Source organism: Anabrus simplex, chromosome 5 (assembly GCF_040414725.1).
Source record: "Anabrus simplex isolate iqAnaSimp1 chromosome 5, ASM4041472v1, whole genome shotgun sequence".
Classification (NCBI taxonomy): domain Eukaryota; kingdom Metazoa; phylum Arthropoda; class Insecta; order Orthoptera; family Tettigoniidae; genus Anabrus; species Anabrus simplex.
This window is the reverse complement of record NC_090269.1, coordinates 313,106,052-313,166,999: the sequence shown is the minus strand read 5'-3', so window position 1 is coordinate 313,166,999 and position 60,948 is coordinate 313,106,052. Positions and strand designations below refer to the sequence as shown.

At 40.5% G+C, this 60,948-nt stretch overlaps 1 protein-coding gene across 1 annotated transcript; it reads right to left on the bottom strand.

Moving 5' to 3' along the window:
* Nucleotides 1-4,019: 4,019 nt before the first annotated feature.
* LOC136874033 (15-hydroxyprostaglandin dehydrogenase [NAD(+)]) lies at nt 4,020-45,701 on the bottom strand. Its single transcript, XM_067147525.2, has 7 exons — nt 45,607-45,701; nt 44,078-44,209; nt 39,983-40,106; nt 14,292-14,398; nt 13,998-14,171; nt 11,186-11,340; nt 4,020-4,265 (listed from the first exon to the last, which is right to left on the bottom strand). The coding sequence occupies exons 2-7, from the start codon at nt 44,168-44,170 to the stop codon at nt 4,133-4,135; spliced, it is 786 nt and encodes a 261-aa protein (XP_067003626.2). The 5' UTR covers nt 44,171-44,209; nt 45,607-45,701; the 3' UTR covers nt 4,020-4,132.
* Nucleotides 45,702-60,948: the final 15,247 nt, after the last annotated feature.

The window sequence follows — 60,948 nt, the reverse complement described above, 5'->3', positions numbered from 1 at the left end:
GTATTTTCCAAAACTGGATTTCACAAAAATAACTGCCAAAATTCTACTACTTTTTATTGTCACTCAGATACAGTTTAAATGGACATAGAATAACGTTTTACTCCGTGACAAAATTCACCACTCTATATTCTCAACCCGATAGCGCGCTTCCACTCGATTGAAAATGGGTAACCATGGATTTCTTACATTATTTACGTCAAAATTCAAACAGAAAAAATTACGTCAGATAAAATTATCTCAATTAACATCACAAAGTATAGGCAATAAATTCACGGAAATTGACGATCTACTCTGGACGTGATATCACTTCGAAGCCCTCACTAATAACTTTTACATGTCACACGGCACTCACAATATTTTAAATTTATCCAAGCAGAAAATAAAACAAATTACCTTTCGTCATATTTTGACATTCGCCAAAAAACATAGGGGTGACGAACTGCGTCATAAAAACCGATTTGAAATGCACATGAGTTTGACATCACAAAACAAGATATAGTAGGTGGTAAGATGGCAAGGCACCTACCTTAAATCGACGCCGGATTCCATCCTTCGGATCACCAGTGACCTCCCGTCGCTTTGTCTAGCCATTTTACATTTCTGGCTGTACATCATAATATTTGTTTACTTTACTGGAAATAAAATACATAAAAAAAGAAATACCCTTCACACGTGTCTCCGTTGATCGCACAGTTACTGCCCACACACGAATTACTTTTTACAACACAAAAATATTTTACAGATTTATACCTCTTCTGCGATTTATTGGCCTCCATTTTATAAGACTACCTTTGCTCAAACAAAATCCATTTGGTTTCAAGACCCCAGCCACATCGGCCAAAATCTGTCCGTCGGACTTAGTCTACTTTGTCGCTTGATTTACAGAACAGTCTAACTCTCTCGCGCAAGATTCAATAATACAATGCGGGGGTTTCGTCATGGCGTCCCTTCTATATTTATAGCCATTACCCCCTCTCTCCAGGCATTTTCCCTTTGCCGCCAAGAAAATCTTTCTGACTTAAATGAACCGTATTTAAAAGAGTTTTGGATGTAACCATGTATTTGTTAACTCACTAGCAGTAGTGATCCTGAACATTTAAAATTGATATTTGTTAATTTAACTGGTTAAATGACCTCATTTGATAGGCACTACTTTTCTGTCGACTTCGCGTGGGGACGCTATATACACGCGCTCTTCTGAAATAACCCACCAAAGTGGCTTAGCAGTCTCAAACTTGCTTCTGTATCCTTCAACGTACGACACGTGCGGATGACGTCACGTATCCCAGAGCGTGGGACGGAAAGTAGCTACCCCCTTGTCACGTATCATTCCCGTGATATAAAGAAATTTTCAGAAATGTAGTAACTTTTCATACTTAAAATTCTTAGGGCACAAAGGTCATGGGTTCAATGTATATATATATTAAACGAGGCGTTTTGCAAAGATAACAACTTCCTTATTCTGTGGTAAACTTCGCTTTGAGCGTTAGAAGTTGGCATACAATTTCCCTCATGTGTCTCCTTAGTTCCAAAGGATGTCATTTGAAAACATTCATTATACTTCCTAATGATTGTGAAAAAATGCTGGGACTAAGAATGATCATTTATAAGAAGGCTGTGTAGAGATTCAGGAGGCTATTCGAAAGTAGGGAGATGTACCTTCCGTTCTCTCAACACAGACCGGAACTTTCTCCTTTCTTTCTTCTTTGCGTGACGCCAATTCCAATTGACTTCCTGGCCAACGGCAACACATTTTCACTACAGTAATCTCTATTACAGTCATACTAGAATCTTGATAAATTTTGTTTTCTACGTTTATTTTAATTTCACTTCCTAACAGCTTCTTAACTGATGTCTTCATTGGCCTCGTTTATTCATTTTAATAGCCCTTTTACTCTATTCACATCAGGATTATTCTTTCTGTATTTTCTAACAGCATCCTTAGAAACAACAGGTATTTTCAATATATGTGTTACGAATTCCCTATGTTTTCTCTTTTTCTGCTTTCCTCTTTATTTCTCATTGGATAGTGGAACTTTGGAAGTGTTTTCTGAACCAGGGGGAGGATTTAGATCGTCATCAGGCACAACAGAAAGACACTGGATTTTAGGAAGAGGGTTGTAATCAGTGAAAGTAAATTAATTGTCGTTTTGTCTCTGGCAGAGCAATGGACAACACAAGTTTGCAGGGCTGATCTCAGTAAGTGATACAAGGATAGAACCAGTGGTATTAGGTGGTCGTTGATGAGGAGGGATATATTGAGGATTGGGTGGTTTAAAATGCGATGACATAATAGGACCAGAACACCTAAAACCTCTGTTGGTCAGTGGTAGAGTATCGGCTTCCGAGTCCCAAGATAGCTGGTTCAAACCTGGCAGAGATAGTCCGATTTTTGAAGGCCGGGAAAAGTCTATTCAATGCTCTATGTCGTACGATGTCGGCATGTAAAAGATTTCTGGTGACACACTTGGTGTTTACCCGAAAAAATTAATTAAAACTGAGCCATAGATGCTCAAGGAAGGTTCAGTTTACTCTGCCGTCTAGTAGTCCGCTTCATACGTAAAGTTATACCATAACGTGATGTTCTGAGGAATTCATCAAGGACAAATATCCCTGTCGAAATATGAAGAGTTTAATAGGATGGGTTAATACAAATCAGTCAGGTAAATCGTACATGCTAATTGGGTATCTGCGCATGCTTCCTACTGGGGACGCGTCACACAGTGGTCCAGAAATACAATCTTTATTGAAGGAAAATAATCTTTTGTAATAGCCTTTAATCATATGCCAATGTAAAGCAATAATGGCTGGCTTCCAAAAATGCGTGTATTTTTCCACCTCCTGTAGTGTAAGTGCTTATCAGTCAACTGAGTGTAGTGGAAGTGAGTGGTTGTCTTTGTTTAAGGATTAGGCACAAAGACCGCACTTTCTCCTGCTGCTCCTATTGAGAGCACACCAGGTTTTATGGTTTAGCTCAATGCCCTGCAGTCTGATAGAAATGCAGGGCATCTTATAGTGTTAGCAGTAGCGTTGGTCTGTCGTACTTTTCTCCATTGGTCAGTTGTATTGAACCCATTGCCGTTCTCAGAGGAGAGAGTCGCGGTTGTAGCCTGTTTTCCTCGATTACGAGAATGTCAGGGTGAACGGGAAGTGAGACAGCATTTTCTCGTCGCAAAGATCGCTGGACTACCTAGCTATGTGCTCTTCTAATTGTTCCTGTTGTAGTTTCCATAGTTTGATTGAAATGGTTGTTGACAAGTCTAGAATTTGCATTGTTCAACAAACTGAAGAGAACATTCAGTCACGGGATAAACCACTCCAGGAGCTGTGATCCTTAGGGTGTAATAAGAGGAAGCCTTTGTTGTACCGCCAAGTTTCCGCAGAAAGGTATCTGGTACTTATTTTAGTAGCAACACAACTGGCAGCCAGACAATCCTTGTGATCTCCTGGCACATATCGCTTAACAAATTAAGGATAGTTGTAATAATCAACATGATAATAATACTGGTGAGTGGCCTTCGAAGTGCAGGTCTATCAAGTAGACGTCGTATAGGCGACCTGCGCTTGTATGAGGATGGGGCCCTACCTAAAGTGAAGTCTTATGTTGAAGGCGACACAAGCCCCCAGTCGTCAAGCTAGAGGTATTAACTAATGAATGTTAAAATCCCCGACCTGGCTGGGAATCGAACCCAGGACCCTTTGGACCAAAGTCCAGCACGCTAACCATTTAGGCATGGAGTCAGACAATGAATATGTTGAGAAGGTGGGACAGTTGAGGGGACACTCTTGAGTGTTACATTAACCAAGACAGAATTACAGATTCTAAGTGAAATATAAAGTTAAGCACTGAGCCTTCAACAAATATATAACTGCGATGTCGATTTTCCAGAACTCTAAACTAGTTCGGACAACTTAGGGAAATGAGTAAAATGAGATGCTGCACAAGCTGAGACCTGCGTAGTGAAGTGACCGTTTTTCAGAAACAAAAGAAAACAATACATCAAATTTTACTGTCCATATCTAGCTAATAAAAAGATCCGTTTATTGATGCTTTATCAGTTTGTATATCATGAACATAAATTTAACTGTAATGGAATGATTACAATTGTTTTACAGTGATTTGGTTGTGACTTTAAACTTCTTCTCTCATGGCTTCACGCTTTGGTATCACAACAGAGTAAGTTTCGTCTCCTTCACTCACCCAGACATCACCATTCTTTGCTTCCCGGATCATTTTGAGAAAGCTCTTAGCAACACTCTCTGGCCTGAAAAAGAAGATATGAGTTAAGTAAGAAATATATATGTTGTACAGATCTGAAAGTAATACATATATTGTTATTCTAACACGCTTCAGTAGGTACGATCCTTTGAGTAGACTACGTCTTCATTAAAGAGATACTAACGCAGGAGAGCAGCTTTGTCTGTCACATTTTCTGAAATGACGTATACAGCCTGATACAACTGATAGAAGAGAAATATAGGTGTGGGTGGATAAGATTATCCTGGGTTTGGAACTTTCAACAGTGGTTTGAAATCCATAACACGGCAACTCTGATCCGGGAAACACAAAACAGGAAAAATCACCGCAGGATTGTCACTAACCTTCCGTGAGACGCGGTGCCAGAAGTGGAAGAAGGAGAACATGGAAAAGAAATAGAAAAATGAATTACAGGCTTAGGTCAAAGTAGAGGAACTGCAAAATTCTGAAAGGAGGACTTAAAATCAGGACAAGAAGAGTAGGGGCCAATGAGTGCATTTAAATTGCAGGTAAAACACGAAATCACAACACAGTAACAGAACCTCGTGTGGGAGGTGACACTTTATTTCTTAGTAAGAAGGCCACGTAGCCATAAGCCTTCCTTGATATTGGAAAGGTTGTACCACTAGATACTACTAATCAAGACGATTAAACATATTACAATAACTCAAATATTCATACTACTAGTACTTAAGAAAATACTCATTAAAATGAGTAATGTTTCGTGACTCCTCATACAATCTTTAGTCCTCTACCTCATTTATGGTTCTCATACTCGGCTTTTTATTTCCACTTTCAGATCCTGGCTATAGGCCTACTTGTGTTCTCTGTAAATGCAATGCAACAGATCTTTTGAAAACTTCACTCCGTTTTCCAGAAACATGACAGATTAGAACAACATCTAATTGTCTTCACTATTCTGTAAGTACAGGATCTTTTCTTCAGCTAGTTACGTAGCACCACTCAGAGCACGGCACGGCACGGCTGGCGCAATGGCACTCGGTGGCTAGCCGGTGTAATGAGTGCTTTTCCTCCCCACTACTCACGGCAACTCACACTTACAGAATCCGTTTCTAGTGAAACTATTAGTCTAAAACCTACCTGGCATTATATTTGATGTTCAAAATGTTGTCCCTCAGCTGTCAAACTCTCCTGACACTTCGTAAATAGGTTTGCAGACACTCGGCGAAATAACTTGTTCGAAATAACTTGTGTAATGTTCTCTTGTAGTTCTTCTCTTGCGTGAGGATTGTTCACATACACTATTCCCTTCAGCATCCCGCACAAGTATTTAAATCAGGAGATCTAGGAGGATAGTTAACCACACGGTCTTGGAAAAACTTCCCATATTAATTTCATAGAACGATTAGTAGTGTGTGCCGTCACATTATCTTGCATCAAGTAACAATTACTCCTTTCTTCTTCCGTCATCTCTTGAAAGAATGGTCTGAGAATGAGGTCTATATATCGATCAGCATTTATTGTTTCGCGGAAAAATATAGGCCCTATAATTCTGGACGAGAAGTGGGAAACTATGGAAAATCACTTCCAGGATGGCTGAGATGGGAATCGAACCCACCTCCACTCAGTTGACCTGCCGAGGCTGAGTGGACCCCATTCCAGCCTTCTTACCACTTTTCAAATTTCGTGGCAGAGCCGGGAATCTAACCCGGGATTCCGGGGGTGGCAGCTAATCACGTTAACCACTACACCATAGATTTTTATGTATCCTTGTTTTTATTTGTATCTCTTTCTTCTTTGTTATTTTGCTGATGATGACCTCTAAGCTAGATCGAAACATGTCCAAGGTATTTTAAACAACTATGCAACATTTAAACAGACCATTTAATAAAAGTCAGAAGTGTAATGAATTCTTTTAGACCGAGATCGATAGCTGCAGTGAAGCCAGTATCCAGTATTCGGGAGATAGTGGGTTCGAACCCCACTGTGGGCAGCCCTAAAGATGCTTTTCCGTGGTTTCCCATTTTCACACCAGGTAAGTGCCACGAACGCTTCTTTCCCCACTGCTAGCCCTTTCCTGTCGCATCGTCGCCATAAGACCTATCTGTGTCGGTGGGACGTAAAGCAACTTGTAAAAAAATTATTTTAGAATTTCATCATAGATATGTGTAGTCAATACGGAACCGGAATGAAGTTTATTACTTATAATACAGAGATAATATCCAGATAGAGAAGGTGACTAATACTGGCCTATGATTGTATTCACAGGAAATCTTTATTAAAAATTTTACGACACATGGGATTACATCCTAAATTAGTAAATATTATAAAATTAACTCTTATAGAGACCAAATCAAAAGTAAAGTTCAGAAGCGATTTATCAGACCCATTCGAAGTAACTACTGGGTTCGGCAGGGTGATGGCTTATCAAAATTACTATTTAATTGTGCTCTAAAAATGGTAATGCGAAAATGGTTTAGGAAATGCCTTCCAAATATTAAAACAGGTAAAAAAAATTCAAACAAATTGCCTTGGTTTTGCAGATGACATGGCATTACTAGCCGAATATTTAGATGATGCAAAAACTCAAATAACAGAGCTTCACACCACTGCAAATAAAATTAGCCTTAAAATATCATTTGAGAAAACAGAAATTATGCTCCCAAAACCAACACCATTAAAAAATGCATATTAACGGTACTAGAATTAAAAATGCTGCCTGGCCGAGGCAGTAAAGGCGCGCTTGGTTCGCCCGGAAGGACGTGGGTTCCAATCCCCGTCAGGAAGTCATAAAATTTAAGAAATAAGATTTCCACTTCCGGAGGTGCATATCGCTCTGAGGTTCACTCAGCCTACACCAAAAATGAGTACCAGGTTTATTCCTGGGGCAAAGGCGGCCGGGCGTAGAACTAACCACTCTACCCCATCACGTGCTGAGGTTAACAATTATCTATTTAGCGTGTGGCTAACACATCACATTACATATAAATACACTAGTAATACATAATATTTACAGTTTGAAGTATTTACAGGTTCAAATTATTTACATAGTCAACACACAGGGTTTCCCTGGTAGGCAGTGAGAGGACACTGCTCCACAATGTGCTGAAGTGTTTGCTTCCACGCTGCCGAATTAAGTACTCCCCACTTATGGAGGGAGTCGGCACATCTGCCATGGCCAGTCCGAATCCTGTTGATAGTTGTCCAGGTCTTTCGTGGAAGATCAAAACCCTCTGGTTTGTTTTCCAGCCATAGTAGATAGTGATATTCTGATGGAGCACTGGATATCCATACTTGCTTCCAGGCCTGAAGCAGATTAAAGTTAGCGTCTGCTAGGTTTCTGGCTGTTCTAACAGGTGGGTGTTTAGATTTTAGCCTGTTAATAAGAGCATCATTCATGTCACCATGGATTGGCAAGTGACTGTTGTTAGTTATTTTCTTATAATCTCGTAGGGGAGCATTTTCTCGACGGAGGTGAGGTGGTGGAATATGGAATAGAACAGGCAGCCAGAAAGTGGGGGTAGATCTAACTGTCCCTGATATCATACGCATAGTGTGATTCAGCTGAGTGTCAATTTGGTGTGACTGCTGCTCAGCCATATCGATGAGCAGTATTCTGCAGCAGAGTACACAAGACCAAGAGCTGAAGACCGTAGGGTAGATGCTGATGATCCCCAGGTAGTTCCACACAGTTTCTGTAAGATGTTGTTTCTTGATCGTAACTTAGCAGCCTTTACCTTCCACTCCTCCAAGAGCCTTCATGGCCTGTACGGAGGTGACTTTGCTTTGCTTTGCTTTGCTTTGCTAGAATTAAAAATGTAACACAATTCAAATGTCTAGGTGAGTTAATAACAAATAATTCAAACGAAAAACCTTCGATTCGGATAAGGGCAAGTAAGTTAACTAAGGCACAAAAATTAACATGGGAAACTTACAAACAAAAAAAAAAACAAAAAAAATGCTTATCCCTTAGTGAAAAAATCAAACATTACATACAGTTGTAAAGCCAGAAGCCTCATATGCTGCAGAAACTTTATTCCATGTAAACGAACAATCCAAAACTGACAGATTACAGATGATCGAAAGACGAATTGGAAGAACTTGTATCAATAAAAGCTTCCAAGGAAATGGGCAATGGTGAATAGTACCTAACAACGTTGTATATCAGAAAATTAGAACCCATTACTGATACTATGTGCAAGAAAAGTCGAGGATACTTTGACCATATCCTGAGAATGCCAGATTCGCGACATCTGAAACAGCTAGTGTAGTACAATCTTGCTTCGAAGAACACTACAACTTGATGCAGATTTAGGGAGTATTTGAAAGAAACTGGCCTTACACCGGATAAAACTATGAATAAGAAAAAGTAAACACAATACCTAAACATATTATACTCCACTTTACACTCACAAAGAATAACATCCCAACTAAAATACATGTTCTTTACACATGAAAGTGCAAGAATATCAACACGTATGAAGAAGAACTCGGAGGACCGCAAGGCTCGGACAGTTCCTACCAAGAAATCGACAAACCAAAGGGTTGATTAAAGTGATCCAATGTTGTCTCAAAAGAAGAAGAAAAAGAAGAAGATGATGATGAAGTTTGGAGTCAGCAATGCAGTTACGGACATTGCAGTTCTTCGCCAACCTGTGGAGCTAGGTTGCCCTCGATGCCTGCAGTGTTCGAACGTGTCCGACAATCATTGAGGCAGCGTGTTCAGGGTGCATTCAGGCGCATTTTGAGCACTTCTTATGTTAGACCAGTGGAGAAGAGGAAGCGCCGGTGTGACGTCACCACATTCCGCTGAATATGTTCCCAGTAAAGACGAGTGCAGCCGTGTGGCGTTACCGTGCTCTGCACTGCTTTCTCGTAGCCTCAGGGGAAGATGAAATGTGGGATGCAGCGATGTAGGATAAATGGAAAACAGATCTCGTGTCAGTAACACAACTGATGTCTAGGACATTGTAATGTTAATACACAATTAGTCACAGATTATTAACAAATAATTTCGAGTCTACGTTATGAGAAAAGATACAACCATTCTAGTTTATGCGAAGGACAACCATGTTATAACAGAAATAAAGAACAGATAATAATATAATTTTCTCTGCGATGTAGAAGAGAGCTATACATAACAATTCCATGTATATTTTCCTGCATTTTCGCTTCCATTTTTCTTTGACTACTTATCAGTGTTGGGAAGTAATGTCTGGGCGATTCGCATGTTAGGTTGTGATCTTGTAAGGTACTTCAGGATTTGGATTTAGCAAAGTTTTATAACGGGAAAGAATTGTTCGCACACATAAATGTCGAACCGAGCATACATAATATCCGCGCAGCAAGTGCATACAACCTCGGAAATATGGTTTGGGAGACATTGTTGTAAAAATCACTCAAGTCCTCCCTGTATTTATATTCGTCTTTCAACACATCGCCACATCGTAAATTTAACAGTTCCATTTGGTGCCCGCTAACATTGTTGACATTCACTGAATACGAGATTGCAAAGAGTTAAAACCTAGGTCAAATTGTTTCTACATCTTGAGACGTGGACACAAATTGGTGACGAACATTTTGTAGAATTTGCACATATTCTTCAAGGAGATTAATATCTGGAGCACGCACGTTATTCTCATCGAGAGCACTACAGTTAACTGACCCCTCCAGTTCCGCACTGACAGCGCCGTTCGTCTGGGCAACCTTTACTCAGCTCTCGCCTGATACCATACGAAGTGACAGACTTGCTCTTCATTCCGACATGCCATACCGCCCGAAACTGTCTTCCACTGTGTTAGAATGCAATGTCCCTGCTGGTACACCAACATGGCAACAGCTACTCAACATGGGACGAGCTAGGTAAGGCTGTTACCAATACTCCCCATACAAAGTTGTAGAGTCTGCCGTAGGGTGCTTGTTTATGGGAACTTCTTATGTTGTTTTGTAGTGTACTTCGGGAGGTGGATATATATAACTGATATAGATGGATATGTCAGTTATATATCCACCTGCTGATTACTTTCCACATGTTCAGATCATCCTATATTGTACTTGAGACAATCTAATAATCTGAAAGTCTATTTCAAATTTCAAGTACCATATTTCAAGAGTTTACCTTATTGAAAAAGCCATTCTGATTAATTAATGTATGTACTCTATACTCTCATTTCAGCATACTGATGTATTACTAGCTGGCCTCGCAATGTAGGGGTAAAGTGCCTGCCCCTTGCCCGGATGCCCCGGGTTCGGTTCCCGGCCAGGTCAGGGAATTTTACGTGGATCTGAAGACTGGTTTGAGGTCTACTCAGCCTATGTGATTACAATTGAGGAGCTATCTGACGGTGAGATGGCGGCCCCGGTTTAGAAAGCCAAGAATAACGGCCGAGAGGATTAGTAATGCCGACCACACGACACCTCGTAATATGTAGGCCTTGGGGCTGAGCAACAGCCGCTTGCTATGCCAAAGCCCTTCGGGATTGTTGCACTATGGGGTTTGTTTTGTTTGTTTTATTTTGATTTATTGCTATGATTTACAGGTACGTATGCTTTACTTTTTACATCATCAATTATTATCATTCTTTGTTTTATTCATTATGGTTTAAATTAGAAAATCTAGAAATAATAAGAAATGTTTTATTTATTTATGGAAAAATATTCTTTCATTCGTTATATCCTTCTAGGTCATCATTAGAACCTACTTAAATTATCTGACTTATCTAAAACACGCCAAATCTATGATAAGTTTCCTCTTAATGGATTCTGAAATCTTATAAAATGTTCCCAATATTTTTCTCTAAGTGTCTCCATAGTTTTATCCCAGAACCTTTTTGATATCTATTACAAATCATCAAGAAAAACTCCAGGTATAACAGTTTGATCTTATGAACTTCGGTATAAATTTGTTAAATTCTGTAAAACTAAATTCTTGTTATTATTATTCAAGATAGTTACATAAATACTTACGGTCTAATGGGAAGCTTTTCTATGCTGTCCTTTAATATTTGCTGCCAGTTAGGATCCATGACATTTTTATGGCAGGTTCTCATTAATGGTGTGTCGGTTGTTCCGGGACACAACGTGATTACTCTCACTCCATTACGATCATGATGAAATGATTGCTGAAACAAATGGGACCAATGAATTGTTAACACTCTTGATTAATTTTTTATCAGGAAACTGATTACCGATCTGTTTTATACATTTGTCGCTTAGTATGGTTTTTATACTAATCTCTGGACTGCTGTATGGTGCAGTACTCAGCTCCGTTATGCTCAAGGTTCTAAGACTGAGTCCAAGAGTGCTTAACTTATAAAAGATCTATGTCACTAAATTTACTGTCATGTTCAAGAACACCTTTTAGCGTATGACTACTGTATAACGTAGTGGCTTATCTTAAGACAATTAAAACAAAGTGATGCTGAACACATAGCACTAGTATTACTGTTGTCATTATCAACATCATGGTCATAATTGTTACTATCATACCTGATGGTCGTCGTTGTGAGGAGTACAGTAGTCATGGCCAGTATTGTTGAGCTGTTGCTATTTATTGGTCTGTGTTAAGTAGTTTACTGCGTGAATTATTGGACATTCTCTGGAGTGTTTTTGTTTTTGCATTTGCTTTACGTCGCAACGACACAGATAGGTCTTATGGCGACGATGGGATAGGAAAGGCCTAGAAGTGGGAATAAAGCGGCCGTGGCCTTAATTAAGGTACAGCCCTAGCGTTTGCCCGGTGTGAAAATGGGAAACCACGGAAAACAATATTCAGACCCGCCGGCAGTGGGGTTCGAACCCACTATCTCACGAATGTAAACTCACAGCTTTTCTGGAGTCAAACCAAGGAATAATCATCGTGTGTTGTGTGGGTCAGCAGCCCTGATTCGTATCTGCCCCCGTGACTGGACTTGCGAGCAAACTTGAAAGTAAAGCGAGCCTGTCAATAAGGATTATAACCGTCTCAAGTAATACCAAGGAACCGGACAACCTGCTGTGTGGAGAGGACAGAGACTTGTGTTTAGGCAACAGTTAGTGAGTGTGGTCATTCATGATCATTCATGAATGAATAAAAAAGTAAACGTCTCCTCGCCCCGAAGTGGTGCAGCTCTTTTCAGGCACACTCCCGGTGGAGGTGAGCTGCATGTACTATTTCAACCCCATACCAACCCTCTTGCCATTCCTAAATTTCTGGCAGTACCAGAATTGAACCCGAGCCTCCTGAGGATGACAGCTAAAAGTGCTCACCGTTACGTTACGGAGACGGACAGTATCGGGTGTGTGTATTTTCTGGATCATCCTGAAGTAAATTATAGCGATGAAACAGACTGTATTTTATTCTGAACAGTAGTAAATTAGAAACTGCATACTGTACAGTTGCACGGAAACTAGTCAATATCAGCTTTTGTAACCACTCCCGAAGTCCTGTAACCATTCTTCAAGGAACGAACTTATATATTGTCTTTTCATTTTCAATTGCACAAAAATGACTAACTGATACGACAAACTTGACCAGGGCTGCCAGCTCCAAGGCATCGAACTCCTCTCATCGATTTCTAAAATCCTGAAACTCGTGACAAGACACGTCTAGAATTTTCGAATAATCGAACTAGCTACAGGAAATTATAACTGTAGGCTTCATTATTATTATTATTATTATTATTATTATTATTATTATTATTATTATTATTATTATTATTATTATTATTATTATTATAGCTTACATATAAATAAAAATCTTCAAAGTCGAAGAAACATATTTTAGATAAGTATGCTACGGCATAATGTGAAATGTTATCCATCAAAATTATGCATTTAAGGCCACGGCCGCTTCCTTCCCTCTTCCTTCTCTATCCATTCCAATATTCCCATCCTCCACAAGCCCCAAGTCCAACATAGCGGGTGAGGCCACCTGGGCAAGGTACTGGTCCTCCTTCCCAGTTTTATCCACGACCAAATGTCTCGTGCTCCAGGACACTGCCCTTGAGGCGGTAGAGGTGGGATCCCTCGCTGAGTCCGAGGGAAAAACCAACCCTGGAGGGTAAACGGATTGAGAAAGAAAGAAAGAAAGAAAGAAAGAAAGAAAGAAAGAAAGAGAATGAATGAATGAATGAATGAATGAAAGAAAGAAAGAAGAAAGATTATGCAACTTGGAAGGGCTTTTCTTGTTAGCGTCTACGAAATAGTAACTTCTTGCAAAAATATTTCCTGTATCGTGCCTTTTTACTAAGCTTAGTGTTTCAACTGAAAGTCCATTTTTTGCGTGTGATCTCATCGTGTTTAAAGTTTGGAAGTTCGGCTAATGGAGCCATAAATGCTCACGCAGGGTCGCTCAGCCTTGAAGCTGGACAGTGAGATAATAACACAGATGTACCTATGAGAAAATACTTTTATTTATGCAGATAACTTTATAATTAATTAGCAGTAAATTCTCGATTTTTCGACTAACCTCTAGCAGGGTGTGGGAAAATTGTTCTAAAGCCTTTTATATGGACCAAGTTCTCTCTCATTTAAACACTGTTAGATGTCAACACAACTTTGAGCATAGGAAGCGAGCATCTTTCAACTGTACAACTATAACTTCCAGTTCACTTACGAACTCATTAATTAAGTTTTTAAATAATTTTTTAAAACTAAGGATTCTGTTTTGAAATGTTACCATTTCGACAAAAAATACACTTTCTTACTAACAAAACATTAGTTACATTTTATATTTTTGAATATCCCAAAAAAATTCTCAAGAACACGTGCAGTCTAGTCTGAGATGCTTGTAACTTACCCCAAGACCTCTTCCCAATGCAATTATGCCACTTTTGGAGGCACAGAATATAGGAGCAGTTGGAAAATAATCAAGCCCCCCGATGGATGCAACATTTAGGATGACGCCACCGTTTCCACCGTTGTCCTTACCCAAGTATTTGAAACCAAGCAGAGTTCCTCTGACAGTCCCTTTCTGAAAGTACAACGTATAATTATTTTCGTGTAACTTGATGAAATTTACATTGATCAGTTCTTGCTGGAATACTGTCAAAGATTACATGTGAACAGAAAACTAATAGTAAATTTTACTTACCAAGTTGAGGTCAATCTCACGTTCCCAATTTATGTCGTCAAGTGTTCCAGCATTGTTGACTAAAATGTCAAGGCGAGTGAAGTGAGATATCGTTTTCTTGAATGCTCCTACAAAGAAAATAATGCCATATTCTAGTATCAATTGAAGGATTGTTTCACAGTTTAAGTTTGGGATATAGTGGAATTTATATTTGTAGTGAATAGATTAAAATGAAAAGGGGGATCACTTCCAGTCAACTATGTGCTACCATTTTATTTCAAAGAATCTACATCCACATGATACAACAACATATCCCAACAATGCTCCTAGACGTTCAGAGAGCACAAGTCACAGTCAGAGAGAATGCAAAAATGGATCAGTTTCAAACTCCCACAATATTCTTGTTTTGAATAACTTTACAGTACGGTGATCAGTAAAAGAGTAATCCAGTTAATTACTCTCCGTAATGAATATACTGTGATAAACTCTTGCATAGCATATCCAGAAAAAAGTCTCTACAAACTATCCGTGTATATAATGTGGTCTGTGTGTCCTTTCTATGGATTAGAGTTAAGACGGGAAAGTTATTTATTTGTAATTCTCCTACAATTAACACTCAGTATAACTATAAATTTCAGTTTCACAAGTGAAAAGTTTAACTTACTTGATCTTCTTCAAAATATCCAAATTTCATACAGCGATTGGAAACTCTTGAAGAAATAAAAGCGACAGATTTAAATGTTATTTACTGTTGTATTTTGTTTAGGACGGTAAATCGCGAATATTGTATATTGTTTTAAATTAGTAGAACTAAACCTTTTTGGTGAATAAGGATTACGTTGGTAGGCCTATCTAAATCCTAGCATTCTAACAGATGTTCCGAGAAGAGTAATAAGGTAATGCCGTAGGATTAGCATTATTTGTCTGAAGTGTATTCTGAAAACTGTGGAGTAAACATACTCAGTTGAATACATACATACATACATACATACATACATACATACATACATACATACATACATACATACATACATACATACATGATGTACCGTACCACATCTGGGTCGTATCGTCATTTATTGAATACCTCATGTATATATTAAAACTAGCGTGGGGATGCGAACGAAGCAAAGCGCCAGACCTGGGCTACCCACGACGGGGACGTGTAGACCAGAGAAGGAAGAACGCGAGCGGGTTTCACAGATTACTTTTCAACTCTGCTAACCGAGGCACCTAAGTGCCAACTGCCAGTATAAAAAGCTGGAAGAAACAGTAGTGGAATGCTTGCGAGATTGACATTCTTTTGTATACTTCAACGGTAAAGAATAAAGGTTTAGTTGGTAATATACATGTGTGTGAGGTATTGTTTTGTGGAGCATGACATACGTTCAATAACATGTTCCACTAATTTTTTGGAACTGTGTATCTGGACGAAACTTTCCGTCCCTTCACTGGGGAAAATTTCACAATCTCGGCACTCAGAGTCTCTCAAATAACCCTTAAAATATCATCACAGTGATGTGGTGCAATTATCCCCTGACTCGTAAATCACATCGGATATGATACGATTTATAGCCTACTCTAACATCGGACTATCTGAGATATATTCAATATTTCTCTATTTTGCATTCATTATTACCCGGTTCGAATCTCACACACAGCTATAAATTAACCTGCCAGAATTTCCTTGAAAACCCTCATTAATCAACGATGGTGACACCTTGTCCACAGCCTTCTCTGGATCTCTGAAATCTCACGCATATCATGAATCTACCATGCACATCCTCCTTTTAGGTTGCTATCCCTCTCAATGATTTCCTTCCAGTTCAGTTACTATAAGACCCTTTCGTCCTTACCCTCTGGATGACCTTAGTACTCAAATCACCGTCTCCATACAAGACAGGCACTACATTATATAATATTGCAGTGACTCAAGCCGCTGTAACGCATATCCCTTGTAACCATCTGCAACCAAAGCAAAGCTATACGGTATGCACTAAAATTACACATGCAACGGTTCTGAACCTATCTAAACTAACACATGGTTTGCCCTAGGCAGATTAATGATTTACATTTGAAATTCATGAACCTCGCTATTCTGCCCCATGCTGATACCTGTTCAGACTTATCTTATTCAGGTGTTGTCGCTCGGCTCCATCTTAGGGATCACAGGTTGGTTTAATGCGCCGTCGCACCCTGCTGGTCCTGAGATGCATCCTATTGATTCGGCAGCTTACAACGGTCCATGGTAATCTCGTTCACCTGGTCCTTCTGGATTACAGTTAGAAGGTATCGTTTCTCGTTCACTGAATCCTTCTGGATTATAGTTGGAAGGCCTCGCTTTATCTACTGGATCGACGGTCCTTCGTTCATCTGGTTCACCTTCGCCTGCCGTCGCTGCAATCAGCCTGGATAGCGTGCTAGTTACGTATCTGTGAAATTGCGTTATGGCGTGGAGTTTAGCATTAAATAACAGATTAACACATGTTCATTACTTGTGAACTTCATTAGCTTACTGTCCCATGTTGCCGTTCCTCAGTCTAGTTACACACCGTATGCTAGCATTCGCCTTCGTAATTTCAATTTTGACTTCATTTAAATATTCTTCCCTCCTACTCAGTTCAGAGATTATACTGGATAATTGTCATTACTAGTACACTGCCGTGGTACGGCTCTACACCTCTATTGTTTTATTTACTCGCACTAAGACACACGCACAACCTTCTTTATCGAGCTCTGGATCAGAATAGAATATGTGTCCCGTCGTCCTTCATCCTTTTATCACTTACGTGGGGTGACGCCTCACTAGGGGAATCATTGACAGAACCACGCCAACTCTTTGTGTTGAATTGGGTTCCGTTCCCACAGTATGTTATGTAATGGCTGAATTTGAGTATTGGGCATAATAGATATAATCAACTCGAGACACTAGATAAATCCAATTAATATTCTCTGGCATTCCTGTTTTACATCATGTGGATTCTAGGCGTTCATTTTCAGAACGCAAACGGAAATATTCAAATAGGGACGGAAACAAAGTGATAACAGTCCTCCAGGGTGGATTTTTATCCCAGTTGGAGAGCTTCAATATGGTGTATGTCCTCAACGAGCAGTTAACATAGCTAGGTACCTGCGTGGCCTGCTCCGTATAAGTCGACGGAGGTCACGTTGCGGTATCAGGTCCCATTCTTCAAGATACTTCTTAGAGAGTTTGTGGTGGAATAGTACGCCCACGAACACTTCTGTCAAGCCTATCCCACACATGCTCGATGGGATTAAGTTCTGGACTCACTGCTGGCCATTCCATCTCTTGAATGTCCAGTTCTCGCAAGACAGCTCTGGTGACGCGCGCTGCATGAGCCCTGGCATTATTGTGCATAAGTACGAATTCAGGGCCAACACCGTATGCAGCAGCTAACACATGCTGTAGCAGTATCTGCTCGATGTACCCCGCAGCGGTAAGATTATCACGGACGACGACAAGATCCGTACGGCCTTTAATACTGATGCTACCCCACACCATCACAGAACCTTGTCCGAATCGGTCGCCTTCCTGGACAACATTTGGCATGTACTGTTCACCACGGCGTCTCCATACACGTTGACGTCCATCACTCTGTCTCAGGGGAAATCTGGACTCGTCTGTGAACAACTGAGGTCTCCATTGGCGAGGGTGCCAGTTGACGTGGGTACGGGCAAACAGAGAGCGAGCTGCGCGATGTTGCTGATTTAAACGAGGCACTCGAACAGGACGTCTGGGTCGTAAGGAAACTTCTCTTAACATGTTGTTTACTGTCTGGTCAGACACCGTGACTCCTTTGACCCTTCTGAGGTCTTGTTGAAGTTCTCTGGCAGTTGATGAACGACGCCGCAACGCACAAATGGTCATCGGTCATCCTGTGGGGTTGTCATGCGTCCACGACCTTGTCCAACCCTCCTTGTGAACTGGCCTGTCTGATTGTATCGACTCCACAGGCGGTGAATAATTGACGGAGAGACATTGAGAACCACAGCACCACGACGAAAAGTCCATCCTTCCTGGATCAAAGTGACGGCCTTGCGACTTGAACCTCGTTAAGATGTCTCATGGGATGTACTGGTTGACGTACAACGTGCTCAGATGACCGCATTCGTCTGTGTACCTCACAACGACAAACGGACGCACCGATTTTCACTTTGTTTTGAGGGGTCACCTGGCAGTTTAATGCATGGCTATGCCTACAGATGGAGTATTTATAACTTCGATTTGACATACCCTGAGTAGCTAAGGTCTCATGGTATGCTGTACGACCATTGAAACTCCATCTACCAAATTAACGTTCACATATCAGACGTTACAAAACATGTTCCCCTAATTTTTTGAACTGAGTATAATGAGCGTTCTTGTTTCACGAGCGCAGAAGGGGGCCATAGAATTGATGACATATGAGCACCAATTTTGCAGAACCCTCACCGTTCTAGAAGTCTGGAATTTGATTTTATTTACAGCCAGTTAAGGGCCCGACGGTCTTGCTACTCTGTTGGCTCACTGAGGTCGATGACCTTTCTCGGAGGGTTAACCAGGAGCTCCGGACATTACCAACCCGTCAAGACAAGTGCATTTTCATTTATATGTATTTACAGGTGCAGTGTTTAACGTATATATTTGACGTGTGTATAAAGAAGAAACAGGAGGTTAAATTCTTTTGAACAATGATGATATAGAAGAATGCTAAAGATTAGTTGGACAGAAAAAATAACGAAAGCTGAAGTGTTTAAGAAGGTGGAGGAAAATTATACCTTTTAGAAAAGTTTAAAGAGGAGGACTAGACTGATAGGACATATTTCGAGATGTGATAGCCTGTTGAAAATGGTATTGGAGGGAATGGTTGAAGGCAAAAGATGTCGAGGAAGACCACGCCTACAATATTCACAGCAAATCATGTCTAATGTAGGATGCAGAAGCTATGAATATACAGTAGCCGACTGGAGAACTGTCGCAGACCAATCCATGGATTGAATACTTAAAAAGAAGATTTCTTTGGTGTGTCATCCTTTGTTTTGATAAGTGCTGTCAAAATAGTGTCTTTATTATAAGGGAAATAAGCCCGTATGCTTACCGAACGGATGCGCGTTTCTGAACTCATTCATCTGCATTTTGAAAAACGAGCCAATAGTAGTCTGTTAGTATTTTGGGGGATAAATTTTACGGTCCTGGACGAGTGTTAATATAATTGTGTCCTTAATTCCGAGGAAAGTTTGTAGCGCGAACTGTGCTAACCTTTGCCCATGTTTAATAAACGTTTAGGAACGGAAGTTTTCATACCGGTTCAGAGTTCTTAGTTCACTATAGGTTCGTTTCAACACTAGTCCGTGACCGTCCGATGCATGCGCAGTTGAGAGAAAGCGTTCCAACACACACAAAACCAATCCTGGACTGATGTACGTACTCAAATTGGGCGTTCCAACATACCTCAAACTGCAGTTACAGACCGTCAGAACTCGTCCGCGGCCTGTGGCATGTACCGGTAGTACGGACATGCGCAATGGAATACATGCGCGAGAGAGGGAATTCACTGGACAGACCACGTGCATTTCCACTCCTGTTCTGTTCCCTGTGCCCCCCATAAGTCCGCGTCGTTGGGGACGGGCAACGGCATGAAGTAAGGGATAGCCTGCAAGGGCGAAATACAGTGGGGACCTTTTGTGCCCCAGAACTGCTACGGTAGCTGTGAAGGTCTTACAGGAATCCTGAAAGGTAACGGCTCCTGTTCTGTTCCCTGTGTCCTCCATAAGTCCGCGTCGTTGGGGACGGGCAACGGCATGAAGTAAGGGATAGCCTGTAAGGGTGAAATACAGCGAGGACCTTTTGTGCCCCAGAACTGCTACGGTAGCTGTGAAGGTCTTAGAGGAACCCTGAAAGGTAACGGCTCCTGTTATGTTGCTTGTGCCCCCCATAAGTCCACGTCGTTGAGGACGGGCAACGGTATGAAGTAAGGGATAGCCTGTAAGGGTGAAATACAGTGGGGACCTTGTGTGCCCCAGGACCGCTACGGTAGCTGTGAAAGTCTTACAGGAACCCTGAAAGGTAACGGCTCCTGTTCTGTTGCTTGTGTCCCCCATAAGTCCGCGTCGTTGAGGACGGGCAACGGTATGAAGTAAGGGATAGCCTGTAAGGGTGAAATACAGTGGGGACCTTGTGTGCCCCAGGACCGCTACGGTAGCTGTGAAGGTCTTACAGGAACCCTGAAAGGTAACGGCTCCTGTTCTGTTGCTTGTGTCCCCCATAAGTCCGCGTCGTTGAGGACGGGCAACGATATGAAGTAAGGGATAGCCTGTAAGGGTGAAATACAGTGGGGACCTTGTGTGCCCCAGGACCGCTACGGTAGCTGTGAAGGTCTTACAGGAACCCTGAAAGGTAACGGCTAACGGGGTTCCTTAACCGCAGCTGAAGCGGAGAAGGAGACCTTTGGTACAGCAAAGTTGGCGGAGGAGGTAACTCTCGTTCTCGGGGTTAAATGAAGAAGGAAACCACTGCCTTGTGGTGAAGGGGTATCTTCAAAGGCTACGGGAGACAACCCCAACAGAAAACAGCATGCCAGGAGGCTTCAGGTGGCAGCCCCACCACCAGGCTCGGGTGCTGTGGGCCAATAACTCGCACAACCTTAAATTAAACCATTACAGAAACATCAACAAAGAGTAACCGGACTGATCCAAAGATGACGAGTTTCGGCTTAAAAAAGGTATCAAAAATTGGACTTTGGAATGTGAGAACTCTGCGGGAACTGGAACATGCAAGGTGAAAGACGTGGCGAAGATCTGTTCATACGGAAACGATGAAAGAAGGCAAGACCTAGAGTGAGGTAAAGAGGCTGGACCAGATGGAGATGCTTTGCTGATGCCCCATGTTCCACGAGGAACAACAGGATTTAAGTAAGTAAGTAAGTAACAAAGTCTGTTCCTTGTTCTTGCCACATGTGATTTGTTTATATTGCCATAACCTCTAAGCGGTAACAATTACAGTACATCTGAATCTGTTATTGAATTCTGTTAAGGTCCTTGTGAATTGAGGCGTAGTAATAATAAGTATAAAATTAATAAACAATAAATTAGTACTAAATAGTAAATAACTCATTAATAACTACGCAATAAAATGGAGATGGGGATTTCGTTCAATCTTTATCAATTGAAGATGAGTTGGTCATGCAGTTAGCAGCGCCAAGGAAGCGTGAAAATTATATGCCGATACGTAAGTTTTATTGTTGCTAGTGAAATTCTCAAGGTTCTAATCGTGTCATTCTGATTTCACTGTCCGAACTCAGTAATGATAATTCTAGTTGTTTTTTTTTCTGAAGGTAGGAAACGACAGGGTCACGGCCTCATAAAATTTAATTCGTAATTTGAAACTTGTTTGTAATCCTGGTACATCAAAACAGAACGGATGGATGGATGGATGGATGGATGGATGGATGGATGGATGGATGGATGGATGGATGGATGGATGGATGGATGGATGGATGGATGGATGGATGGATGGATGGATGGATGGATGGATGGATGGATGGATGCGAATCCAACCACCCAGTACCGGCGTCCGTGGAATTAACCAGCCCTGGTCAGGAATTGTCGCGGAACTCTGTGAACCGAAGGTTGTGACAATGACCTTTGAAAATAGTCAATTATGGCTATAAATAATAAAGAACGTTCAAGTGTATTTATTTTTATACTGAGCGAGTAGGGCGTTTAGCTTGAGCTTGTATTGGGGAGATAGTGGGTTCGAACTGCACTGTCGGCAGCCCTGAAGGTGGTTTTCTATGGTTTTCCCATTTTTGTACTGTTTGTTTTATGTCGCACAAACACAGATAGGTCTTACGGCGACGATGGCATAAGAAAGGCCTCGGAATGGAAAGGAAGTAGCCGTGGCATTAATTAAGGTACTGCCCCAGTATTTGCCTTGTGTGAAAATGGGAAACCACGGAAAACTATCTTCAAGGCTACCGACAGTGGGGTTCGAACCTAATATCTCCCGGATGCAAGCTCACAGTTGCACGACCCTAACTGCACTGCCAGCTCGCCCGGTTTTCCCCATTTTTACACCAGGAAAATGCTGTGGCTGTACCTTAATTAAAGCCAGGGTTGCTTCCCTCCCCCTCGTAGCCCTATTTTATCTCATCGTCGCCATGGCCCATCTGGCCATCTGTATCGGTGCGACGTAAAGCACGTTGTAAATTTACTTTTTACATTTGTAGTTTGAGATTTACTATGCCTAACAGGCTCCATGGCTAAATGGTAAGCGTGCTGGCCTTTGGCCACAGGGGTCACGGGTTTGATTCCCGGTAGAGTCTGGAATTTTAACCATGATTGGTTAATTTCGCTGGCACGAGGGCTGGGTGTCTATGTTGTCTTCATTATCATTTCATCTTCATCACGACGCGCAGGTCACTTAACGGGAGTCAAATCAAAAGACCTGCACTTGGCGAGCCGAACATGTCCTCGGACACTCTGCACTAAAAAAGCCTTACGCTATTTCATTTTTTTTTTTTTTGCCTAACAGAAATGTAACAATATCAACAGTTACCTTACACAGTATTTTCTGCCGAGTATTGGGAGCTGAAAACCTTTATTTCCTTCTTCACATCCTCAACCGTAATCCCCTTTATCACCATTCGCTATCTCGCTGTATTTCCTTAATCACAAATATTGAGATATGTATAAACATTTATATTTCTTCCATGTTCTTTTATCAAAGATTATAACATTTCTTTGTTCCAAGCTACTTAAATCATAGTTCCTTAACAGTGAAATACAGGCCTAAGGCTCGGAGGCAGTTATCCCTCCCTAACCAATTAGAACGAATATAATCCATGTGTGTGTGTTTCATACTCTGTGTACTGTGTTCTATATATTTTGAATTTCATTAGTATTTCAGTAATTCACCCTTTCCTTTTACGCACAAATCTGCAAACAGCTAAACAGCGCAAGGTAGTACAAAATACGCACCAAACGCTTTGTTTACACGTCAGATTGCTGTCCAGGAAGTGTTCCAACACGATCAAGTTTGGGACGACCCGCTGACGAATCCCAAACCGGAGCATGCTCAGAAGACGAATCATGAATCCGTTGGTGAGCGTCAGAAACAACCTGTGTGCTGGAACGAACCTTATACCACAAGAGAAATAAGGTGTCTCACGTCACCGAAAAACATGTATTTGACCATATTTGTGTGTGGAACAGACCCATCATCTGATGAATTTTGCAGTGATCATTTCGGTATTATATTTTATGATTCTTAAAGGGGAACTTCCATGTTTTATGTTAATACATTTGTCCAACTGTAACATGTTCATTTATCATTCACAAATTGGTATCTTAGTTCCTGTTCTGCTTTTATTTCATTAGAATAGTTATTGAGATTTTATTTCACCCACTGAAGAACCGATGAGCAGCTGGTCCGGGCTTCACATACTATCTTTCATTCTTGTCTTGTAATGACCCTGTTTACTCACATATTGTGATTTTCATTCTGTAAGGGTTACTAGCGTGTCTTTTCCTCACTTTAATAACATTTCACAATCGTTCATATTTATTCGCCAAGAGCTAAAACTGCAGAGTGATGACCTTCTGTACTTTAAAGCTGCAATCTCGGCTATAGAGTTGAGAGAATTTTACACCGTGCAACAGGTCACCCTCGGCCTACATGATCAGCTTTGTGCTGAAATACAATGTTCTGTCTATATAGAGAGAGGTTCGCCTCGAAAAAGGAAATCCACAGCCTGTTTCCAGTCTTTCGACTGGGTCAAGAATGGAAAGAATAAAGCCCCATGTGGCGGCGGGAATAAGAACTGTGCCGGCTGCCGAAGCTCCTCTGGGGCAATGATTAATGACTGACAGATGACGTAAAATGATATTGGAGAGTGTTGCTGGAATGAAAGTTCACAGGGACAACCGGAGTACCTGGAGAATAACCTGTCCCGCCTTCGCTTTGTCCAGTAAAAATCTCACATGGAGTGACCGGGATTTGAACCACGGAACCCAGCTGTGAGAGGCCGGAATGCTGCCGCCTTAGCCACGGGGGCTTAGAGACGTTCGCATCAATTGGTGTAATTAATGTTGAGAATTATATGCAAATTGAAAGCAGACGCATTCCAGTTATCTTAATAAAACTTAGTTATGTGTTTCATGCATTTAAGCTCTTCACTCTTTGCCAATTGTGAAATTTCCAGCGTTACACCCCAGTGTGGCGGTGGGCTTATCACTTGGATTTTCCTACGAAGACGGCCCACAGTGGTGTCTCAACGGCGCACAAGCCGCCAGCGTCTTGGAAAGGTGTGGCAGTCCGACTGATGAGCTCACTGCTACACTGGGGTGAAACGCCGGTAATTTCACGACTGAAAAAGCCTATAGAGCAATCAATTATGATTTCCTTCCGGGGATTTAATGTTTGGTACATGTTTCATGTTAAATTAAGACAATTGAAGCGTGTTTACTTGTGCATTTAGCCCAAGTGTATATTTTGGGTGTTAGTAAATATTTCAATGTTAAGAGCATATTTAGAGTACACATTTAATTTCATATGACGAATACCATTTTCTAGTTTTCTGCAGTTACGAAGCTAAGGGAAACTAGCGAAGTCCTTCAAGACTGTGATGGTTATGTGGACATTAACCTTAACGTTTTGGCTGATTTTAAGTTTTGTTGTAATGGCACTTTATTTAAGCCAAGTACAATTTGTTTTACAAACAGGAGGAATAAGTTGTTGTCATTGTTTTCAAATCATCAGTTTTGCTTGAATAGTAAAAATGGGTATAAATAACGCGTTTGTTTGTGTATAATAATAATAATTATCTGTAGGGTTTAAAATTTGAATGTAATATGTTGTTAGTGTTTTGTTTATTCACCTATTCCCTAGTTCGGCTCCGTGGCTAACTGGTTAGCATCCTGGTCTTTGGTCCAAGAGGCCACGAGTTCAATTCTCGACCGGATCGGGGATTTTAACTTTCATTGGTAAATTCCTCTGATTCGGGGACTAGATTTCATCTTAGGTAGAGTCTAATGCTCAACGACACGCAAGTTTCCCATGGGCGTCAACTCTAAAGACCTGCAGCAGGCATCCACGGAGGCCGTACGCCTTTATTATTGTCTATCCTATACAAGCTTTCAGACTCCCGGGGTTTCCTGGTGTGAAAATGGGAAACCACTGAAAACCATCTTCAGGGTTGCCGACAGTGCGATTCGAACCCACTATCTTCCGGATGCAAGCTCACAGCTTCGAGACCCTAACCGCACGGCCAACTCGTCCGGTCCCAGGAATATTATTTTTACTGTATCGACATTGAAGAATACAGAATTGTCATAATAAAAGTCCAGCGTTCCATTGCATTATGATAGTACGCTCATCAGTTTGAATGACATAACTTCTCAAGACGCTGGCTAGTACATTGTTGAGTACATCTTCTAGGTAGACCAACCCAAGGAAAATGTTCCCGAAATTTGGTGGGACACTAAACAACTAATTATTTTTAAATACAACAGTGCAGAGTTACGTACGTGACATGCCACAGAAACAGAACAGTCATCTGCTAATGCGGATTCACATTTTAAGCACATCATGTTGAACCTACAGAGAGATTCCATATTTCATATGATTTTTATAGTAGGCCTACCTCAAACATATTTTCTCAGCAAAATATACGAACTTCTCTGTTGTCCTCTGATGTTTTAAACGTGTTACCTTTTTCTATGTGTACGTTTTGAGAATTAACATCTGTGCAGTGCTGTAGTTGGATAAACAATTATTTTAGAGTGGTATTCTTGAAATCAATTACCGTTATATCCAAGAAGGCTCCAGATGGACTTGTACTGCGCATCCTTTGTAGTGTTTATAGCACATGTTTTACTCACGACAACTAGCCAACATTTAAAGACGAAAAAAATCTTCACCGACAATTTAAAATGGCTGAAATCCTTTATTAATAACGGTGAAATCTTATTTTAGGGGTTAAATTATTTTTTGAATATCGCTAAGCGACATATTTTCAATTCTATACTAAAGGAATTCTGTGGCTAAATAATTCTTTAGAAGGGTTAAATTTAGCAACAAGTTGTTAGTGATAATTTCATTCCTCTTCTAGCAACCTGACAGCACGGCGCCTTAGCGATTTTTGAAACGAGTGATTCACTGCTGCGCCGGCCCCTTGGTGTAGGGGTAGCGTTCCTGCCTCTTACCCGATTCCCGGCCAGGTCAGGGATTTTTTCCTGGACCCGAGGGCTGGTTCGAGGTCCACTCAGCCTACGTGATTAGAACTGAGGAGATATCTGACAGTGAGATAGCGGCCCCGGTCTAGAAAGCCAAGAATAACGGCCGAGAGGATTCGTCCTGGTAACCACATGGCACCTCGTAATCTGAAGGCCTTCGGGCTGAGCAGTGGTCGCTTGGTAGGTCTAGGCCCTATGGCTATAGCGCCATGGGGTTTGGGATTCACTGCTGCGGAATTATTAAGCACCACACTATAAACTTTGTGTAAACTAGCAATTTCGAAACCATGCCACGAAAATTTGAAATTAACTTGTCACATCACAGCGACTCTTAAGGCAGATGTCCATAGTTTTCAAGAAAAGCAAACAGTGGACAAGTGTTTCAGTTTAGGGAATACAACGCAATTACTTAAAACCAAAATAGTATTTATAATCACTGCCCCAATGTTTATGGTTTCACTATCAATTTTTATAATTTTTTGTCGGTGTTCGAACCGCGTCATTTTATTTATGCACCGGTCCGCACTGGTCTGATTACAGCTCTGGCAAAAGGCAAGTAAAGTCGTAGGTTACGTCAGAAAAGGACATGCGGTCGTTGTTAGAAATGAATCTTGGGTGGATTATCACTATGGTCTGGGATTGGTCTAGGTTTAGTAGTAGTCCATTATGGGAAGACCAGTTGCTTACTGCTTCAGTACTGTAAGGTGATGGCGGGGTAGTAGATACGGTAAATAAATACACGGCTGGTAGCTGGTAGATTTATTAATTAACACCAATGGTTATACAATCACACATGTATTCATTCAGAAACTTACAAGCTAACGCGTTAACACTACGGTCACTTCAGTAAGTGTCTCTTGAACCCTAGGGTAGTTCACGATCAGATTTACAGCAGTCTTCGATTCACTGTTCCCTCGTCGCTCTTCTGCATTGTTCCGCATTTGCTATCAGTTCACAAACAGCTCTCCGTCGGCAGGCTGATCCAGTTCCAGTACTTCTCAGTCCTCGTTCACAGCACTGTCTCTCACTCGCTCGTAGAACTGGACTCAGACTGAACCGTCTCTTTCTCGGCCCTTCGAAATACTTCGGACGGGAAGAAGGCGGTGGAAATCTCCACCGATAGACATGGGGTGGTGGCAGTGATGGTGATAGCGGGCTGGCCGCTGCGCGCCCGTCTCGTCTCTGACTACAGGGTCTCTCATATAAACCCAGCTGCAATGTGGGAGGCGCGCGCGTAGTTCTTGACATTTCAAGCAGCCTGCACGTGTTCGACCTGGCAAGCATCAGTCGCCAGTCTGAATCTCAGCCACCGGGCGAGTTGGCCGTGCGCGTAGAGGCGCGCGGCTGTGAGCTTGCATCCGGGAGATAGTAGGTTCGAATCCCACTATTGGCAGCCCTGAAGATGGTTTTCCGTGGTTTCCCATTTTCACACCAGGAAAATGCTGGGGCTGTACCTTAATTAAGGCCACGGCCGCTTCCTTCCAACTCCTAGACCTTTCCTATCCCATTGTCGCCGTAAGACCTATCTGTGTCGGTGCGACGTAAAGCCCCTAGCAAAAAAATAAAAAAATCTCAGCTGTTAACATGGTGAGACAGTTATTATTACAACACCGTATTTTCGTATGTTAAAGTTCTGGTATTATCTTAATGGTCGTAACTCCCGCAATTTGTGTGCAGAAAATCCTAATGATGTTTATGAAGTCACTCATTATGATAAGATGAGTGTTTGGTGTGCTGTTCGTGCAAGACGAGTAGACCAAATTGGGCCTATTTTATTCGAGACGACAGTAACTGCTGACAGATACCAAGATGACATTTTTTACACCGTTCTTCCATCAGTTAACTGAAGAAGAAAAATCGCGTGGGTCTGTTTCAACAAGATTCAGCACCTGCTCATGCATCAAAAGATTCTCTTCTTACCACTGTATGGGGTTGAAATATGGGGTATAGAAGTTGATAAAAAAGAACTAGATATCATAAGTAACAAATTCTGTAAAATAATAATGGGCCTACCAGAATGTTCAGCAAATAGTGGAGTAAGAACTATATGTGGAGATATCAGCATCCAAGCAGATATAAGTAAGAAAATAGTAAAATATTTGTTAAGATCAAAAAGAGGAGAGGGCAGGGAAATATTAAACCTAGCCTACCAGCACCAGATGAGACACTTGGATGAGAATTATTGGTTATCGAAAGTAAAAGGTATGCTAGACAAAATAGGAATGGGGCTATATTGGGATAAGGAGATGAACGGTAAAGAAAACAGCTTCATTAAAATATTAACGATTAGAGTAAAGGACATAGAGAAACAGACGACCAGGGCAGAATGTGAAACCAAAAGAACACTAGTAGAATTTTGTGGCATTATCCAATACATGTCAATAAGAAAAAATAGAATCACAAATAGGGAACTAAGAGGTGTGTTGTGGTGGCTTTTGGGTTTATACAAAAATAAGGGAATAAGTGAGAACCATAACGTAAATCAGTGTTTATTTTGTGACGACATAATGGGAGAAGCTCATTTACTGAGAACATGTAAGGGAACGGAGGCACTGAGAACTAAATACCTTGGAGATTAATATAAATTAAAAGTAGAAAGAGAGAAAGAATTTTATACAATAACCAAACTGTTAAATAAAGAATGGATCACCCCAGGAAAACTAGCTAAATTTTTCTGTATTCTAAGAAACATGTGGAAGAAAGAAATTAAAATGAGATTAGTAATAACAGAAAGTAATAACAGTACTGGTAAATGATAGTAAATGTAATATACATGAGCATGATGATGACTGTACAACAAGAGATCTCGGAAATACAATAGTTATAAGTTTAGGACTATGTTTTTCTTGTAGTTGTTCAGTGTTCATTTATATATTAGATATTGTATATTGCTAAGTAGCAGATTAGTTCAGCAACATGCTAACAGTAATGAGTTCCTTACAATGAGGTCGTTTGCTGTGTGTTAGCCTGTTTTATTTGCTGTGGGATGGTTAATTAGTTTGTTTTGGCTGCTGTAGTATAGTAGAGTAGGGAGAGGAAGAGATAGGCCTACCTATCTCAAGCCCAGTGTTGACTCAGCACTTCTGCATGTGCAGATTAGAGTAAAGTGTGATGACAATGAAAGTTACAAGCGCAGCAGAGAGATAATATGATGATTGTACAACAAGAGATCTCGGAAATAGCAGAAATGTATGAGTTAATAAGATTTCAAGAAGTATATAGCATAAGGAAACGAAAAGACACTAGCAATAACCACAAGTATTGTTACTGTTAAATAAGCACTTGCGTCAAATATAGTAATGGTAAGATACATGGTGGCATTTAAGCATGCAGTGGAACAGATTGATACACCTGTAAAGGTTATTTAAATGCCTGTGAAGGCGCTTTGTGACTTGTCTGAAAAGGTTTCACATAATATGTAGTATGCGCTGGAAAGTGGGGCCGGCCCCGTGGTGTAGGGGTAGCGTGCCTGCCTCTTACCCGGAGGCCCCGGGTTCGATTCCCGGCCAGGTCAGGGATTTTTACCTGGACCTGAGGGCTGGTTCGAGGTCCACTCAGCCTACGTGATTAGAATTGAGGAGCTATCTGACGGTGAGATGGCGGCCCCGGTCTAGAAAGCCAAGAATAACGGCCGAGAGGGTTCGTCGTGCTGACCACACGACACCTCGTAATCTGCAGGCCTTCGGGCTGAGCAGCGGTCGCTTGGTAGGCCAAGGCCCTTCAAGGGCTGTAGTGCCATGGGGTTTGGTTTGGTTCGCTGGAAAGTGGGTATTCACACTTATTTAATTTATTTCTGCTGTAAAGTAGAAGTGTGTGCCTTGTTAGTTGCCGCAAGGTGAGCAGTTACATTGTTTGATAATGATCTTTTTTTTTTTTTCGTTAATTTAAGTGTATATATAAATTAAGGTAAGATACAAATTTTATTCAGTACAGTAAACAAATGTAAGAGGAAAATGTTAAATGTTAAGCATGTATCAAATTGAACAAATTGCAATAAAAGAGTACTCTCTCCCATAATTCCGGAATCCGGAACTAGGGGATGGGCGTACTCCATTCTATTCTATTCTATTCTATTCTATTCTATTCTATTCTATTCTATTCTATTCTATTCTATTCTATTCTCTTCTTACAATCTCGGAAGTGTTTGCAGACAGAGTGATGAGTGCTGGTCTGTTTTCCTCTCGTTCTCCAGATCTAACAGTGTGTGATTGTTATTTGTGGGGTAAACTGAAAGGAAAAGTGTATCGAACAAATCCTCACGCAATGCAGGAACTGAGAGAAAACAATACGAATGAAATCAGAAACATTACAGTGGCAGAACTCACTCGCGTCATTCAGAATGTTGTAAGAATAAGGTAAGATTTGATATAAGACTGTATACACGCTTAAAGCATGGCGGCCGCGCACGACGTAAGCTCGGTTAAGGCAGCTGCCGTAGCGCAGAGTACATACACCGTGCGGTCGGTCTAAGTTTATAGTTAGGAGAGACGCTTTACTTGCGTGTAGTGGCAAGAGGGTGGAGGCCGTAACTCGGTTATTCGCCCGCCACTGCAGCCAGGCTGACTTGCTTCACCCAAGCCGTACTACAAAATGGCGGACGCGGAGGCTTTCCTTGTCATAATATCTATGTTTATTTGTACGTTTGCTGTCGAAATGTCGGCTGGTTTTTGCGTGGATGTGTAAGTGTCCGTCGTCAGCGTGAATGTTGTATTTACAGTGCGTCAGATGTTTAGCGAGGTCATTGATAAAGACTGAAAATAGCAAAGGAGCCTTGGTTGAACTTTGGGCGGGGGCGGGATGGGTACATGACATTACATATTGCCATTATGAAAAGGTACTTTAATTAAAGACACGTTTTCGACGTCTATGTATATAGGCTTCCATCTATCTCAGAATACTGTCGAAGATACCTAGGCAATAAATTTCGGCTCCTCATAAAATAATCACTACCACCACCATCACGAGCACACCGGGTGTGAGAGAGCAAGAAAACCTCGAGCAAAGGATAGAGAGACTCAAATGTTATTAAGGGATTTACATGTTCCACCCTGATAAGAAGAAACGCGGTAGAAAGCAGGACTGGCAAGTTACGAAATTAGGATGATAACTACTCCTATAAGTTCAATTCATCATCATCATCATCATCATCATCATCATCTGTTTACCCTCCAGGTTCGGTTTTTCCCTCGGACTCAGCGAGGGATCCCACCTCTACCGCCTCAAGGGCAGTGTCCTGGAGCTTCAGACTCTTGGTAGGGGGATACAACTGGGGAGAATGACCAGTACCTCGCCCAGGCGGCCTCACCTGCTATGCTGAACAGGGGCCTTGTGGAGGGATGGGAAGATTGGAAGGGATAGGCAAGGAAGAGGGAAGGAAGCGGCCGTGGCCGTAAGTTAGGTACCATCCCGGCATTCGCCTGGAGGAGAAGTGGGAAACCACGGAAAACCACTTCCAGGATGGCTGAGGTGGGAATCGAACCCACCTCTACTCAGTTGACCTCCCGAGGCTGAGTGGAACCCGTTCCAGCCCTCGTACCACTTTTCAAATTTCGTGGCAGAGCCGGAAATCGAACCCGGGCCTCCGGGGGTGGCAGCTAATCACGCTAACCACTACACCACAGAGGCGGACAAGTTCAATTCAAAGAAATCAAAATGACAGAAAATTTCATCATAATTTACTGAGTGCTCTGGACGGATCTGATGTGTTAATATTCATCGCTTTCCTTTATATGGCTTCATCTGAACGAGGGTGGGAACCAAGCTCTCATCTGCACAAATGAGTAGCGTGTGTATCTCAGGGATTACCCTTGCGTGGCGTCACTGCCTGAACTAATAAAAAGGGAACGCCAAGTGGAAAGGTTGTCATTTATTCTTTCTTGCTGTGGAAGTCGCACGTGAAGGAGGCTGCGTCGTGAACTCGCTTAAAGCACACAAAAGAATCTGTTTCACAATGTATAGTATTGAACACGGTTAATAACTGTAGCCTGGAGATGTAGCCAACAAGTGATACAGGAATTGTATAATTAATAAACTTCAGTCTAGAGTCCATGTACGGTAGCGCGCTGTAGAATTGGTCGAGTAGCTATCTACCACGACAAGAGCTATTAGCACGAGACCATCCAACACTCAGTACTCAAGCAGACGGCATCGCGATGGACCAACGCCAGGAACTGAGCCGAGGACCAGCTACCCAGGAAGACGATAGCAAAATGTTGGGCTAAACCCAACATACCGGAGTCCGGCATGGAGGAGCCGTGAGGCCATCGTGTTACAGATAAGTGTGAGCAGATTTTTAGCATGAGATAGGGACAGTTAGCTTCGCATATATTTTTCTTTTGTAATTATTCACTAAGCCAGTATGAAAATTATGTAATTAAATAGAGGACTTATGCATGTGTAGCAAATTTTTTAGCTTTGTATAATCTGTTTATGGTTATGAGGTAGTTAGATTTAATTTAGGTTAGAGTGACTGTCACGTAAAATAATATTATTCCTTTGGGGAATCATTATATCAAAGTTTTGAGGAGCTAGGGTCGTTAGAAGATAAAGGACAAACGATGCCTTATAAATGTCGTGTGGGAGACCTTTACTTGAAATGCTAGGCAACCTAAGGATATGGACTACATGCTGTATAAATGTGCATGAATTTAACAGGTATCCAGACGAAGATGGGGGCTATGTATCCTCAACGTTGTATTGGTCATCAAAATTATACCGGCGAGTTTTCACATGGCTTTGCACGTGGGGTTCATTGCATGAAGAGATGAACGTTATGAATGGTATTCTGGATTATTTGAATGCCCTGAAGCAAGGCCCTTCATATAGGCCTGGTTATGAGTCGGAGGAAAGCGACTCCCGTTAAGAGAAATACTGTATTATGTTACTGAAAGGCCGAAAGCGCCCGCAGTTTAAAAAGAAGGGAATAATGTCCGCTCAGCCGAGAGCCGCATTGGAATACTAATTAGAAAGGACTCATTCGCCACGTGACGGAACCCAGATGTGAGGAAAGCTCGACCGAGTAGTTGTGTGTCTATTGACGTCATGTTTTGTTTATAACAACGAGGGAGAGACGTCCTTGTCGGTCCTTTTAACAAGGGAAAGTCAATGCCACCATCCGGGTGAGACGAGCATAAGAGAGAGGCAACGACTTCACCAAGCCCGCAGGACAAATGTATTTCTTTGTATGTGTTTATTTCAGATAAGATGGTATTTTGTAATTTGTTCTGTGGTTTACCGTGTCTTTTTATTGGTATTGTTGTTTGTCGTTTGATTATACATTGTTTGAGTAGTAGCACGTATGCATTCTAGGGCTTCCGAGTTCTACTCTCGTCCTTGGCTATAAGCACGGCTTCGTGTAAAATTTTTGCCTTTTGGGGGTTTCAGCAAGTCCTATTTAGCATTCGTGTGTTGATTGTATCCCAGGTTCATGCGAATTATGCAAATTTTAGTTTCTTTATGTGCGAAGTATTCTGTTCCTTATCTCGTAAATTAGGACATTTAAGTACAACGATTATAATCAAATCTGTTCAAACTTATCAATATGTACGACGCAGTGTTCATGTAACGTCCCCACGGTCTCCGAAGTAATTGATTTGTTTTTCTGCCACTTCATGGTCACTGATGATATAATTGATATATATATTTGTACAGAGTTATGCGATTATTGAATTTAATTCGTCCAATTTTATTCATCATTAAAGTTTGGTTTTAAGTAAATTCTTATCCTTATTCACTCACACAAAAGCTACTCCTGTCCTATTTACATCTTTAATATTTTATTTAGTGTATTTTGCAACCTAGTCAACGAACGTTTCGTGGGCTCTGCCGCTGAACTAGCAAGGTCAGAAGAGGACAGGAAATATTGGTAATTTGTACCTATTCATGGTGTGACCCACATTTTCTATATTTATTTGTTACAGACCCAGTAAGGTACAGTATGGAGAAATGTTTCAAAGTTTACCACCCTCATGATATTGTGTGTATTCGTGGTTTGTTAATAAAACAGTTTTCTCATGCCGAATGTGTAAAAGTTTAACTATGAAACTGACAAGCGGGATGGCATACCTGTGGGGTCATCAACTTTGTCCAAACTTTGGAAAGTTAATCTACGTCAAAAATGTTTAAGAAAAACCTCTGTTATCGAGTTAAGGGAGAAAAGATATGGACTAAAACGAGAACGACAGATTCAAATCACCTAGGATACCGGATTAAAAAAAGCACGAAGCATCGAAGGCTCGTTTGGGACATTGAATATTGTTGAACAGTTACACAGTGAGTAGAGAAAATAACAAGCCGCCTGGTGGCCATGGTCGCTATAGTGCCAAGTCTATAGATCTAACATTGTGGTCAGCCGATTCGACTCCCGTCGGCCAAAAAATGTAGGAGAGGTGCTGATATACAACTTCTAGTCACTAGATTGAGTGTCAAAAGCCTAGATTCAATTCCAAACTTCTCCGCAGTGTTCATATGGAGTGACGGCATATGACCCTGTCGATGATGATTCGTCCGTCGGATGGGGACGTAAAGCTTTGAGCAGATCGCTTGGTGTTATTCGAGAGGAGTAGGCTACGTGCCGATACCGGGTTTCATCTTCTCCCTACCTCATTATCATATTCATCCCACATCCAGATGCGCAGGTCACTCATTAGCGTCAAATAGAAAGATCTCCACTAAGTGAGTGGAACATATCCTCGGACAGTCGTGGCACTAAAAGCCATACGATAACAGAAAATAAGTGTATATGCACAATGGACAGGTTAAAAACAACGGATCCACGGTTCCACTGTAAAGAGAATCTTCCTTTATCTTATTTTCAGAAATTATAATTTACACTTAAACATTTAAAATAAACAGTAACCTCCAATAAATTATACCTTGAACAGCCCCTGGGTGTTGGTGATTATTGTTTTAAGAGGAAGTACAACTGGTCTACCATTCATTAAACTAATCAGAGGGTAAAGGGATCACGTGTCACCTTGTAATCTGCAGGCCTTCGGGCTGAGCAGCGGCTGTAGAGGCAGCACCAACTGCTTCACTATTAAGTTTAAAACAGTACTTTCACTCCATGTGGTACATAAATCACCAACTTTGTACGGTATCCCATTCTTATACCAAGCTGAAACTGACCCAGATAAAAGTGAAAATAGTCACATGAAAACTACAAAGGCTAGCTTTAGTTTACAGGAATGATCGGAAAGGTTTCAACAACAAATGAGATCTAATTCTACAGTGTCTTCTTTTGATCAAATATTACGTCTATGGTAACCCTTTTGATCTGTGCACTCACGCATCATTACAAGTTTATGTGCACTGCGTGTTAACAGGTATCATTGTCGTCCTGTAAGACCGCTTTTCGTTTTGCAGCAACCCACAGAGTGAAATTCACAATACCATTCACGGCCTCAATCGTGGGTTAGCCCTCATCCCCTTCCTGTTTGTCATTACATATCTGATGAAACTGAGCTAGAACCATTAAGATGTCCAGCAAGCTTTGGCCAGCAGGATCAACGGTTTAGAGAGACGACCAAAATATAAACAGAACGGAATGTGTCGGGTTTCTGACAGTATCAAGGCCAGGTCACAAGTGATCACACAGCTTTGATAAAGCGTCAACATTCAGATACCCTTGATGTGACCCTTGAGGAAGGCGATGGTTTTGAAGAAGACATAAATAGCTCAGTCAACAAAGCGGAAGAAAATTACAGGATTGTGTATGTATGTCCAGTCGTCAGCCTTAAGGTTGGTTGGATCCTCAACAGCTCCGCCATCACCTGTCATAAATATCCTAGGCATCACTGAAGAGGCGAACTAGGGAAATGAGGAGTGAGATAGTTTCCCGTTGCTTTCCTTACCGAGCCAGAAGTTGCTATTACATATCAGTCTGCCAAGCCCACTGAAATGCATGCATCAACCGACCCTATGAGCAACATTTTCACACCATTCATAGCAGGGACTGGCTGCATAAGGAATGGCATTACTAGCATCACTCATACCTCAGTCACTTTCATATTGTCAAAGTGAAGGATAAAGCTGAGACAGATCAATGAAAGTAACAAGATTGCTCTATCCCATACCAGAAGACATAGTGCACTGTAAACACTAGGTCCCGCCAGCAATGGCATGACTGGCATTGTATGGTAGCGAAATGATTCATACATTTATAAATTTATAAATTACTACCAGTTGTTTACGATGTCATTGATTCACGTCTCAGCAATTATCACGATTGATCATGAGGCAATGGTCGACAGTGTCATTTTGCATTTCGAAATTGTTTCAGTGCTTCCCAGAAACCAAAATTCAATATTTAGATATGCTGGATTACTCGGCTGTTTGGTATTACACACGTAATGTAAGTTACTTCGATCGATTTAATACGGCTTGGTCATCCGGGATAATTCCAAAATTTCAGAAGCTTTATCTCAATTACAATTTTATATCAAACAAAAGTGCTAGAATTACTTTAGAAGTGTTTCATTGTAATCTTCTTTTTTGTAAAAACAGCATCGAAGAATAGGTTTGAAATTATTATTTCATGCTTCCTGAAAACCCTCAATATATCCAGGGACTTTGAATTACATCTGCCTAAAGAAATGCGCCCTTGCGTTGATACATACTAAATACGGTGTAACGTTTGGCATAACGGCATTTTTTATAATTTTTCCGTTATAAGTAGGCTATAGAAACCGACAGACACACAGCATAACAATATATTTTTGCGCGCTCATATTCCAATCGTCTGGAATGAGTATAAAATGTCACACGTAGAGTGATATCGCAAAATAATAGAAAAACTTCGTAATTTGTACAGGTTGAGAATGAAAATCTGTCGGTGTCTAAGAATCATATATTTATTTATTAATAGCTGTAGCACTCTGCTCTGCTTGGGCACTTTATTCAATTTTAGGTTTTGTATTTTGTTTGAAGTTTTTAAAGATTTTTTATTGTGGGTTGATTGACATTGTACGAACTCTTTTGTACATTTAGAGTTATTGTTAAGTGTTTTATTTTAAGTTTTAGTTTGAGATTATTCAGTTTCGTGTGAAACTTTATCCTCTGGCAGCCCAGAATGTCTGGGAGGTAGTTCATCTTTTCAAATAAATAATAAAAGTAAGTTATTTTAACTATGTAGGCCTATTTATGCGTCGCGCTACAGATATGATGTACACGATTCCAACGGGACTGTCACCCACAAACCTAGTGACCCCGAAAAATGTGGAGTCAATACTAATTTCAGTCATTTTGGACATGTTATTTTCCACCCCTTTCCGATGGGGATTGAACCTGGACTTAAAAAGCACCCGGAGTGTCACTATTCATCTCAGCATCCCAGAAAACTATGGATTCGACATTAGTGTTGGTAGTATTCGAATATTTTTACATATGATCCCTCCTAATCTTCCCCTCCCTGCCTCTATGGATGCTAGGGGTGTCTTACCTCCACATTAATTTTTCCAGATAGTAAATCATATGTGTACTGTGTTTGGTTAAAAGGTATACTGGAACATAACACACATACATTCATAATCTCGGTCATTTTGGACATTTTTTTTCACTCCATGCCGATGGGGCCGAACTTGGTCTTGAACGACATCCGGAGTGTCACTATTAATTTAAGCGACCCCGAAAAGAATGGACGAATCACCATAAACAGCGCCGTGTACTCTCACTCCATATGAACACTGTGGAAAGGTTTGCAATTGAACCAGTCTTTTGGCACGCGATCTATAGCTCATTCCTTGTTAAGAAAACAGTATTGCTCTTATGACAACAGGGTTGCCATATCGAACGGCTCTGCTCAACATCATCACGGGAAAACGGCGGCACATAAATTTGTGAAATTAAGTATTTAAATTCAAGAAGAAAAACGGAAGAAACTAATCTAGAAATTATTTTTATGAACTAAAGGGGGCGGGGGTTTACAGGGGCTATTTTTGTTTGTTTGTACAGAATCAGAGGTAAACTACGGCACATAAAATTCCTCAGCATTGAAGTATAAGGCAAATGGGAGGAGAAAATAGACAAATCATATTTATAGGCTTGACGGGTGTCAATTTAATATATTTCTCCAGGCTAGAAAACAGACGCGACAAACAAATACTGTAGATAACTCTACAAAAGATCACAGTATTAATGTTAAAGAAATAAATCACACGCATAGGCCTATCGCATAACTCTCACTCAACGCAAGATAATTACGCAGTGATTTAAAGCCTAAAACAACACACGCAACAAATAAATACTTTAGATGACTTCACTACAGAAGTGTGCTGCTGGTGGTTCACAGAATGAGGGACTACACGAGGCTTGTACTAGAGCAACACAGACGAAGGAAAATAAAAGAAGGCAACGAAGCGATGGCTCTTTCTGACATCATGCTTCCTCCCTACAAAAGTATTTATGAAAAAGAAATGTTATGTAGTTATTTTAATAACTCAGGGCAAAAATGCCTCATCCTTTTTATCTATCTTTCATTATACATTACAAAGTACAGTATAATATCCCTCAATCGCGAGGAATTATGGGTGTCTCAGGGGGGGGGGGGGGCAGTGTTCACTCACTGTAGGTTCATAAGAGCAATAGTTTTCTTAACGTGGAATGAGCTATAGTGATTTGAAATGTGTGCCACTACCTCTGTTAATCCGCCGGCCATCATTTTGATGGTGAATTTCTTCCAACAACAGAACTCGAACCTGATACCCACGGTGTCAGACCGTACAGACTTGACGCTGTGAGAATCACGGCCACAAGGTGGGCTACACAATGAGTAATATATACATAGATTACGATGCCCTGTTGGAGAGACTCATGGTGAACAGAAAGTTCAACGGATGTACCGGGACTGGAATGAAAAACAAATAATTGGAAGTTTTTCAAGAAAAGAGGCTTGAATGGAGTGGGGTCATTGTTCAACCAAAGGAGGATCATCTGCTAGAAACGATAAGAGAAGTAGTTGTATCTGTTAACATAAAGGGAGGAAGACTAAAATTAAACATGCAATACCACATTCTAAAGCATATTTCTGAACTCAGCTCGGGTTCCGAGGATGCACAAGTTCGTCCCTGCCATGTTATCGAGAATATCTACTGGAAATGTGTAAACGATAGTGATTTCGATGATGAAGAGGCGCCCATAGTATTGCTTGGGTTCACTATTTCTTCTAAATTGTTCTGAGCTCATGGTAATATTTATCTATGTCACGAGACACTTGCGATGACAGACAAAATTCATCCCGTTTGTTCAGATTATGCACTACTTGAATTACTTTTCAGAATTAAGTTCGAGAATGTGGAAAACTTACTGAATTACTTCGTTTTGAGCAATTACGGTAATTTCCAGGTTAACAGATACTAGGATAATATTTCTTTATAAACGTCCAGCTCTTCCTATTTTCTGCTAGACTGAAGTTAGTCACAAGCTGCAATTTATTAGAGGCAAAGGATAATTAGAATTTGAACATTGCAATCAATATAATTTACCTTCAAACGAAGTTGCATCTAGGATGTCCATTTCAATGAAGATGGCTTTATTTTCTCCGAACGATTTGGTAATATCTTCCTTGGCCTCCTTTAATGCGTTTGGATTTCGGTCACACACAGCTACCTGTAATTTTTAAAATGAAGTCAGTTCAGTACAAAAATATACTGACTTCGTAATGGATTAAATAAAATATCATTAGTAGGTATCTACTGTATTTTTATAAGTTCATACACGGGACATTAAATACACTTAGATCAAATGGTTTCTTCTGCACACAAAGCACAATAATGTTATTTCTCATACGTCCTTTCAGTTGATATACAACTGGGAGAGGAATAGCAGATGCATTGCCACATCAAGGTTCTACAGAATACACAAAAAAGTCGTCAGTCAGTACCCCATGAATTAACATCAGTTTACCGCTAACACCATGAATGTGAGATTTATTTAGAGGATAGTCACATGTGATGGAAAGTGGGTGTGTTATTGCATTGCTGACACTCTCGGACAACAACTTGACTGGGACCACCAAGCTACAACTGTTAAGAAACACCGCTTTGAAAAGACGATTATTCTGCGTGTCTAGTTTGAGGGACTCTTATTGAGGTAGGCCTTTTATACATATATTCGGATCAAGTTGGAAGAGTTTATAGGAAAAAAATTATGGCTTCCGATTGAGACAGCTAAATAAAATTCAGGAAACTCAATCGTAAAAAATTACCAGTGTTTCACCCGAGTGCGGAATGGACTCATCAGTTCCCAAGATACTGGCAGGCCAGTAGCCGACAGTATTCAACTGATGAGCCCATTCCGCACAAGGCCAAAAGAATCGTAATTTTTGACGGCTGAGTTTCCTGAATTTTATTAAGTTTGTATAGTTTGAATCCAAGACTATCACTCACTGGTGAACATTAAGATGTTTCCATAGCAACCGGACACAGTCTAAGAAACTAGAAATAACCTTCAGGAGTTAAATAAAACTGAACTTCAGCCACGCCCAGCATACATATTAAATCTTACGCTTACATATTGCCATTTATTCCAGTCATGTGTTTTGAAGGAGTTGAAGAGTGCATACACAATAGTTGATACTGTCATGACATCATGGCAAATCTGAGATGTTACTGAAGGTTTCAGAATTCAGCAGTCTTTATTTTAAAGGATGTGTCTGTAAATAAACGTTTCTTAAAACGAGGAAGTTTATGATTCAAGCGATGCGATCGTAAGTTGTGTGCCACAGGTAGATGTTTCATTGGAGACAGTGGTAAGGGAAGTACGTCTGCTTAGCAGATGGATCAGTTTCCATACATCTGTGCAAATACAGACTTACCGTGTGCAGGCAATACTGTCATAGTATTAGGAACCCAAACTTTTTGGAATTAGGACTCATCTTCTATCTATCTTAATCTGTCCACCCTCCAGGATTGGTTTTTCCCTCGGACTCGGCGAGGGATCCCACCTCTACCGTCTCAAGGGCAGTGTCCTGGAGTTTCAGGCTCTGGTCGGAGGGATACAACTGGGGAGGATGACCAGTACCTCGCACAGGCGGCCTCACCTGCTATGCTGAACAGGGGCCTTGCGGGGAGATGGGAAGATTGTAAGGGATATACACGGAAGAGGGAAGGAAGCGGCCGTGACCTTAAGTTAGGTACCATCCCGGCATTTGCCTGGAGGAGAAGTGGGCTGGAACTGGGTCCACTCAGCCTCGGGAGGTCAACTGAGTAGAGGTGGGTTCGATTCCCACCTCAGCCATCCTGAAAGTTGTTTTCCGTGGTTTCCCACTTCTCCTCCAGGCAAATGCCGGGATGGTACCTAACATAAGGCCACGGCCGCTTCCTTCTCTCTTCCTTGTATATCCCTTCCAATCTTCCCATCCCCCCGCAAGGCCCTTGTTCAGCATAGCAGGTGAGGCCGCCTGGGCGAGGTTCTGGTCATCCTCCGCAGTTGTTATCCCCGACCCAGAGTCTGAAACTCCAGGACACTGCCCTTGAGGCGATAGAGGTGAGATCCCTGGCTGAGTCCGAGGGAAAAACCAACCCTGGAGGGTAAGCTGATTAAGATAGATTAAGAACAAACAATACCGCGTATCTGATTATGCTCTCTTGCCGTCCATTATTTCCCTTAAGGCTGCATCACTCCTCACAACCACATATGGATACGCAGTCCATCGTTTTCCTATCCTGATGAGTAAAAAAAAAAAAAGAAAAAAAAAGAAAAAAAAAAGAAAAAAAACTTATCGTACTGTACCGTATGTTTGCAGGACGTATTTACGCACTCCTGCAGTATAATGCATTTAAGGTCCATTTTCATTTATACTTCCGTATAGGAAAATGAGCACAACGAAAATTGCTCCAGTCTTAAGGAACCTAAAGGATAGGAAAAACTGCCAGATACGCGGTATTCTTAACGGACGATATACTGATATGCAGTAGGATGTTTTGAGAGAAACTAGGTACTCTGTAGAATGGAAGGGCCATTCTGTGAAGGAGGAAGATAGGAAAGGCGATACAATAGTGAAATGTATTCTGTCTACCCTATATAGGAATGCCAGAAAATATATTAAGCGGAAATCCTGATGGACAAAGCGGGCAAGGCGGATTGATAAACAGTTCGCAAAATGGAGTTGAGGGAGATTTACAGATAATGGGATATGGGAAGGAAAATGCAGGCACGATATCGAGATGACAGACGGAATATAACAAAAGCGGCCAATGTTCACCAAAGACTGTGAAGTGACAAAAGAAGATAATTTCAACCAAATGTTAGATGGAAGAAATTTAGTCAGAATTCATTGAAATGAAAAATGAAAATATAATATAAAAACTGCTGCAACTACAAGTTATGCTTACGAGATCTACAATACATATCATTCTTTTATGAACAGGTAGGCTACAACAACGGAAGACAACCGACCCTTCGAGTAATAGCGGCGTCGGGAAAAGAGAGGGAGAAGTCACCAATGGCAACGAAAGACTCGCGAGGCTTCGGGAATCTAAGTCACAAAGGAGCAAGTGTTACCCAAGAACGTTCGGCTAGAAAAGTTGAAAATGAATGGATGCAATACCAGACTCAGCTAGAACATTGTGGTCGCCGACACAATGATTAAAGAGCGGTAAAACGCTATCTTTGTATTAATTGCTTGCCGCTCGGTTATCCTGGCAAAAACTAGTTTGCGTTTATGGAATAGTACTGGAATTCGATCAATGACTGGTTGAGTCCAAATGAATTCGGGGAAGTAGAATAAGGGATGAGGAAAATTGGTTCCACTTGGAATTCATCTCTCAATCCACCTTTCATTAATAATAATAATAATAATAATAATAATAATAATAATAATAATAATAATAATAATAATAATAATAATAATAATAATAATAATAATAATAATAATAATAATGTTATTGGCTTTGCGTCCCACTAACTACTTTTACGTTTTTGGAGACACCGAGGTGTCGGAATTTAATTCTTTTTTCGTGTCAGTAAATCTACGGACACGAGGCTGACGTATTTGAGCACCTTCAGATACCACCGGACTGAGCCACGATCGAACCTGCCAAGTTGGGGTCAGAAGGCCAGCACCTCAACCGTCTGAGCCACTCAGCCCGGCTAATAATAATAAAATTTGTGTCCTCGGCCTGAGGTTATGCGGTATTTTCGGGCACACTCACAGTGGGGAGAGCTGCATGTACCATGTTTAACCATTTACCAGCCCTCCTACAATTTCTTAATCTCCGGATGTACGGTACTGGGAATCAAACCCGTGCCTTCGTGGATGGCAGCTAATAGTGCTAAATGTTACGCTACGGAGGCGGACAATAATAATAGTTGTCTACCGTCCGTTGTGACTCGTATTAACAGAGCGAGTCTGTTTTTTGTCCTGAAGGAAATCTTAAAGCATACACGAACGAAGCCTTAACGATAGAACTGAAGAGCCTGCGCCTTTCATGTGGTCCAATCAGTCGGTGACCTTTTGTTCCCAATAGAGTGGGCTCAATACCGCTCGAGGTCGGGACGTTCAAGGCGTCATAAATGCGGCAATTTTATGTCATTGGCTTACGCCACATTAGAAAGCATTTTTCAGCTACCATACTTACCTTTGCTCCATTAGCCAAAAGTATTTTACTGCATGCCAATCCGATCCCTGATGCACCTCCAGTTATCAGAGCGACCTTCCCTTGAGGATCCATTCTTGTAGTCGATAGTAAAAACCTGTAGTCACTAATGTGCTGGAAAATAAAATGAATATCTCTGTAACACTAGATACTTAAAAACATAATACTTATTTATACAATGTAAAATAGTTTTTCGCACAGAGTTTGAATTTGGGTACGAGCGTTGGAAGACACTTTTGGGTAATGTCACTTTACAAACGAGATGAATGCAGAGTTTCCTTGTACTGTCATCATTTAATTGAAGAACACAAAGAACATGACGTCACATAATGTCATCCCACCTCTGGAAAACTAGTGAAAGATACAAATTGGCGGATGTGCAGTTCTGCAGTTAAGGTGTAGATGCTTCTCTTTATGTAATCCTCTGGAAAAATCTCGCGTGTGCGATGCGATCTATGCAGCTAACACTCCCGGATTTTACACAAGCAATCAAAGTTTCTTTCAGCTCTCCTTATAAATTGACAAGTTGTACTTTCATGAATTTGCAAGAGGGAGGACAATATAGTTATATAACTTTAACTTGGAAAAATTAAAATATGATGCAGTTACCATATTAAATAGGAATGAAATACGGACCAGCTTGTACACCAGTGCGCATGCCACACATTCGCACACGCATACATACAGAGGATGCAGTATGCTTTTCATTGCGAGAAAACAGACTAAAATTTCAAGGAATGATGTATTGAATTTAGATTAATCCCTCCTTGAGTACCTTGAGAATGATGTTGCACTGTTCATAATTGGATGTAGACGGCCTCATAAATGATGTGCTAAGAAAAACTCGCCTACGAAGGGGTTTTCTCTTGCTTAAAACTTTCCTTTGGTTATAAAATTTCCTAAGAAACCTGTGAGATGTTTAAATTTTCATATTTCCTGTCTCGCCCTCTTCGTGAATTCTTATTCTCTTCTGACACCGGCGGTATAAAAATGAAATGGCGTATGGCTGTCGGTCCGGGAGTGTCTGAGGACAAGTTCGGTTCGCCAGGTGCAGGTCTTTTGATTTGACACCCGTAGGCGACCTGCCATCGATATTAACCAATTATGGTTAAAATTCCTGACCCTGCCACGAATCGAACCCCGGACCCCTGTGACCAAGGGCCAGCACGCTAACCATTTAGCTATGGAGCCGGACGCCGGCAGGATTAAGCCTTATTTAGTGCTCTTCATTCTGTTTAGGCCTACACCACTTCTTTGAGATATTATTTAGATACGTTCAACTTCAAGACCATAGCATAGTTAAGGAGAAACTCTTCTAGCACTCTCAGCTCATTAGCTGTATAAATATTTACTAGTCACTGCAATATTTTACCTTTTCACAGTAACATCTTACTGGGAAAATGCAGTATTTCGAATTCTAGCATCAGAAAAATTGACAGAGACAACCAAGAACTCATTTGAGTGATACTTAAAGAAAGGTTCTTCACGGAATTCTGTCTGAAGTTTCTTACCTGTTGTGATGGTAAAAATGGAGCTCCTACTTGGTTGGTCTCACTTGTGTCGAAAGACCCTGACGACTAAATATCGATCTGGCGCCGAGTGTTTACATACTACTGATAAGACAAACAAATATGTTGGATGAGTTTGCACGTCTGAATTGCCTTACGTAACCGCAGTATGTGATTTGTGATTTTACCAGAGGGGAAGTGAATGCTTCAGGTTTTATGGTTAACAGTGTTCCTAAGTTTATATGACTTCACAATAGTCCCCGAAAAAGTGTAAATCAACCCTAAATTGTTTGAGTGTGTCTGTATAGGTATATTAAGTATCCTTATAACAGGCCGTTATTTTCTAATAATATGTATCATTCTTGAGGTGGAACACGTCTGTATTTTCGAAATTATAATTGAACAAGTGTGGGTTATATAAACACGAAAACCGAGTGATTGGCTGTGTAGTTTGGGTCTCGTAGCTGTCAGCTTCCATTCGGGAGATAGTGGGTTCCAACCCTGTTGTCGGCAGCTCTGAAAACGGTTTTCCGAGGTTTCCTATTTTCACTTCAGTCAAACGCCGAAGCTGTACCTTAATATTAAGGCCACGGTCGGTTCCTTCCAGTTCCTAGACCTTTTCTACCCCAACGTCGCCCTAAGACGTATCCGTGTCGGTGTGATGTAAAGCAAATAAAAAATAATCATGCGACAACAGTGATCAATATCTCGTTGTATTCAGGAACACGAGGTTGACCTCGGGATGATGTCATCGGGTGGCGAAATAGCACTGCCACATCTTCAGATACTAAAATCGCCGTGCCGCGCGGCTAGCACTTAGTGTAGCTCTGGACTCCGGTGTGGTAGCACGTCGTGTGACTTTCGTCTGGAGCGTCGCATTGTGTGGAAGTGAAACATGGACGATAACTCAGAAAGAAAGAGAATAGAAGCTTTTGAAATGTGGTGTTACAGAAGACTGCTGAAGGTGAGATGGATAGGTCGAATCATGAATGAAGAGATGCTGAATCGAATTGCTGAGAGAAGATCGATTTGGCTAAATTTGACCGGAAGGAGAGGTAGAATGATAGGACACATCTTAAGATACCCAGGACTTGTGCAGTTGTTTTTTGAGTGAATTGTAGGGGGGTAAGAACGGTAGGGGTAGATCAAGTTATGAATATGACAAGCAGATTAGAGCAGGTGTAGGATGCAGCAGTTACGTAGAAATGAAAAGGTTAGCACATGATAGGGTGGCTTGGAGATCTGCATCAAACAAGTCTGTGGACCGATGACTCAATCAACAACAACAACAAAACGACCAAAACATATCAAACAGTGAATATTGAAAAAAAAATGCGGTCCGAAGGAGTGCGAAAAATTTCCTTTGTTCGAAATATGGAAACCAAATTGCTTCAGAATTGTCTGAAACGCATTCGAGAAGATAGAGTAGATTTACAGGATTCAAAAAATGCTAAACCACTGATGTCGAGTCTCCAAAGGCTCATCAGGAGCATCGTCAGGTGCATATCAATATGTGGCTGGGAGGCATGACCAGTTTTAAGGGAAATAATGGAAAGGAAGAACATTGTCACATTCACGGTTTTGATACAGCAGCGACGATAAGTCTGTCAAGCCCACTACAATACACGCACTTTGTCATCACTAGCACCACTCGTGTCTCAGTCACTTTCATATCATCAAAGCCAAGGGTGAGTCTGACGTGAGACAGGTCATTGAAGGTGACATATTTGCTCTATACCATACCATAAGACATAGTGCACTATAAACACTAGGTCTTACCAGCAAAGGTACAAGTCAACCTACATATTATTCTTATTATTATTATTATTATTATTATTATTATTATTATTATTATTATTATTATTATTATTATTATTATTATTATTATTATTATTATTATTATTATTATAAAGATTTCATACCCCACTCTGAGGCGGTGGGGCGAGCCTTGTAAATGGCAACACACCCTGTCTAGCCAAGCGATGCTGGCGGGTTCAGAAGATGTGATGGAGGAAGGAGGTGGGTAGAAGGATGTGGAAAATGAAGAAGATGGAGGAAGAATTCGGCCTCTTAGCTAGTTTTACTTTTGTTTTGTAATACATGAAACAAGATTCGCATTTGGATTCTGAGTACACTAGAAACATCCAACTGAATAGAAAATATGACAAATACAACAAGCTGTGGCCTTCTAACTACTGTTGAAACGCTAAAAGTACATATACATGCAATGATAGATGGTGAAAGTATGCATTACATGGGACACTGAATACTTGAGAGCAATATTACATGACAAGACTGCGGGGCTAATGGTGAGATGAGATAGCATGTGGTCTAGGTACACAACTGATTCCACGGGCGATTTCCACATTGGAGGGGGGAGAGGTGGGGAGTGTAGTTGGTGTGGTAGGATTAAGGATGAGGGTTTACCTCAGTGCAGTCTGTTCTTATGATGGCAGCCGATCTGTGGGTGGGGTGAGAATACGGTGGGAGTGAAGTGGGAATAGGGTGTATAGGGGGTATCTTAGTGTGGTTTATAGGAATTGGGATGTGATCGAGGGCCTTGTCGATGAATTCCCGGAAGAGAAGAAAGACGTGCGTGTCAAGTTTGGGGAAAAGAAAGAAGTCATGTAGGTCCTTAGTATGAAATCGGGGAGAGAGTCGAAGGGCAATTCGGCGCTCCATAGACAGGAGGAGACGGTATAGGGTAGGTTTGGCGTGGACCATGGCTGCTCAGGAAGGGTTACCATAGGTGATGGCAGAGCGGATAAAGGATTTGTAGGTGAGGAGGATGAGTTTGGTGTTAAGACCCCAGCTGGTGCAGGCCTGGCCAGCCGACGTACAAGATGAGATCTTTTAGAGGACTTGGACGTTAGGTTTAGGAAGTGGAGGCGGAATGTGAGGTGCTAGTCTATTGTAATGCCGAGGTATTTGAGAGATGGCTGAGGACGGATGGCGATCTCGTCGATGGTGAATCGTAGGTTGGTAAGATTGCGGGTGATCTACATAAAACGTTTTTGACATAGTAAATTCAATTGAATAGGCGAAATGAATGAGAGTGTTCCTATGGGTTGGCTGGTTTTGCCAGCTGGTTTGTCGAGAGCACCATAGTGCTCAGACTTGATCCAAATTGATGCAAAATTTCTGCATCTAAATAGTATGCTGATAAAGGGGTTGCTTTTAATAGAATTAACTTCATATTGATACAATGGTGACCGGGGGAGTTGGCCGTGGGGTTAGGTGCGCGCAGCTTTGAGCTCACATCCGGCAGATAGTGGGTTCGAACCCCACTGTCGGCAGCCCTGAAAATGGTTTTGTATGGTTTCCCATTTTGACACCAGGCAAATGCTGGGGCTGTACCTTAATTAAGGCCACGGCCGCTTCCTTCCCTAGGCCTTTCCTGTCCCATCGTCGCCATAAGACCTATCTGTATGCTAGGGGCTTTACGTCGCACCGACACAGGTAGGTCTTATGGCGACGATGGGATAGGAAAGGCCTAGGAGTTGGAAGGAAGCGGCCGTGGCCTTAATTAAGGTACAGCCCCAGCATTTGCCTGGTGTGAAAGTGGGAAACCACGGAAAACCATCTTCAGTGCTGCCGATAGTGGGATTCGAACCTACTATCTCCCGGATGCAAGCTAACAGCCGCGCGCCTCTACGCGCACGGCCAACTCGCCCGGTCCTATCTGTATGAACCCATGACCTTTGTGACCTAAGAATATTATGTATTAAATTGTCAATTGGATAAGATGTTCGATTCTTGATAGCACGGAATTGACACGTGGCGAGGGGTGGCTGCCTTCTGTCCCACGCTCTGGGATACGTGACGTCAGTCGCACGTGTCAACGGCGGAAGAATCTTAAGTCATTTTTTGAACTATTTCAGAAGAGCGCGTGTGTATGGCGTGCCCAAGCCAAGTCGAAAATATAGTGCCTATCAAATGAGGTCATTTATCCAGCTAATTGAACATGTATAAATTTTAAATGTCCATGAACACTACCGCCGGGAATGTAGCAAGTATGTAGTCACCTTCAGAACTCTTGTAATTACAGTTTAGTTAAATCAGAAAAGTTACAGAAATTTTCTTGGCGGCAAGGGGAGATGCCCGGAGAGAGGGGGTGGTGTCTATAAATATGAAGGGACGCCATGACGAAGCCCCTGCATTTTGTATCACGAGGCTGAAGACAGAGGGTTGAGCTGCTCTGTAAAATCGAACGACAAAAGTAGACTAAGTCCAACCCACAGATTTTAGCCATTGTGGCTGGGGTCTTGACTCCATGTGGAGATAGTTTCTTAAGTGGAAATAATTGTACCAAATAGGACGGTCAAGGGACCGAATAAAATTTTTAGTGGATAAAGAATGTAATTCGTGTGCGCAAATAATTACAGTCCATCGTGTGCGCTCAACAAGAACAAGTGAAGGGCATTTTATTTTTATGCTTTATTTCCAGGAAACCGGAAGAATAAAATGATCTTTACAGCCAAAAATGTAATAATGGCTAAATAAAAATGCCAGGGTCACAGGTGAGCCCAATGATGAACGATGGCGTAACATAAGGTATGTGACTTACCATCTTACCACCTATTATATCTTGTTTCATGATGTCTAAAATATGTGTAATTGAAGGGAGTATATACGACGCAGTTTGGTCGCCCCTATGTGGTTTTTGTAAATGTCAGAATACGACGAAAAAGGGTCATTTGTTTTATTTTCCACTTGGATAAAATTTTGAAGTCTTGCGAGGGCCGTATGATGTAAAAAGTTATTAAATAGGGTTTCGAAGTGATATCACGTCCAATGTAGATCGTCATTTCCGTGTGTTTATTGCCTACATTTTGTGATGTCAAATTAAGATGTTCATTCGACGTAAAATTTTTCTCTCTGAAATTTTGACGTAAATAATATGAGAAATCCAGGGTTACTCATTTTCAATCGAGTGGAAGCGCGCTGCCGGGTGAGAGTATAGAGTGATGAGTTAAGTCACGGAGTGAAACGTTTTTCTAGGCCCATTTAAACTGTGTCTGATTGACAATAAAAAGTATTTAGTAGAATTCTTCAGTCATTTCGTGAAAATCCAGTTATTAACATACGATATCATTTTATGCGAAGTTATTCATTATTAAAGCACTGTGCGTTATTAGACATCGTGGATTCTAGTAAGGATTTTATTCCAATTCTTTTGTCAGTGATAGTCGTGAGTTGGGAAACAGAGGTTAGTTTTGTCGTGTGAGTCGAGATGAGATTTATGAATCAGGTTGGAGACCTGTCAATGAAGCCGGGGCTTGTGGAAGCCCGAGGAAGATTTTATAATGTTGGGAATGGAAAGCAATATACAAGAATCCGCGCCGGTATTAATTTGCGACGTGTATAATTATTGTGGACATTTTGAAGTATAATTCATGTGCATTTTGTTGGTTAGAAATATCGTATTTGTTTAATTATGTGGGCAGAGTTTAAAGGTTGCATTCTGAGAGGCCAGTTAGGTAGAACGACCAGATGTCACATATCACTGCCAAGCGGGCTTGGAGCGAAATGCCGTCAGCTGATAGTGGTTCGCCGCTGGGATAACGGAACAGGCAGAGTGTGTTACGCATTGAATTGAGATTGCATTTCTCGGCAGGGGATAACGTTAACTGTTGGATTTAGTTGAAATTTTCATCCGGGAATAACGTGTGTGTTATTAGACACTGTAAATTTGTTTAATTGGGAACGTAATGTGCATTTGAGACCATGAACTTAGAGTATAATGAGCAAGATTAGCCAAATTCAGGGTTGTCCAAAATATAGAGCGATGGTAGTGATGATTGTTTGTCTGAGGGTGGTGCGCAAACTTTATAAAATGTTATGACGAGATATGACATCGTAATTATATGGCGAGTTGCTTTTGGTTTGTACGTTTTATTAGGGTTATCCAAGTGTTAATAATGGCTAGGGTTAGATTAGATTTAAAGTGTGAGGTCATGAAACAAGATATAAACTGGACATGCATGACGTAATAGTTCTTTTCCAGCTATCGGAATCAACAGATAAACATCACAGGATTAAAAATTTTACGTCACAGCTGCGTAGGAATTTGTGAAGAAACCATTAGCCCGCGGAGATAGAATTTGTTGTTGATTAAGATTTCATTAAATCATTTAAATTTATTTAATTATTAAATTCAGTGAAAACCGCATTTTGAAATAACTTAAAATCAAGCGAATAACTTGGAGATGCATTCTGGAAATCTTAGTTTGTTTTCTGGGGAATGTGTAAATGTTAATGTAACGATTAAGGGGTCATATCCGAAGGTAATGGATTTTACTGCCACAAAGTATTGTGAGCATTGCTATTGTTGTATTATTTAACTTTGATTGATTGAGCAGTGAATGTGCTGGGGATAGTAAAGTGGAAACTTTGGTCATCAACCGATGTAACTTAATTGTGTTTAGCCTTCAGCTTAGAAACTTGGATGGTCAGGGGGTCATCAACCTCAGTGACTTAGATTAGAACCATATGCCACTGTAACATCATTTTCCTTGCGGTCATCATCCACAATGACTTTAAAGTAACTTAGAGGTTTAGATGTCGGTCCATGACATAGTCGCAGGTCACATCGATTCTATTAAGGGTCCATGCCGTATAACCACTGTGTGGCACACACCGATTGGACTGCTTTAATTATACCCAGAGTCCAGAGTTCGTGTTACGAGGTTTGGACCATAAAGAATCACTATGATGGTACATGTAGTCTCACATGGAAGCCGAATTTAAGGATTTCCAGACTTTCCTTTCTTTAATTAATAATTGAGACAATGGTTTCTAGTAAGGATGCCCGTCAGGCAGTTACGTCAAAGGCTCACACCAGTGTTCTGATCCTCTATGTAAAATAATTGTGGTGTCCAGTGGACACAATTGAGTTAAATGATACCGTTGATAAAGCAGAAATCTACATGAAATACATAAATAAATAGGAACATTTTTAAACAAACCTTTCATTTAAGTAGATAGGTTAGAATTACCTTTACCTCAGCAAGCGTCGAAGAACCCGATACGACCCAAGAGACAGATCTCATGAACTTAGCTGATAGGTAAGAAAGGTAGGTATCTTTCAGTATGGACTTAAAGGGTTCAGTATGGTTTCCCATTTTGACACCAGGCAAATGCTGGGGCTGTACCTTAATTAAGGCCACGGCCGCTTCCTTCACATTCCTAGGCCTTTCCTTTCCCATCGTCACCATAAGACCTATTTGTGTCGGTGCGACGTAAAGCAACTAGCAAAAAACATAAAAGAATAAAGATACAATGGTGAATAGTTGGTTTTCGTATGTATCAGGAGTTATTATAACTACGCCAATTTCTTAGTTTTCTCTAATAAGTAAAGCATTTCGACTTTTCATATACAAAACATTCAAAACTTCTAGAGCCTGTTAATATGCGGTTAATTCCATTAAAAGCAACTCATTTATCAGATACTGAATAAAAATTTAGACTTCTCGCAGGATGATCTGAAACACAACTCAGCTGTATAGAAGATAGAGCAGAGGACTGTAGCTTTCAGTGCGAGTTTGAACATCACCAAAGAACAAACTGGATCCAGAGGAGTTCAGAATCCGTAAAACTTTTCTCACGTCAACGCCCTCCACCCTGAAGTCTCTTCCAAGATGTCTGGTTCCACCCCTTGGATTAAATAGCTGAAGAGGCTGTGACGGGAGTGAGGAAAAGAGGGGTTTCAAAGGTGATGCCGATTCTAACCGGGTGGTGCGATGGTATGGTTGAGCCTGAGTGACGCGTCCTCAGCGTTCACTCTAATGATGTAGGCCCCTTTAAACAACAAACATCATTATCATCATAATCACTTTAATGATGACAGCTTTCTATTGTCATGAAATGTCCGCATCTCGTGGTGTTGCATGTTAAATCGTGTTAGTGTCGAGAGGATGAAATTTAGGATCTTTAGGGAGCGAAATTCTGGGGAAGGGTTGAGAAGAAGAAAACTGGGGGTCTTTTGGAGGGCTCTGGGGTTGGTCATGGGGTGACGAGTTCCTGAGGCGTGTTCTTAGATAAATCTTTATACAGGTAAAGGCTTGATTTCATTAATTATATATATTAATTTTTATTGTTTTAATTATTTATTTGTTATTTCATATTCACCCGATATTTATTTTATTCACTTAAAATTTTAGGGAATAGAGGATTTCACCATACCAGCAATAAAACGTGAATAGCATTTTCTTTCAACTAACTCAATCTTATATTTTATTATTTTATTTAGAGGAAACATATAGTACATAAGATATATAATAATCATATATTGATCAAGGTGACATTTTAAGTCCGTGGCATACGAAGCCATTTTCGTTCAGTCCGTGATATCCGGAAGTGTTTGGCTGTGTATATGTGTGCGATGCCCCGCCAAATCTACGGCACGCAGAAGTCTGAAATTTTTATCAAAGATGGGCACAACATTTCACCAATCACACTTGACTGTGTCAAAGAGTACAAGAATGACTTGGTGTTCTACAAATTCACAAGTCTATCGACACAGTATTTAACCCTAGAATGGTAACAAGGATATTTAACGCTTATTGGTAACTATACGCTTCCAAGGCGTACACGGCGCAAGACAACGTCTGTACTGTCTCCTATGTTTCTTTTCCCCAACGTTCTTCATGTTAACTACATCACTAAGTATATAGGTGAATTCAATTATATTTTCTTTCTGAAACTTGAATTAATTATTCTATTTCCAACACAAGATATACAAGGCACAAGTGGTACATAAAAATAAACACCAGTAAAAAAAACTAGACTCTCAAGACAGTCTTACTAGCTTGTTGAAAGTAAATTTCAAGTAAAAGAAAATAACCTACAACAAATTTGATAAAAGCGCATATGAAATAAACTAGAAAGAATCACACCAATTGTTAGCCTTCAACTCTTCTAACCCAGTAGGCAGTGTTACCTTACACTGCACGCACACATTGCTGCTGTGTTCACCACAAATTGATTTCTTGCACTTGTGACAAACCATCTTCGTCATTCTCCTTTTCTTGTAGGAGCAGTAGCTACAGTACTTCCTCTAGAGGTTTCTGTCCATTGTTTCTTCAACAGAAGGTTCAGATACATTCCCCAAACATTTCTGGATGCTGCCCCTTATTATATGCGTCTATTATTGGTAACAATGCGTCTGAGAGGCGTATAAAACTTTATATTAAATGGTAACTATGCGCCTCTCCGGCGCACTACATTACGTAAAAAGGATTGTTAAGCACCAAACGTGGACAGAAACACGGTTGGGGCGTGACTGACACACGTGGAGGGGGGGAGGGGGGCTGTTTGAAGGATAGCTGGAGGGTAGGCGTATTGTTACCATTCTAGGGTTAATACAGATGAGTTTATCAACTACACGAATGAGCTTTTGAACAACTTGGAATCAGCTGGAGTACCCCCGAACATTTTTGAGCGGACGATTGTCATACCGATTATCTTTTCCAGGAATATGAATTATTCTTCCATCTGCAGCAGAACACGACTCTCAAGTCAAAAACTGATGCCGAATATTATTGAACCCACTATCATGACTAGACGTCATTTCAATTTAGACGTCTGCAGTTCCCCGTTTGACTGAGTTTCGTTATATGCATCAACACGACACAAAGACAATCGTTTATAGTTGTAGGATTCCTTCTTCGGAAACGGTGCTTCTCCCATAGTCAACTGTAAGTGGGTTGTTCAAGAGTTGGAAAGGCAAACACACTATACATCTTAGCTCCAAATGGAAGGGAACCTAATATTATTTATCCGGGAGCTTTACATGGGAAAAAATTAAAATATAATATGATCTTTTATATTGTTGTACCATCCACCAACCCGATATCTTACGCATTGCAAGTAATAATATTATTAAAAATAAAATAATATACTTCATGCAATGTATGTTAAAACGATGTGTGTTGAAAATATATATTCTAACTAGCAGTTAACCGTGGCTTCGCTCGCGTGGATTTTGGCGTCTGATTAAAGTAATCGTTCCTCGGTACTGTACTAAGACATTATCTGAAAATCCCTAAAGTATAAAAACTCACCGAGGAATTGAGTTTCATTTACCCCACAAAGTCTTTTTACACCACGTTTGTTCTACTGCCTTTTGGGGCTAAGATGCGACTTAAACTGTAGGTGTGAGAAATAGTCTTCTCTCAAGTAAAAAAAAAGTTTATTTTTAAAGGAGATTCCAAATACCTATTTCCACGTCAGTAACATCTTCATTTTTTGAGATATAAGTATCCCCATAAAAATAATTTAACTCCTTTATCAGTCCTACCCCTACCCTCAATCCAACTAAGTAGATGTTACGAAAACAAAAAAAATAATCTATTTATTTTTAAAGGAGATTCCAAATACCAATTTTCACGTTTATAACATCTCCAGTTTTTGAGATGCAAGTATCCTCGTAAAAAATAATTCAACTAATGTCTCAATTATTCCCCCCTATGTGGATTTTCCGAAAACAAAAGAATCGAGTATTTTTATTTTTAAAGGAGATTCCAAATACCAATTTTCACGCCTGAAACACCTTTAATTTTTGAAATATAAGTATCCTCGTACAAAGAATTCAACTAATTTTTCAATTCTTTCATCCCCTTAAGTGGATTTTTCGAAAAAAAAAAAGTATTTCTTTAGTTTTAAAGGAGACTCCAAATACCAATTTTTCACGTCTTCGATTTTTGAGATATCAGCATCCTAATAAAACGAATTCCACTCACTTTTCAGTACTTTTCACCCCCCCCTCTCAAGTGTTTTTTAGGAAACAAAAAAGTATGTGGTTCTTTATTTTTAAAAGAGATTAAAAATACCAATTTTCACGTCTGTAACATGTTAAGTTTTTGAGATGTGCTGTCGATACTCTCATTTTAAAAATTCATACCCCTTTTCAGTTCCTCTTAAGCGGATTTTCCGAAAACAAATTACCTGCGTTTCTTTACTTTCACAGGACATTCCAAATACCAATTTTCACGTGTATAAAATGTTACCTTTCTCAGAAATACTGTAGATATATATAGTCTTTTAAAAACTCACCCCCTTTGTCAATGCCGTTCACCCCTATTAAACTGGATTTTCCAAAAATAAAAAAATAAAAATGTGTTTATTTTTAAAGAAGATTCCAAATAACAATTTTCACGTCTGTAACAACTTCAGTTTTTAAGATATAAGTATCCTCGTAAAATGTATTCAACCTCTTTTTAACTTCTTTTCACCGCAACCCTTTAAAAGGAATTTCCGGAAACAAAAATATACGTGTTTCCTTATTTTTAAAGGAGATTCCAAATACTAATGTTCACGTCTTTAAACTGTTAAGTTTTTGAGATATAGATACTCATTCTAAAAAATCGCTCCCCTGTTCACCCTCTTAGGAGCGGAATATTCAAAGATCCTCCCTTAGCATGCACCTACATCGTAATATAAATTTAACATCCAAAATTTCATTTCTTTATGTCCAGTTAGATAAGCGATGTTGAATAAGTCAGTCATGACAGTCATTTTATATACTGTACGATCCCGCCCGTATGTGTGTCTTATCCTACAGTTTTCTTTCCCAAAAAGTAAGTCATAATATGTTTACCATACCGATTGGGAGCGAACTTTGACTTAAACGGCATTCAGAGTGTCACAGCTCATCTCAGCTGCCCCAAAGACTATGAATTCGTCAGTAATATCGTCATTTTCGGATTTTTAAGTTTCACCTCCTTCCTTTAGGAGGTGCTAAGGGTTTCTTGCCCCTACAGTAATTTTTCCAGATAGTAAGTTATATGATTATCAAATTTGGTTCAGAGCTATGCTGGAACATACACACATTCACCCGTAATATCTGTAATTTGCGACATTTTCTCACCTTCTCACCCGTGTGCCATGGGGACAGAACTTGGACTTTTCATTTTTATATAATTATATTATAGAAGATAAAAGCAGAAACACGTTTTAAGAAACACGTCATAATCTTCACATACTGTTGGGTGGGCAACCCGCTGATCAAACTAGTCTTGCGGTTTGCTTATCTTCCCCTATTTTCTTTTTCACCCCTTCTCATTACCAGTGCCGAACTACCAATCAGATTTCGTTTAGGCCACTTCATAATCCATCTCAGATGTAATGAGAACAAAGTGTGAAAATTTCAGCGAAATCGGTCCAGTAATGTTTGAGTCTATTAACGTCAAATATACCAACAACCAATTTTATATATAAGATATTGCGTTTCAATAAATGTTATAAAACATCTCACGATTGAATTAAGAAACGCGGGCAAAGCCGAAGGTACAGGCTAGCATCAAATAAACTAAAACACTACATCGTAATGCTTCTCACCCAATCCTCTTTCGCAGAGAAACTGCATCCTTCTGTCTTTCTGCGCGGCAAACTTATCGATAACCTTAAAATTTAAGCCGTTTATCTCGCGAACAATACGTTTCCAGATAGCCAGCTTCGCCAACGCACTGAGACGATCCTGACCGATGGAATTCCGAATAAATGTCTAGATCCGCTTCAACACCTCTCTCCTTCTGCTGTGGTCATAGGAGTAGTTATTATAATTTTCAGTAGTTTTACTACTTCAGAAAAATTATTTTTAGTGAAAAGTTCCAAGATAGCGACAGTTTTATGAGTATGACAGAACTCTTCTCTCATGTATACAACTCTTAGTTTGGTGAAAACGGACAATGAAAGTATTCTGCCTTCTCCTTGTTCTGCCCGTGAAGTCCATACGGTAATACAGCTGAGTATGCGATTTACAAATTCCATCATTTTGACCTTAAACGTTTTTAAGCAAACTATATAGGATTAATTACTTCTCCTCTCATTGAAAAAGGGTAGAAGGGTTAAAGGAATGTTGCAACATTGAATACAGGGAAATAATTAGACACGTAGGGGCCTACCAACACAACAACATGGCTAAGTATTTACCCAGCAGTAGAGAGACTTTTTAATTGCTTTCCAGCCATTCAGTCTTATTTAACTTCACTAGGATAGATTGTCTTGAATCGGTTCAGTAATTTTGAAAATGACAGTGAAAATATATCCTTAAGAAAGTGCTACTTGCAGTTTTTCTGTAAATTTCTGAAAATATTTCACTGCACGATTGTACATTTGAGGTGTATCATACAATGGAATCACTTCAGTAACAGTTAGAAGAAAGAATAGCACATAAGGGTTTTGATTTCAAAACAATGACACTCCTTAATATTCTGGTAAAATACAAAATGCATCAAGTTCAAAACGATTTTATAGGTTCGTATGAAGTGGCACTGAAATATTTCTGCTCTTGTTTTGATTTCTATTTCTCTGAAGAGAATATGTTGTTTAAGGTAAGTGTTATATCTTTGAGGAAAGAAATGAACTTTAACGTTATTTTGAAAGTTTTTCATGGTTTGAGATGAGAAATTAAGCTTGATGTTGATGAGATATATTCAGAATTTTCTCTGTTGAAAGAGTCTATTAATAATGTTAAATAGATGGATGGCTATTTTAAACTTGGTTCCTGAAGAAGAGACAGTAAGGGTCATTTTTCAAAACTGGTAAAGTTCTTGTGTTCTATTCTTTCATCAAATGCCTTTGAATAGTCAGGGAGACAGAAGAGACTTCATACGAATACTCATAGTCAGAACTAAAAATCAAGATACATTTTGGAGTGAGTTGCACAGTTAGAATATCTATAATGCAGTACTGAATGACAAAGAAATGTGCCAATAAAATACAGTTTCAAGCAAGATAATTGATGTAATAGTTTCACTTATGTTGAGGTCTTAAGAATTCACATAGTTAATAGTTATAACTAGAAGTTGAAATTTAGACCAAGTACTGTTAAATAGTATTTCATCTAACGGTAACTGATAAAACTAAGAAGTGTCACAAATATGGATTTCCTGTTTTTAATAAACTTGTGATAATATTTAGGCTATAAAATGTGCAATATTTGTTTTTTTGACTGTTTTGTCCTTCATTCCTTCCTTCAACAGTTGGTCACCCTATGAAGAAGATACTATACTGTACTCATTTTGAGTGCCAGGTCTACTGAGCATACAATCAATATACTGACCATCAGAGTACCGATAATTGGTTTACAATAGTACAACTGTGGACATAAAATTGGATATAACTTTAGAAATCGTGTGCATTATGTTGAACAACCCCTTCACTTAAAACCACTTTTTTTTTACAGTACCTACCGAAAAAGTGGATGCGCTGTTTTGGTCATGTACAGTAGTTGTCAGCTTGCATTCGGGAGATTCGAACCCACTGTCGGCAGTCCTGAAGGTGGTTTTCCATGGTTTCCCATTTTCATACCAATAATATGTTGTAGACCTACCTTAATTAAAGCAACGGTTGCTTTCTTCCCACTCCTAGCCCTTTCTTATCCCATTGCCGCCATAAGACCTATCTATGTTGATGCGACGTACAACAAATTGTAAAAAATAAAAATACATATAGTACCGGTAATAGAACACGAATTTGTGTACAGGTACATTTCACACTGAATTCTATACAGCCTACTAAAAAGAACTAAATCCCGCTACACTCAGTGAGTGCTAATATAGAACAACACGGAGTAAACATGTATCGCCCGCTCCGGTGGAGGGAATTTCCATTGTTATTAAATCCGCATATGCGTCTCTACAATACTGTCCTCAAGCCTTCGCCCTTGCCATTTGCTGCGTGTAGTAATGTCACTTCCTTATTTCTTCAGCAGGTATTCTTTCAGGCTGATAGCAAATCATAAGTATTAATGTACTTGCTCTTGTCCTCCGATGGTATAGCTAAGCTAGAAAGCTCAACAGAACACTGTCCTTTATTTGAAATCCACACCAATAATACAACACATTTCAAACATAGAAATAAACGAACAAACAAATAAACAAACACAGCACAGGTCAAAAAAACTACATCAAGAATATCTACTCCCACCCTGCTAGAGGGCTACCAACTTACTAGTAGGAGTTTCAATTAATAATCAATAATTTCAACTACGCTAGCTGAAAGTACAAATCAACTTTGTAAGCTAAAAACCTCTTTGGTTCATTAACAAATATTAAATTACACCTGTGACTGACAAGAACAGTGCCATAGTTAGTCAATTAATCACTCCGAGGTAGTAGCCCTGAGCCTTACCCACTGCCACGGACTACGCGATACATACTGCCACTTTTGCGATTTGCGAATAACTTTTAGCGTCGGTAGATACAGAGTGGGTCTCTGCCCTTAAGTGGCCACGGCTGGTCCGTGGTCCAACAGCTCTGCGCTCTGACCGGCTAACCGAGCAGAGGAGTGGTGGTCACGGCTCTATCGTGGCTCTACGCCTCTGCATTCGGGAGACGGGCC

Excerpts from the sequence above, each read along its gene's own strand:
- LOC136874033 (XM_067147525.2), bottom strand. The coding sequence starts at position 44,170 with ATGGATCCTCAAGGGAAGGTCGCTCTGATAACTGGAGGTGCATCAGGG. Across the intron at positions 40,107-44,077 it reads TTTTGGCTAATGGAGCAAAG|GTAGCTGTGTGTGACCGAAA; the intron begins GTAAGTATGGTA and ends TAAAAATTACAG. Across the intron at positions 4,266-11,185 it reads GAAAAGCTTCCCATTAGACC|GCCAGAGAGTGTTGCTAAGA; the intron begins GTAAGTATTTAT and ends CTTCTTTTTCAG.